General features: G+C 36.2%; 1 protein-coding gene across 1 annotated transcript; it reads right to left on the minus strand.

Annotated features, from left to right (window-relative positions):
* Positions 1–38,210: 38,210 nt before the first annotated feature.
* tent5bb (terminal nucleotidyltransferase 5Bb) lies at positions 38,211–49,644 on the minus strand. The gene is made up of 2 exons (XM_058753714.1): positions 49,282–49,644; positions 38,211–40,254 (listed from the first exon to the last, which is right to left on the minus strand). The coding sequence occupies exons 1-2, from the start codon at positions 49,435–49,437 to the stop codon at positions 39,229–39,231; spliced, it is 1,182 nt and encodes a 393-aa protein (XP_058609697.1). The 5' UTR covers positions 49,438–49,644; the 3' UTR covers positions 38,211–39,228.
* Positions 49,645–72,089: the final 22,445 nt, after the last annotated feature.

The raw sequence follows: 72,089 nt of genomic DNA on the forward strand, positions 1-72,089 counted from the left end.
TATTTTTGTTCTGTTATGAATGCCACTAAATTTAAATGATTTGGAGTGAGGGGAAGTAAGATACATTAGTGTTTATGTTTTTTGTTTTTTTTTCCCCTAACATTCGTTTTATTTAGACCTATTCAGTATTTAAATTGTTTATGAAAGTAATAGTAAAATGTGACTTACTCACGGATGCAACTTATGTTTTGTTTTTTCCCCCTGACTTGGTGCAACTTTGCGGAAAATATGGTCAATTTAATTATATTATGCCGTAGTATTAAAAAGTACTTATACAATGGGGACCATTTGTACCAATAAAACAATCGTATTATGTTCATTCCTCCTACCCACATTAAACTTTAGCCTTAAACACTGTTATAATTATGAGGGGGTCCTTGGAAAAGGGGCTCCTCTGTAAGGGGTCCCTGCCTCCAAAAAGTTTGAAAACCCCTGATCTACACTATGCACATCATAAAACTGTATTTTAGGCAAATATGGGTGTCATCATGTCATAAAATAGTTCGGTAACACTTTAATTTAGGGACCAATTCTTACTATTAACTAGTTGACTTTAGAATACTGATCCTTCGTTAATGAATAACTACACAGGAACAAGTGACTAATGTACTATTAACATTGTAGTAACTACCATTACCTAACACAAAACTCTGGTTATTGATTTAGCAAGTATTAGTGCTCAGTTGAAACTGGTAGTTTACTATTAGCTAATCAATAACTACTATTTTTTTATATATATCCTGGAGAACTACTAAGACCTACTGTATACAGGTTCATAATTAATGTGAATTATGCATAATGAATAATTAATTCTAAAATGAAGATCATGGTAACCCACTAGTAATGACTCAAAAATTATCAAATTCTTCTAAATGAACTACTGATTACTTGGATCAGTATTCTAAAGTGAAAATCATCATAACTTCCTAATATTGACTGACGTCATTGTAAGCTTTTGAGATACATGTAAGGTTTTGCATAGTAATGACTCATGTGTTACAACATCCTTCTGAAGAAACTACTAATTATTTGGATCAGTATTCTAAAGTGAAGATCATGGTAACCCACTAGTAATGATTTAAGTGTTACCAAATCTAGCAAAATGAATTACTAACCAGGACCTTACAAAAACCTCAAAAGTTTACAGTGACTTCAGTAATTACTAGATAATTATCATGTTATTCACTTTAGAATACTTATCCAAAAAATTAGTAATTCCTTTAGAAGGAAGTAGTATCACCTGAATAATTACTATCCAATACTTTACAAAACTCTCAAACGCTTACAATGACAAAAGCTTACTGATCCAAATAATTTCTTCTGAAGAATTTTGTAATACTTGAGTCATTACTAGTGGGTTACCATGACCTTTACTTTAGAATTAATTATACATTATGTATTATTCATATTAATTATGAACCTGTATACAGTAGTTCTTAGTAGCTCTTAGGGAGGTATGAAAAAAATAATAGTTACTGATTAGCTAATAGTGAACTACTACATTTGACTAAGCAATATTACTTACTAATTCATTAATCAGAGTTTCTTGTTAGTTACTAGTAGTTACTAGAGTGCTAATATTGCGTTATTACTAGCATATTGGCTGTTTATTAGTACTTATAAAGCACATATGAATGTCCTATTCTGCATGACCATATTTTAGATCCCTTAATCCATCCCATTCCTAAACGTAATTACTGTATTAACTATTAATAAGCAGCTAATTAGGATTTTATTGAATCAAAAGTCGTAGTTAATAGTTAGTTAAAAGTAGGCGATTTCAGAGAGGCTGGCTAGCTTTGAAAGCATAAGATCCCACCCTCCTGCAAATCACTCTCCAAAGCCACGCCTCCTCCAAATCACATGAACATGCAGAGGCAGAACAGAGGCAAACCAGTGACACGATGAGAGACATTACAGTGCATAATATTACAATAATAATGCCATTTTATTCTTGCTCGGTCTGCAATAGCGCAATGGAACACGCTAATGATGTGTCATATCTGTGCAAACAGGGTGCACAGAATTATTAAAATACATTCGAGGAATATGATTGGATGCAGGGGCGTAGCCATCATTTCAAAAGTGAGGGGGACAGAAATATCAAATGTAACAACTTTCTTTCTTCCTTTCATTCAAATACACTGTTGGACCAATAACCAACAACTATTTTTTCCTCATGACAATTTCATGATTGGTTTATATACTACAAACACTTTTTCCATTTTTATCACAGAATAAGGTAGAAAATATACTTTATAGTTTCTGTACTGTAATACATAATATGTAAATTAGCACTACATCACTCATATACTTTATTTATTTATTAACTGGAGATTTCTTGAAAAAACACACATGAGGCATATTGTTGCAATCGTGTGTTCATTGTCTTCATGTTTCATCAGTCAAACCATTTCTGCACGCCCCCTGCATGTTCTACACCCACGATTAGATGAACATTATACGACTGGATTTGTATTTAGCTTTGGTCACAGTTTAATACAACCCGAATTCCGGAAATGTTGGGACATTTTTTACATTTAAATAAAATGAAAACTAAAAGACTTTCAAATCACATGAGCCAATATTTTATTCACAATAGAACATAGACAACATAACAAATGTTTAAAGGGAGAAATTTTACACTTTTATCTACTAAATTTCAAATGTGATGCCTGCAGGTCTCAAAAAAGTTGGCACGGGGGCAACAAAGGGCGGAAAAAGCAAGAAATTTTGAAAAGATTCAGCTGGGAGAACATCTAGCAACTAATTAAGTTAATTGACATCAGGTCTGTAACATGATTAGCTATAAAAGGGATGTCTTGAGAGGCAGAGTCTCTCAGAAGTAAAGATGGGCAGAGGCTCTCCAATCTGTGAAAGAGTGCGTAGGGCTGTGACGGTCGCCGTGACAACCGCATCACCGTGATGGTCGGCTGTCACCGCGGTTGTCTATTGCCACCAGCGGTAGTGCACGTGATGTCACACACTCTATAACAAGCATAATACAAAGTTTTGTTTACAAGTGTAAAAATAGTAACAGTTGCAGATTGTTTTATTTAGACTATAAATCTATGCTAATTCACAAATTACCTCAAACGCCATGCACGGCATTTCCTTTAGATTGGCAGGTTTGAGCGCAGGAAAATAGGCAGTTTATTCTGGATTCAGCAAATTTATTTCGTGATGAGCGATGGACCTTTTTGGGAAACCAAATACTACATCGCCGATCTGGAATCATTTCCATTAATGTCACCCATTCGCGTTTGTATAAGTGTCTTCAAGTTCACGTGATGGTCTGGTCAGGTTTGTATTGGTGAGGCTTTCTCCAAACTGGTCAAATACGAACGAGACAGCGGTAAATGGAAGATGCTAACAAGAAATGTGGCAACATACGCCGCAATTCCTATTCCACAGAGAGCGCGTGCAGACGAGGAGTTAATGCACCCGCTTGCTTGGAGGCGGAACAGTGAACCGTGTCTAAACCGGACGCTGAGTCGCGGCACAACAGGTTGAGTCTGTCTAAAGGACATTTGAACTTTGTGTCAGTACGTCATAAATAGGACGAGGCAGTTTACTGTGAGGGATTTGTCGTGTCGTATTGCGGCGCATCTAGACAGCATCACTGATTATATGGGTTCTCTCCACGCCGCTCGCGTGAGGTAGACGGTGTATTTAACTTTCTTATTTAAGGCTACTTCACTTAAGAGTGTTCACTGACGGAAGTGCTAAAGTAAACACGCACGTTTGTTAATAGATGATTGAGCCTCATTTATTTATTTTTGCGATTCAGAATTATATATATAAATATACACAACACCGCGCCACCGGCGGTAGTTGGTCCATTACCACCGCGGTGGTAAAAATCTGCCACCGTCACAGCCCTAAGAGTGCGTAAAAAGATTGTGGAATAATTGAAAAACAATGTCAATGTCAAATAGCAAAGGCTTTGCAAATCTCATCATATAGTGCATAACATCATCAAAAGATTCAGAGAAACTGGAGAAATCTCTGTGCGTAAGGAACAAGGCTGAAGACCATTGTTGGATGCTCGTGGTCTTCGGGCCCTCAGACGACACTGCATCACTCATTGGCATGATTCTGTCATTGACATTACTAAATGGGCCCAGGAATACTTCCAGAAACCACTGTCGGTAAACACAATCTGCCGTGCCATCTGCAGATGCCAACTAAAGCTCTATCGTGCAAAAAGGAAGCCATATGTGACCATGGTCCAGAAGCGCTGTCATGTCCTGTGGGCCAAGTCTCATTTAAAATGGACTGTTTCAAAGTGGAAAAGTGTTCTATAGTCAGACGAGTCCAAATCTGACATTCTTGTTGGAAATCACGGACGTCGTGTCCTCCGGGCTAAAGAGGAGGGAGACCTTCCAGCGTGTTATCAGCATTCAGTTCAAAAGCCAGCATCTCTGATGGTATGGGGGTGCATACGTGTATACGGTATGAGCAGCTTGCATGTTTTGGAAGGCACTATGAATGCTGAAAGGTATATAAAGGTTTTTGAGCAACATATGCTCCCCTCCAGACGACGTGTATTTCAGCAAAGCTTTGTGTATTTCAGCAGGACAATGCAAAACTACATACTGCAGCTATTACAACAGCATGGCTTCGTTGTAGAAGAGTCCGGGTGCTGAATTGGTCTGCCTGCAGTCCAGATCTTTCACCTATAGAGAACATTTGGTGCATCATTAAACGAAAAATATGTCAAAGACAACCACAAACTCTTCAGCAGCTGGAAGCCTATATCAGGCAAGAATGGGACCAAATTCCAACACCAAAACTCCAGAAACTCATAACCTCGATGCCCAGACGTCTTCAAACTGTTTTGAAAGGAAGAGGAGATGCTACACCATGGTAAACATGCCCCCGTCCCAACTATTTTGAGACCTGTAGCAGGCATCAAATTTGAAATGAGATAATTTTGTGCATAAAATTGTAAAATTTATCAGTTTAAACATTTGTTATGTTATCTATGTTCTATTGTGAATAAAATATTGGCTCATGTGATTTTAAATTATTTTAGTTTTCATTTTATTCAAATTCGGGTTGTAAATGCATTGTATTTATATTTAATCTATATGGTTATTCAAACAGCGACTAAATTATATACATAAAGCGAGCAAAGAACATTTATATCAGATAACATCTCTGATATAAATCTTTTTTATATCAACCTTTTTTGCCATCCACACCATCACTGACAGTCAGTAAAAAATAAATATGACAACATGACCAGAGCTAAATTTAATGCCACAATCAACACTTTTCATTTCATTTTCACTTTATTCACGACAGCCTTAATAGATTGTTTAATTGTGCAGTTCTTTTTTTTTTTTTTTTTTTTTTTTATTTGGTAACCCCAAGTCTTTTTAACTGCATGAAATGATGAATTGCTTACATCTCCTAGAAATATCCATGCAATGTACAGAGATGTCATACCTTAATGTCTCTCAAAGCCCTTTTATACTTAGGACTGTAAAACAGCGACTGTATTCATAGAAACTCATCTGCACAAACTAAGAAATCATTCATATCCTACCAATGGAAATGTTATAATGGGTAAAACAAAACAGTTTAAAATATGCACTTCATCCAGAGTAAACATAGGAATGAAAATAAACAGCTGTTTGAGTCATTTTTGTGTCCGCCAGGTTGTGATTCATTCTGCAGTGTTTTGATGAGGTGGAACATAGATTAGAGAAGCCCTCATAACACACATATACTGTATGAAGTGAGACAGCAGAACAAAGATCTATTTTCATATAAAAGATCACAGTAATCAGAGCATGGTGCGCAGCCCACATCGAGACTTCACTGCTGGTTTAGTGTTATTCTTTTGGTCAGTTTGAAGGCACACGTCTCTTTTTTCTCTTCCTCTCTTTTACCCTGTTGGCACACAGACGCATCATAAAGTGAAGTTAAATGTTGGTTTTGATCACATCTGTAATGAGAGTGTTCTCAAAGCACACTTTGATATTATGGTGCATGTCTCAAGGTTTAAATGTGGACTCCGGATAGCCGCTGTGTGTCTTTGTGCTCTTCCATATTTGCTTTTATCCAGTACTTTAGCCCAGCACAATATACACTGTTGACATATACATATATATATATATATATATATATATATATATATATATATATATATATATACATATATATATATATATATATATATATATATATATATATATATATATATATATATACGTGTGTGTGTGTATTTGTAATTAAACATTTTTTAATGATGAAGCTGCAATTTACTACATTCAAAATATAATATCGAAAAACAGTTAAACTACAGTTTAACTACAGTTCACTACAGTTAAAATTGTAACCAAGCATGTAAACCTGGTTTTATCCTCCTTACTACAAACTGATTGCTTTGCTAACCCAAGTTTGTGTCTTCTTAATGATGATTCTGGTCTCTGTATAAGCTTAATAAAAAAGAGAATGTTGTTTGCTGGTTTTACGGCTGCGAAGAAGACAATAATACAGAACTGGTTTACACCGCACATGTGTGGGAAAACATATTGGATCCATAGCCTCCTGAAAATAGTGACTTGTGAATGTACAACAGCGCAAATTAATGGGGCCAAGCCTTCTACTATTGATGCTTGGCAGGGCTTTTTCTTTAACATACTCGATTATATGTGACCCTGGACCACAAAACCAGTCTTAAGTCGCTGGGGTAAATTTGTAGCAATAGCCAAAAATACATTGTATGGGTCAAAATGATCAATTTTTCTTTTATGCCAAAAATCATTAGGATATTAAGTAAAGATCATGTTCCATGAAGATATTTTGTAAATGTCTTACCGTAAATGTATGAAAACTTAATTTTCGATTAGTAACTAAGTGCTTTAGTATGTTAGTCAACACATAAGTGTACTTCCTTAAAGCATGATAAATGATTATTAAAACATAATGATTTAAACTGTAAGGCAAGGCAAGTTTATTTATATAGAACATTTTGGTAACACTTTAGAATAGGGAACACTTATTGACTATTAACTACGACTTTTCCCTCAATAAATTCCTAATTTGCTGCTTATTAATAGTTAGTACGGTAGTTGTTACGTTTAGGTATTGGGTAGGATTGGGGATGTAGAATAAGGTCTTGTAGAATAAGGCATCAATATGTGCTTAATTACTACTAATAAATGACTAATATTCTAGTAACATGCATGCTAATAAGCAACTAGTTAAGAGACCCTAAAATAAAGTGTTACCAACATGGCACACACAATGGTAATTCAAAGTGCTTTACATAAAAGGAAGTAAAATAATCATTATAATCACAACAATAAAAACAAGGAATTTAAAATCTTAACACAAAAACAAACATTCTCAAGGTTTGTTCAGACTCTTCCTCACTAAGTGAAAAATCCTTCCAAAACTTTGTACTTTAAATTGAAACTTTTAATTTGTCATTTTTACAAAGTACACTTTTTAAAAGTGTGTTAAGGAACATAATCATGAAACTGTCTTTCTTTTTAAGTACACTTAAGTGGCTTAAGGTTATTTTCTGTTTTATATCCTTTTAAGATTGTAATTACACTAAAAGTACACAGTTGATACAGTTAAGTGAACTTATTTTTCACAAGAGAGTCTGTTACTTGAGAATCCATTGAAAGGTTTCCAAGTTGAAACAATGTCTAAATATTAAAGTGTGAATATAAATGCATTTTGAGTCAGAAACACAAACACAGACTCGAATTCTTGGCCAACACATTCCAGCTTGAAAAATTATATTCAAACCGTTGCTTTGCTATGACAGTTGTTATCCTAAAAGAAAAAAAAAACTGACCATAGAAGAAGACATATTCGGACACATTTTCCATCTTTTTGTTTTGTTAAAATAAATGTATTTTAAGTTGCATTGGATGAACTGTCTACTAATTATTCACTTACAACCTTTTTTGCCATCCACACCATCACTGACAGTCTGCTTGAAACAAAGTGTTTTTCACAAAAGCTTCATCCATTATGTTCTTAACCCCGTTTCATATTTATCTGATCTGCCTGCAGAACCTCACTCTGATGTCAGAATCTCCTGGCTTGTCATCTTCCTTCGTCTGTGGCTTAATCTCTGGAACACAATGTATTTAACCAAATTTACAATGTTCTTGCCAGTAATGACCTGCTGACAACTGTGAATGAGGGATCAAATCAAGTCACTCTACCAAAACAGCTTTTCTTGCCATAACCAAAGCACTCAATTACCCTGAGTGTTTAAACCTCCAGAATTTATCCCATATTACACCACTATTCTGATCTCTACACAGGCATCTATTAGTATCTGACTATACTCTCAGAACAAAATGTTGTACCAGAACAAAAATGGTTCCTTTAGAGGTACAACAGCTTGTCACTGGAGCAGTACCCTCAAAGTGACACCTTTGTACTGCTAGACAGTTCATAGTACCATAAGAGTAGATATTACTATACCTTAAAGATACATATCACTACTTTAAATCATTTATTTAAATTGTTCAATCCATCCAAGACACAAAGTTCAGCCACTTGCTGTGGTTGGGAACGCTTTCACATATACAGTATCTCACAGAAGTGAGTACACCCCTCACATTTTTGTAAATATTTTATTATATCTTTTCATGTGACAACACTGAATAAATGACACTTTGCTACAATGTAAAGTAGTGAGTGTACAGCTTATATAACAGTGTAAATTTGGGGTGGTGGGATCGTATGTAATGGTAAAATGATTATATTTAATTTCGTTTTTTATAAAGTTAATTTAAAAAAAACGTTTGGAGCACTTTTTGTTTGTTAAATGTAAGGTTTTTTTTGTTTAGTTTTTTTTAAGTAACGACCAAGCAGCCAGCGGCAGACAATGAGCTGATCATAGCCTATGTTTGATCGATTTAGCCTTCTCAAATCATCACGACTTGCTGAAAATAAAATCTATAGATATAAACAGTTCAAGCATATCACAATGTTAGTTTAAATGTTTGAACTATATAAATGTGTGCTAGGTGCATGAGTCAAACATATGATAAATGTATCTATAGAAAGATCGGGTTGTAGTCTAACCCGATCTCATGAAAGTGCTTGTAGCACGATTTTCTCTTCCTATTTGACGTAATGTTTATAAGCAGAAATTGACTTTGACATGCAAAAGACTGATACATTCATTATTAATGGCATGGCTGGTTCAGTCGACAGAAATACGGGACACACGGGCCTATAATTTACTGCTGAAATGTTTGCGGATCAAATCTCAGGTCAGTCTAAGCGGTCACGGTACGCACAGTGCGTACAGCCGTACACCTGCAGGCGCCATTGATCGCTCTCACTCTCTCATACTGATCACTAGAAGTTCAACATGGCACCTCATGGCAAAGAACTCTCTGAGGATCTGAAAAAAAGAATTGTTGCTCTACATAAAGATGACGTAGGCTATAAGAAGATTGCCAAGACCCTGAAACTGAGCTGCAGCACGGTGACCAAGACCATACAGGACAGGACAGGTTCCACTCAGGACAGGCCTTGCCATGGTCGACCAAAGAAGTTGAGTGCACGTGCTCAGCGTCATATCCAGAGGTTGTGTTTGGGAAATAGACGTATGAGTGCTGCAAACTTTGCTGCAGAGGTTGAAGGGGTGGGGGGTCAGCCTGTCAGTGCTCAGACCATACGCCGCACACTGCCTCAAATTGGTCTGCATGGCTGTCGTCCCAGAAGGAAGCCTCTTCTAAAGATGATGCACAAGAAAGCCCGCAAACAGTTTGCTGAAGACAAGCAGACTAAGGACATGGATTACTGGAACCATGTCCTGTGGTCTGATGAGACCAAGATCAATTTATTTGGTTCAGATCGTGTCAAGCGTGTGTTGGCGGCAACCAGGGGAGGAGTACAAAGACAAGTGTGTCTTGCCTACAGTCAAGCATTGTGTGGGAGTGTCATGGTCTGGGGCTGCGTGAGTGCTGCCGGCACTGGGGAGCTACAGTTCACTGAGGGACCATGGATGCCAACATGTACTGTGACATACTGAAGCAGAGCATGATCCCCTCCCTTCTATTCCAACATGATAATAACCCCAAACACACCTCCAAGACGACCACTGCCTTGCTAAAGAAGCTGAGGGTAAAGGTGATGGACTGGCCAAGCATGAGCACCTGTGGGGCATCCTCAAACGGAAGGTGGAGGAGCGCAAGGTCTCTAACATCCACCAGCTCCGTGATGTCGTCATGGAGGAGTGGAAGAGGACCCCAGTGGCAACCTGAGAAGCTCTGGTGAACTCCATGCCCAAGAGGGTTAAGACAGAGCTGGAAAATAATGGTGGCCACACAAAATATTGACAGTTTGGGCCCAATTTGGACATTTTCACTTAGGGGTGTTCTCACTTTTGCGGCCAGCGATTTAGACATTAATGGCTGTGTTGAATTATTTTGAGGGGACAGCAAATTTACACTTTTATACAAGCTGTACACTCACTACTTTACATTGTAGCAAAGTGTCATTTCTTCAGTGTTGTCACATGAAAAGATATAATAAAATATTTACAAAAATGTGAGGGGTGTACTCACTTCTGTGAGATACTGTAACCACGAAGGTTTTCCGTATCATGGCCAAGCTCTCCAAAGGTGACCTTTACCCTGGTAAGAAGGTAGAGAAGGTCAGTCATATGGTAGCTGGAGGTCTGCATTTTTACTGCATGTAGAAGTCTTCACATGTGTGATGATTGTTTGGGAAACAGTGTTGGTGTGTGTTGACTTGGGAAAGATCTCTGAAGGTATGATGAAGGACTCCTTTCCTCACCAAAACCTTTAAGGTGTGGTCACATTTACCAGCACTCTGAAATCTAATTCAGGGGACCTGTTACCACAACATAAATAAATGCGATTTGGCAAAAAATTTAAATCTGGATTTTTTTTAGAACATTTGACCAGTTCTCTTTTCTTTTTTTCTTTTTTTTACAATTTTAACTAGTCAACTTAAAAATGTAACTACAACATGATTCAAGTAACTTTTTCTTTATCAACTCTCTAGTTAAAGAAAATTCTATTCCAAGTGCACCACGCCACCACCCATGAAGTGGTCAACATGATGTAAATTTTAAACAAATCACATGTTAAATATCCTTGCAGAAAAGATGCATGAACTACACATTGTACAAACGTGTCTTCAGAAAGTCAAGGTAATTAAAATTCAAAATGACTGAAGGTATAACACAAGTAGAATATTATTAACTATAAATGTTCTGTACAAGCTTTCAGCTTATCGCAATGATGCAAACATGAAATATCAGACATACAGTAGTAGTCACAGGTTTTGAATTCGCTTACGCTGCTTTACAATGAAGGTAAATCAGTAGTAAAACTCGAGAGGTTGCTGATTTAAATGTGAGAACTTGTCATATTAATATTTGTATTTGTAAGTTGAAATTTACACTCACAGCTCTGATCTGAAAAGCTGAATCTTTCGATTTGCACACAGACAATAATCAACACACCCATGTTTTAAAGTCGCAAATTAATAGCTGCAAATTAATATCTACAAATGTGTAAAATGACATTCACATAAATAAAATGACAGATGAAAATTTGTACGAAATATTTACTTTTGTGCTTTACTTTAGTTTCGCTGTACAATGTCAAATTGGCACTTGCAACCTCTCAGATCTGGCGGTACAACTTCAAATCCTAGCGCTTTGACTTGCAAAATGCTACTCATTTTGCCAAGTACTCCAAAGTGCAGCCTGGACAATGGGGCGGGGCAACACGTGTCGCTCCGCCCACCCCCAATTCCATTGGTTTATAACACGGCAAATCGTATTGGTGTAGATTGATTTGGCCATATTACAGAAATATTATGTGCTAACTCTAGAATCATAGGCCTATCTTAATTATTATCTGTTTAGTAACCATGGTCATTTTAGTCAGATGAAGTCGTTTACAAATAAACTCTTGAAGATGGCACCTCCAGGTTCTTCAGGCTGAATAGCGCTTCATTCATATTTCCTTGAGGATCGGCAGGCCGCGGATCAGCACTAAATTGGGATTTTATACGCAAATGACGATAATTTACTGTATTTTAGAAATGGACAAACACTAACATATGCGGCTGATTTTACGTTTTAAAGCACAATCGATTTTTGTTATTGTTTAAAAAGATGAGTCATAGCATACGTTGCTCAATGTGTCACAAACTTGTAGGTTATAAAGTGCTAATAAAATGTTTTCATGGCAAACTCAATCTTTCCTTGTTTATATCTTAATAAAATATTTGAGCCTATATTGATTATCTTACAGTTTTTAAAGGTTCCTATCTTATAGTAAATAAAAAAAACAATTATTTATGTATCCACACCCCCATTGTGTGTGCGTGCACTGTTCTAATCTGTGTACGGGATGAATTTATAGAACACTCGATCATTGTACCCATATAGACCTGCATAACTATCAAATATTAAATCACTCAGAGCTCTAAATTTGTACAATAGGTACGTGAGCACGTTTAATGAGTAGCCTAAAAGAGACCTTCTCTGTGATGTTTTTATTTATTAAAGACTGTTATACTACTAAAAATCTAAAATCAGTATGCCTAATATAGTACAGAGATTCCTGGTTCTTTTTAAAGCATTGAGCCACAAAACCAGTCATTTAATTTGTGCATATAGCCTATATATAAAAGTATAAATTAAAATGTTGCAGAGAAAATATATGAACATTTATTTCTTAAACACGCACTAAAGCACATTAATAATAATATTTGCTGTAGGTCAGATTTAATAATAGATGTTTAAAAGCATTTAAAATAGGCCTATATGCAAAAATATATATTGTTTCAGCAAGGTTTTTATTCCCATTATCCACACATAAAAACCCAGTTCACGCTGATGGGCTATTTGGTATTATTGTCTTATTCACCGCAGTTGTTCTTTAAAAGAAAACCATTTGTGTGCTTGTCCTATGGCTTACTGTACTACAGTGAATTATCATAATATCCTAAGTTTGTGCTTATCCACCGATCCTAACATAAAGAATACAGGCTGCTTATAAATATACATTATACAAAACAGCAAAATCTCAAACAGTGGATCATTTTTTAATCAATATCACCCAGCTAAAACTGCTCAATGTTAAAGTATGTCTGCTTCCTGTACTGTGAAAAGTGCAGTAATATCTGACTTCATTTAACGTGCTATCGCATAGGTAAGACTATATGGCCACGAATTAAGAATTTGCTTCCCAGACTTAAGTTTGATTGGAACTTAGGCCCCGTTTACACTAGTGCGTTTTCGTTTTAAAATGCATAACATTTGCTACGGTTACGCCTATCATTTACACTACTCCAGCGTTTCCACCCTCGAAAACGGAGACTTTTGAAAACGCTGTATACCCCATTTTAGTTTGAAAACTCCGGGGTTGTGTTTCAGTGTAAACGGATCATTCATAAGCTCTGCTGTATTATAAACCAATAGGTGTGAACACACCTAATGAAATTGGGGGTGGGCGGAGCGACACGTGCCGCTATCTGGTAGACAAATAATGCAACATCTTTCGTATGTATATACTACTGCATATTGCAGAATCATATTGCTTTACCAGAGTTGACATAACTCTGTTGGTTTTATTTATTTATTTATTTTTTTAATAATTTAAACTTCTTTATTGAGTTAAATTCTTTATTTTCTTGTCAGTAATAATGCACCTTTTTAAATGCAACATTTAAAAAAAAATCTAGCTTATAAAATCAAGTGTTTGATAATGTCTAAATGTACATTAAAAAGCAAAACCTAAAAAAATAAGCAGTTATGAACAGCAACTGTTTTGAGCAACTAGAGTAGAGCTAAATATGTATTTATTAAACAGCCATAAGAGCATCTAGTGGTTAAACCATGGCATTACATATGATACCTTTCTGGCCACCAAATGCCTCTAATTTGCCTCTTTGCATTGGAATTTAAAAAACATTTTCTCTATCTTAACCCTAAATACTACACTAATTGTAATATAAATAATAAGCATATTAGAAAATGTTATATTTTAATTGGTCATTCATGGATCATAATTATTGCATATATTATTTAGTACCAAACTCTTGTCAAATTAACTAAACAGAACTGAGCTAAAATGTAGTACAGTTATTTTATTGGTTAAAAGTAACACTTAAGGTCACATTTGATTGCCAAGGAGTATAAGAACATAATGTTGTCTCATTCCCCAGTATAAAATGCTATTGTAAAGCATAGTCAGCATAGTTATCAGTGCACAATCAATGCGTGTTAATAATTACTAGAAATCACTGTAAATATAGTGAAACTGCTGCCTGTCCCGATTAATCCCATTTAAACATACTGACAGCGCAGAGTTGTTTGGAACTATTGAGAGCTCCATGAACCACGTGCATGTGGCAGCTCAGCGGCTCTGGTAAAGCGATATTACTCTGCAGTATGCACAGGGCGTAGCCAGAACTTTTTTTCAGGGGTGGCCAGGTAAAACCAAGCGATTTCTTTGAGGTGGCCAAAAAAAAAAAAAAAAGCAGATTATACGATCCAGGGACGGATTATATGACGCAGCGGTGCCCTGGGCACGGATTGGTTTTTCGAAATATTCCCAAACGTGTTAACTATATCCTCCTGAGAACCAGAGAGAGAGAAAAAAAAAAGAAAAAAAAAAAAGCTTTGTGAACTTAGTATTTTTGCATGTCATTACATTGTTTAGAGCAGTGGTTCTCAACTGGTTTGGCCTTGGGACCCACGTTTTCCCATGGTCACCAAGCCGCGACCCACTTACCATCTATATACATATATATATGTGTGTGTGTGTGTGTGTGTGTGTGTGTGTGTTAAAAAACAAAACAAAGCCAATTTATTTCACAAAAATTAAGTTAAGGCTGTTAAGAATATAATTAATACTGAATAAACAGCATATAAGTTAAGGCTATTAAATAGCAGGCCCAAACTAGTTTTTGTTAATACAATTAAGTTGATTTGAGCCACCACAGTCATTTAAACATACACAAAATGACATAAAGTGAAAATAACATTGTATTTTTGGCTTATGGAAACAAAAGTTACCATGGTGAATATACAATACTAACATGAACTGTTAATGAAACGTGGAACATGCTCCTGAATAGAATGAATATCATACCTTCATGCAAATCCTTCTCTAAAATATAAAATATAATGTCCACTATAGAGGCAAAAACTCCACAGCTGAGTCACAGGGGGATATCATGAAATAACTCGATTTTAAAATATAAGTAAGTGCATTTTGGACCTTTATAGATCATGTTAGTTGATCTAACAGGCGATGGGTAAGTAGTTTAATGTTAGTATAGGGCCTCACCTCACAGAGGATCTCACCTGGTCCACCAACACCATGTCACTCTCCAAGTAGGCACAACAGCGCCTACACTTCCTCCGCCGGCTGAAAAGAGCAAGTCTCCCTCCACCCATCCTCACCACTTTCTACAGGGGCACCATTGAGAGTGTGCTGACCAGCTGCATCACTGTCTGGTACGGGAACTGTACTGCAGCAGACCGCAAGACCCTCCAGCGGACAGTGAACACCGCTGCAAGGATCATCGGTGCCCCTCTCCCCTCCATCCTGGATATTTTCCTCACACGATGCTCCAGCAAAGCCAATAGTATCGTGAAGGACTCCACACACCCCTCCCACAGTCTCTTCCAGCTCCTACCATCAGGAAGACGGTACCGGATGATCAGAGCCCGCTCTGCCAGACTGCTCAACAGCTTTTTCCCCCAGGCTGTGAGAGCCCTGAACTCAAATCACCACTCTCTGAACCCCCATACAAACCCCCTACCTCCTGTAACATGTAACGTGCAATTCGAAGTGTGCTACACACAGGTGAGTGGGCCTGTACAAACCACCTGTAGTAGCACACTCTCCTCCTCTATGCGCACTAGTCTCTTTTCACACACACTGCTGTGTGTACACAAATCCCAAATAAAGGTGACAAATCCCACAAAAAGAACTCAGTAATATATGTATGTTTACATGCTCATGCACTACAAATCCTCCTGCACTGTTCCCCAGCCAGCTGCTTGAACTCAATGTTTCTCCTTGCACATGTACAGTATTTATCTGAAGCATTCGTATAGTTTGTATAGTTTGTATTTTTTAGTTTGTATAGGTACTTTTTATAGATAGTATATTTATAGTCAAAATCTATCAGTAGGATAGTTGTGTATAGGTTTATATTGTCTTACTCCATTGTTGTATGCCTGTATTTATGTAGCACCGTGGTCCTGTGAGGCACGACATTTCGTTCCACTGTGTGCCCCGCATGTAGCGGAATGACAATAAAGCTCAACTTGACTTGACTTGACTAATCTATGCATAAAACCTTGTACCAGATTTGAGTGTCATGTCATAAAATATTTGTAGTAAGACTGACTTTGTATTTAATGTGAATTTAATAAAAAAACATTGTAAGTTACTAATTATTACACTTTCATTGTAGGCCTACAGAAAGAGAGCAAAGAATATTTACATTATCAAAGAACATTATCATTGACTTCAGTGTAGCTAGAGTTCAAGCACTCTCAAAAAGTCCCATTAAAATCATTGAAGCTGTTTACACTGTGAAATTAGTATCTTACTTACATTCATACGCACATCTGCACTTTGTTGTTTCAGATGACAGAATTAGCCAGAGAGCAGAATTCAGTCAGCGAGCGCGCACACTCAAGAAAACCGCCATTTCAGCGATGACTCATCTGAACGCCTCTGACTGGTCATTGCATTCATAAACTCAACATAATCTTGTGTGATTGGTTGTAATGCGTAGCACTGTAAAATGATTCTGTCTCTGTTTCAGCGCCAGTCAAAGTGTGAACACAGATTTGACCATGTTGTGATGCCTTGTCCCGGTGTAACGAGACTAAAACAATAAAACCCACTATAAACGAGGCATTTGTTGCATTCAGTGAGGACATAATTACTGATTATAATGACTCGTATGGTCTTTTTATGTGTTGCGCCGCCTAAACATTACCATGTCTGCATTTGTGAGCGTAGAAACGCCAATCAACCACTATACACTGCTCAAAACTCGCGTTTGAATAATCAGTAGCAAATTCTTTAAATATCAAAATGTATTTATAGGCTGTGAGTCAGAAGCACCAGACTGTCCTTGCGACGTTGGAATTGCCTCACTTTATAGTGTTCACATCACAGCCATTCATAGTGTTCACATTGACACACTACTCTCTCCCAGGTTCAGGAAACAGTCCTCCATAAAATGCGCTGCACACACTCGAATATTTGCGTTGTACTGTTCTGGAACAGTGTTGTAAATACAACTTAAATAAATTAGAGATCAACTGCACACTCACTTAAACACAGTGCAGTTGTTCTCTAATTTATTTATATATTTTTCCTTCAACTTGCACCTCATAAGGTGTGCGTTTGCCTCGCTTTGCTTGTAAATACAACTTAACCACTGACTGGCGGCAGCAACAACACTACAGCAAGAATAAAAATTACGGCTTCTTTCACTGCGTATACGTTTGGTCGGTGTTATGCAAATCTTCCCACACCATGACGTAGACATGTGGGGGCGTGTTTAAATGAGCCGTTTTAGGAGGGCGTGGCAGAGTCTTAACTTTTATAAAGAATATCTCTGGGGTGTTTTTGTTTGTTTTTTTTCACGCCAGCCCCACCCCCGGCTCTGCTCTCTCATGTCTACATTTAGAAGTGCACAAGTGAGTTTTGCAACAGGAATACCGCAAAATGAGTAGCAAAAGTCAAAGCGCTTGGATTTGAAGTTGTACCGCCAGATCTGAGAGGTTGTAAGTACCAATTTGACATTGTACAGCAAAACAAAAGTAAAGTACAAAAGCAAATATGGCATACACATTTGCATCTGTCATTTTCTTTATGTGAATGCCATTTTACATATTTGTAACTACTAATCTGCAACTTTGACTTTAAAACACGGGTGTTTTGATCATTGCCCGTGTGTGCAAATCAAAAGATTTAGCTTTTCAGATCAGAGCTGTGAGTGTAAATTTCAGCTTACAAATATAAATATTAATATGACAAGTTTTCACATTCAGATCAACAAGCTCTCAAGTTTTGCTACTAATTTACCTTCATACTTTTCCGTTGTTTTTTCTATGTAAGCATGGACGTGTTTGACTGTTGTGCTTGCGCCTTTTGCAGCATCTCATGCATGAAACGGCAGTCTAAATATGCGGCGCTCAAGTTAAAAGAAGTTCACTCCTATCTTCTTGCATGTTTTTCCTATTCCACTGACCGTGTCGCATCTTTGTCAACACAAAAGCGCATTCTGTGTGAATTTCTCTTTACTGTTATCATTGGCATATTGTCAAAGTGTCATATTCTGACGTTTGGTAATATTTCTATTCAAAATCAAGATTCCTCAATTTCTAAAAAATAAAATTGTGGCAAAGCATTAAATTCGAAATTAATCTTTAAAATCTCCCAGCCCTAGTTGCAAGTGAAAAATTCAAATTTATTGATTTATGTAAACATTTTAAGTTGTATATATTATCTTGTTGAGTTCAGTTCACCTGATAATGTTGATCATTACATTAACTTAATATTGCATGTAATGTGATCTCAAATTTCTGTGTTAATTGAATTTCTTTAAAAATTAAGGTGTAGTAACTTAATGAAATTATTGTATCAACTTGGGTAGTTCTGGTTCCAAGCATGCTTTGAATAGGACTAAAGAGTACATGTTGAAACTAAATGTTATTTTAGTGTTTAGTGTGAAAATTGAGTGTTTAGTCTTGTACATTACTGACACAAGTGATTTGACACAATCTGTATTGTTAAAAGCGCTATATAAATAAAGGTGACTTGACTTGACTTGACTTTTATGTTTTTTTTTGTTTTGTTTTGTTTTTCTTAGTAAAGAAATTTATTCTCTTCATTTGCAGCAGAACTATATGCAGCAGTAATGACAGACCTTTTTAATTTAAAGACAAAGCCACTGTGCCACTTCAGTAAGCCACTGTTTAATAAAAAAAAATATATATGAAAAAGAAAAAGTTTATTTTTCCCCCCGTTATACCTACATTTCTGCAAAAACGTATCTATATGTACAAATTGCTGTAGTTTCCAGTTGAAATGAACACCAGAGGCAATAGCATTTTTATTCTTTTTCAAACAAATTAGGATTTACAGAGCTAGTTTCAATTAAGAAAGCGTAATTTATGTTATGACTTCAATGCGAACGTCAGCTAGTAAGTGTGTCATATTTTGTTTTCCAAAGCCTTTCTGAGAGAGCTTCTTGGCAATATGTAAGGCTAATGTTGCTAAAGCTACCATGGTCTCTGTCTGTCTTCACTGATGCTGCCTTCATGTGCTACCAGAATGATTGTACATAGGGAATGTGGTAGTTAAAAGTTGCTGAAAGCAATGTGAATTCGACTGCTTGGGAGTTTCTGATATTTTCAGTGCGTGAGCTATTGAAGCTCCGCCCTCTTCTGGGGGCCACCTGCTCATTTGCATTTAAAGGGACAAACACTAAAATGGCACGTTTTGGCTCATACCCTAAAAGTGGGGTATTTTGAGCTAAAACTTAACATACACACTATGGGAATATCAGAGACTTCTTTTACATCTTGTAAAAAGGGACATAATAGGTCACTCTCCTGACATTTGAATTCTGAAACACCTCAATACATACCTGAACCAACGCAGAAAGACGTGCCTGTACTAATGTAACAAAAATGGTCACTTATTGAATGCATGTTTTAGCCCCACTTACTGGACATTTCACTTTGAAACGTGAAATGTGCAATAAATAATGTAATATCGGTGTTGCAGAAACATCGATGCAAACACTGAGCCTGGGTTTCCCTAATCAGTTTACATGAGAAAAAAGTGCACATGCGAAGTATTTTCACTACTGAATCCCTTTAGTCATCTTGTTTCTTCAACTAGCATAGCTTGAAACACATATTTCGCTCACAATATCTTCCAGGTAAGGAAAGTAAACACTGGCAAGCGATTCGTTTGGGTTGTGGGAGACTCCGTTGTGGTCCCAGAACTGAAGCTGTTTCAACGGAACATTCCTAGGTGCAGGTTTGTGCCAGGCATGCTGCGTCAGGAGCGGGACATACTGGAGCTCTGTGTGGACCGTTAGCTTAAATTCAGTAGGAAAGAGAAGCTGAGGTACGCTGGAGCACCTACACCTACTGACGCCAATAATCTGTCCCTCACAAGCGAAAGAGGATCTTGGGAGAGAAAGGAATGGGCTGGAGTGGGGATGGGATCAACATTTCTTTTTTCCCAGAGAGGAACCAGCGCTCAGCATTCCTGGCATTGCCACAAGAGCTGGAAAACAATCCCGACTCTATCCTGTGTGTGTATCCAGGCCTGAATGGATGCAGTGTCTGTAGCCCAGCCTATAGTCCGGTGCGCTCCAGGCCGGCTCTCTGCTCCCTCACCACTAACCCAAACACATGGACGTCTCAAGAGCCTGCGTGGTGTCACGGCACAAGCCCACCACCACCAAATATATACTCTGTAAAATAAACAGGAGGCCTTCAGCAGGAAGAGAAAATATTTGATTGAGTTGCGAGCGGAGGAGAAAAAGGTCTCTTTAAAGTCTTAATTGTTTCTCCTAGACAGCAGGAGATTAAAGGGTGAGCAAAAAGAGACTCTTGGGTTAGTTATTTGTGGGTTAGTTTAGCCAGAAAAGAAAATTCTGTCATCATTCCTTTCATCTTAATGTCACTCTACACTTGTATGACTTTTGTTCTTTTGTGGAAAAATGTTTGCGCTTCTGTTTTCATTTACAAAAAGTCCCTTGTGGGAAAAAAATAGAGTACTTTAGAATAATTACTGAAGTGATATACTTTAAAAGAAAAGGTGTGAACTGAATGTAATGTTTCCAGACACTTAATTACATGTTATTTGTAATTAAATTAAAATGTTTTATAGTTTAAAATTAAACTGAATGCAGTTCTGCTACATCTGCTTTAATTGTATAATTTAATGGCATTTCTATAACACATACTGTATGTTATGTGTTTAAACATATTTGTAATTACACATTTGCAATGAAGTTGCAATTTACTGCATTGAAAATATGTGACCCTGGACCACAAAACCAGTCTTAAATTGCTGGGGTATATTTGTAGCAATAGCCAAAAATACATTTGTATGGGTCAAAATTATCCATTTTTATTTTATGCCAAAAATCATTAGGATATTTAGTAAAGATCATGTTCCATGAAGATATTTTGTAAATTTCCTACTATAAATATATCAAAACTTCATTTTTGATTAGTAATATGCGTTACTAAGAACTTCATTTGGACAACTTTAAAGGCAATTTTCTCAATATTTAGATTTTTTTTTTTTTTTTGCACCCTCAGATTCCAGATATTCAAATAGTTGTATTTCGGCCAAATATTGTCCCATAATAAACATACATACATACAAACATACATCAATGGAAAGCTTATTTATGACCCTCATGACTGGTTTTGTAGTCCAGGGTCACATATATTAACCTTGTGTAATTTTAAATGACACTACAGTTAAATAATAATCAAGTGCACATTGCATGCTAGTCAACACAACACAAAAAATAACCAATAAAATATAAATAAAATAATAATGTACTTCTTAAAAGCACATGAAAATTGTGTGTTAAGAAACAGTCGTGAAAGTGTCTCTTTTATTTCATTAATACATTATTATCTGCAAGTACAGTGTACCTTTTAGATTTGAGGTACAGTACAAGTGCACATTCAAAGCTAATGGTTTTCTAACACAATAAATATAAAGCTGCAAATGAAAACTACTGTACTGTAATTATACTTTGGGGTGAACTATTACTTTAAGTCTCAATTATTTTTTTTTATTATTTTTTTTTCTCCTGGAAAAAATAAATAAATAGAAATCTTATCACACATGTCTCCTCTAGAGTTTCAGAAAAGATCTCAACATTGTCTCAAGCTGTGTTTAGATTTGTCAAGATACCAAAGTCTGCAATCAAAAGCCAGTTTGTGTCATTTATCTCAATTTGTATTTCTTCTAAAGAGTTGCAGACCTCTGAGCAATTAAATCTCCTTTTTTTCTTAAAAGAAAGAAGAAACAGGGAAGAAATTGGCTAAGAGCTAAACATGAAATGCCTCTTCTGATATCTATGACAGCAGGGCTTATTAAATTTAAAGCTTTGTAAGTAGTATTACAGTAAATGAAAAAGAGAGTAATTGAACTCTCAGTTTAACATCTCAAAAGCAAGTGAAAACAATAATAGTCAGGGCAATAACTGGGTTATTATTATTTTCTTCATCTACTGAGGCAGCATGGGAAAAATAAAGCTCATGTTACACCAAATCCCCAGACATAACTCAATCTATCGCTCTCCATACCTGAATAATGTATTCAAGATTGTTTTACAAAGCAATTGTAAGTTTATCATTTCCTGTCATGTCAGCACAGGACTGAGGATGATTGAAAACAGCACCGATTACACATCAGTCCCGTGTGAGTTTGTGTATGTGCATGAGTGATATCCCGATTATTACCGTGATAAATGTTCGCAGATGGAAAAGCATGATCACCATCAATCAATGAGTCAGTGTGGTAAACAGTGTGGTTGTGAAGTAAACATATCCAAAGAAGCCATGAAATGGTTGACAAACACAATTTTCTGTCCTGTATGACATATTTGTTGTTTTGGACATCTCTAATTAATTGGCATGCTGGACGCAAGTGAGCAATAGTTTATGCAAATGCAACATGTGAACAGGGTTCCTGTTTACACTGACAACATATTAGCCATTCCCAAAATAATTACAGATTAATGTACTAGTTTACTTTCACATATAATGAGGCAAAACAAGCTGATTAAAGGCACCCATGTCCCACTGAATTTCACAACTACTTGATGTACAAGTAGAACAGGCCATTTGTCTCAGCATTTTAAACTTGTTTTTCTCATATTCATGGTTCTGAAAGCATTTTTCCCAAACCAACTATTCATAGGCATTTCTTCCACAGGTATTTCAAAACATTCTTCAATAAAGAGTTCTTAGCCATCAACCAAACCAACCAGCTGAAATGAATCACAGCTTTATAAACGCAGCTTTATGAAGTCACAAAAAAGGGGAAAACAGGCAACAAACTACAGAAAAAAAGTAACTTTGAACTTTAAAAAAGTACTGTAATTTGTTACCTACAAATTTACATATATGATGTGGTTAATATAAAGCCCATGCTGTACTTAATAAATATGTTTTCTTTAAACATAAGCCAAAATATTACTAATATAGGTCAATATTATAGTCTCTTGCCTTTTTACAATTTAATTTCGCCATAAACACAAGCTAGCTATAATACTGAATATCTTTATATAATCTTCTAATATATTTATAATAGCTTTATATAATAATAAAAGTAGAATGTTCTCTAATGAAATACTAAAAACATTGTTAATCAATGTTTAATTTATTTATTTACATACTAAATAAAGACAAAGTATTTATTGTATTTATAGTATTTATTGTGATGTCTTTCTTTTTTCTTTTCTTTTGGCATCATATTTTATAACCAAAAAAAAAATTAAAATCTGGTGTCAAGCAAAAATTCTCTTTAAACTAATTTTAAACAAAACTGATTATTTTATTTTATTTAATTTCATTTTTTATTTTATTTTATATATTTATTTTTAATGGGGAGTGTTAATTTTTCAAAATTATTTAAAAAGTTACAGACTTACAGATATTGATTATTTTATGAAATTTATGTTACGTTTATTGCAATTTAGATTTAATTATACAGTACAAGTAGTTTTTCTATGTAGAAAATGAATGGGATTTTTACTTCTAGAGTCCTACTATAAAGCTCTTTTGCAATTTCCCAAGTAAATAAACAAATAAATGAATGAATGAATGAATCCACACTAGGTACAGATTCACATCTGTAAGAAAAAAATATGACATGTATGATAAAGCTATATTTTAATTTTTTTTCCAATGAGATACATTACACGTTTGCATGCAGTAGTATTTGCATTGGTTTTGAGAGGAATGAAATGATCACTTTCTCTATGTGTGTAATATGGGTTGGTGGGTGCAGGGCTGGAATCACAGGGCAAATGTTCAGTATCAGCCCATTGCTGATGATTTCCAGAAGAGAGGTGAATGTCACATGACTGAGCTCTTTATACCAGAAAACCACGATTACATAATTCTGTTGCATAAGACTCCGGAATCGAGGGGTTACAGAATGTCTGGGGCTGAAAGCTTGGTCAGAAAGTTGGCCTCTTGTGAGTTTTGTATTCCAGACATCAGTCAATCAATCATATATTCACACCTTAAAGCCGGCTGTCATCAGAATGTCTGCTCCAATAAGGCCTTGTGGGTCTGTGACAATAAAACTGAATGGAATCAGATTTGCTGGTGGTCAGCATGCCAACAAATCTTTCTTTACTGCAATATGTTGTTGTACAGTCACAGGAACCTAAAGCACTAATATATTTGTCCTTCCTTTATGAACTCCAGCATGCAATACAGCAATAATGACCCAAATGTTCAACCATTCTGAAGATTTACGTTCATTTACTGGCATTAAACACAATGTTCAGGTATTGGTTTAGCTGTATTTGACACTATTGAATGAGAACACAAAATAAATCCTTTGTGAAAAAGAAGCACATTTAGAATATTTTTAAAAAGAATACTTATTACGGAAATAATATTTTTGAATGTTTTCGCAGTAATTGCATGTGAATTGCAATTTCAAAAAATTTTAAATTTATATTAAATGCAAAAATTTAAATGAAATTTAAAGAGCTTTTGACCCCCTCATGTAGGACTTCACTATGTGATTTCAGAAATACTTTTATTTTCTTTGAAAGATAAAGTTTCTGCTGAATGTGCTGACAAGCAATTATGCTAAACTACACACACACACATATACTTTAATGTCATTTCTATTAAAATTTAATGTCATGTATTGAATTTTCTTTTCTTTTCTTTTTTTTTTACTGAAGTTGCAATTTAGTAAATATATTATTAAAATATACTAACTTTAAGTACTTTTAACATTGAATAACACACTACAATTAAAATTTTAATCAAATGTTTCACATGCTTTAGTATGTTAGTCATCACATCAAAATAAGTGTACTTCCTTAAAGCACAACAAAAGATTAATAAAACATAAATGTACTTCTAATTTGAAATAATTCAAAAAATACAACTAATTTTAAATTATTACAATACTTATGTGTTAAGAAACAGTCATGAAAATGTATTTGAGTACACATAGGTGGCCTTTTATTTCATTAATATATTGTCTGCAAGTACAGTTTTTTTTCTTTATATATATTTATATTATATTTTAAGATTTGAAGTGCACTACAAGTGCACATTCAACACAATTAATCACACTTCTTTTTCACAAGAGTAAATTATGAAACTATCTCTAGTAAAGCTGCTTTATAGTCTAAATTAAAGTTGTAATTGCAACCAAATGTATTGTTTCCTAATTGAAGAACATTGCAGCATTGACCGATTCTTTTTCCTGTTTGTTACTGTAAAGCTGCTTTGAAACAATCTGTGTTGAATGAAGCACTGTATAAATAAACATGACTTGATTTGGCAATGAATTACTGGAAATTGAGACACTGTAACTTTAAATGAACACCTTTGCACATTCACTGATCTACAGGGTGTGAATGTGAACATCATTACTCAAAATGCCCATTATATAATAAGTTAATGACATAATGGCACATAATTAACTTAAATAATGAGATATTTATTCATTTAATTGTTTTACATTTTTTTTTTTTTGTGGGAGGGACAAAGAAACATCAATGCGAACTTGGCTGAAGATGTTGCCACACACACACACACACACACACACACAACAATAATCTAGATGGAGGAAAGTTAAAAGAAAGGAGCAGAAATGGTTCTTAAGATTGACTGGATAATGTGCGCCACTCCTTCAGTTTCTGCTCAGGGGCCCCTGTAAGATTAGGCCTTATTAATATTCAGAAGGCATTCGCTGCATATGGGGCCCAAGAGAGACACACAGAACAAGCTTTCAGAGAGGCCGTGTTTAGATAGTGACACACAGGATGCTGGGAAGACAGGGGTTCCCCCGTCCTTCAGACGAACACGGTTTCACATATGCTGTGAAGCGCTCAGGAAATTCAAGTGAGACTGAGCAGAGTCATGTATAATGTGCTGTGCTTTTCTGCGTGTCTGGAAGATTTTCTCTATCCGCTTTTTTCTGTTATGCATTTTGTATTTCAAATTGGATTTGAATTGTCTGTTTTTCATTTCATTTTCATTTTTTTGTATCTTGTGCCGCACATTTTATTGGTTGGAATGCACAAAAATGCTCTATTTAATCATATAAAGTGAGTATATGAGTCTGTTTTGATTGTCTGTGTGGTTGTAACTTCATATAAGCATGAAATCAGTTGGACGATCGTCATGCTTCTGAACTGCTCGTATTCAAGAAACAAAATGACAAACATGTGAGTGAATTGTATACATAAATACACATTCACTGAATACTGAAAGGCTCATAATTATGGTCTAAAAGATCAGGCTGTTTTGTTAAGCAGGGAAAGAAGAGAGTTCAGTTTATATCACTTACAGTATATCTCTTATAATGCAATTCACAACCAACATTATGAAGACATATTTTAGTCATGCTAAAAAGTTCAGTAGTCAAAAAATAATATTAATATATCAATATTGTGGCTTTTAAAGCCTGTATTTGAAATTCACAGAAACATCTGTACTCATCTGTGCTCAGGATTGACCGCCTCTTCATTGATAAATAGATGCATTTGTTACTTATTATCTGGCGAGCAGATTTTTCTTTCAGTTATTTATTTTATAACTTTTGGAATAAAAAGGCCATTTTAAAAGGGCATGGTGATTATGCCAGCTTAAAAATCAGTGCTGACCTTTTACTTCAATATGTCATTGCCAGTCTTAAAGGAATATTCACCCAAAAACATTTTACTTATGCTTATGCTGTTTCAGACCTCCTTCTGCAGAACACAAAATAAGATACTTTGAAAAATGTAGGTAAGCAAGCCATTTTAGTTATGTTGCGGTTTAGTACATTTGCAATTTATTTCAACAATCTATTAAACTGAATTTTAATTAAACACTCTATATAATGTATTTTAATAAGTAGTCTAGAATTACATGTATTTTAGCTGAAATTAAATGAAATTCATTTTATTTGACAGATTTTTAATGGGCCTTTAGAATTAATTTTATAATAGTTAATATATGTTAATTTAAATTAGCAGTTTACTTTAAAACCTATATGAACATGCTTTGTTGACCTAATTTAGTACATTTGTTTTTTTAATTATCTGTAAATTAGACTTTACAGATATTAATTCTGAAGTGTACAAAATTGCATAGTAGTAATAAACATGCAATCTAAAACATATTATTAACATAAATCTTCATAAAAAATTTGATAATCTTTAATTCTATTTTATGCATTTTATGTTAAATTGTCATTTAAATACTTCAAAGATGTGTTACATTTCAGACTCTTTTTACTGTCAAGAAAATAATTGTTGAAATGATTCAGTGACTCTACTGTATCTATAAAGATATCAATATCCAATCAATTTGCTTCATAAAATAGAAAGAAAAATAACTGACACCTCATTTAACATTATAATCAGTTATTATGTACAAAATCTTTTTTTTTTTACATGTTCTTTAGTATATTAGTCAAAACATCAACATACTGTAAGCAGTATACTTCTTTAAAGCATGGCAAAAACAATTTAAAATGTATGTGTAAGTAAAACTTAATTACACATTACAAAAAAGTGCAGTTTTCAAAAAGTGTAATACATAAGTTTAATGAAGTGTAATGAAAAAATCTCTCTTTAAGTACACTTAAATGGCCTTTTATTTAATTAATTTATAATTATTATATTATCTGTAAATACACTTTTTTAAAAGTATACTTCATTTTCACAAGGGTTGCTAAAAAAAAGCACAAACTTTCAATCAGATGACAGAAATATAATTTTTCAAGCTTTCATCATGTTGAACATTTAGAGGCCTTATAAATTTGCATATCAAATGATACAGTAGGCTTTATAGGGTTAAGCACTGTAGACTATATGAAGATTTACTAAGATTTACTGCAGTGCTTTACAACTATAGGACAGGAAGAGCTAAATAAACTTATCACTGCATCTAAAACAACAACATGCCTATTAGATCCTGTACTCACTAAATTACTGAAAGAGTTGTTACCTGTAGCAGAAGAACCACTTCTCGATATTATTAACTCATCACTATCTTTAGGTCATGTCCCAAAACCATTCAAGCTGGCGGTTTTTAAGCCTCTTATTAAGAAACCACAACTAGATCCTAGTGAACTGGCAAATTACAGACCCATTTCAAATCTGCCGTTTATGTCTAAAATTTTAGAAAAAGTTGTGCCTGCTCAATTGTGCTCCTTCTTGCCAAAAAATTATCTCTATGAAGTATTTCAGTCAGGTTTCAGGCCCCATCACAGCACAGAAACTGCACTTGTTAAAATTACAAATGACTTGCTTCTTGCGTCAGACCAAGGCTGCATCTCATTGCTATTTTTACTTTATCTTAGTGCTGCGTTCGACACTATAGATCATGACATACTCATAGATCGATTACAAAACTATACGGGTATTCAAGGGCAGGCTTTAAGATGGTTTAGATCCTACCTTTCAGATCACTACCACTTTGTTTATTTAAACGGGGAGTCATCTCAATTATCACCAGTAAAGTATGAAGTACCACAAGGATCTGTCCTAGGTCCTCTGCTATTTTCAATATACATGTTGCTCCTTAGTAATATTATTAGAAAATACGGGATTAGTTTTCATTGTTATGCTGATGATACTCAACTATATATGTGACCCTGGACCACAAAACCAGTCTTAACCAGTGTTCAAAATTCATCTGAAAGCTGAATAAATAAGCATTCCATTGATGTATGGTTTGTTAGGATCGACAATATTTGGCCGAGATACAACTATTTGAAAATCTGGAATCTGAGGGTGCAAAAAAATCTAAATATTGAGAAAATCACCTTTAAAGTTGACCAAATGAATTCTTAGCAACGCATATTACTAATCAAAAACGATGTTTTGATATATTTACAGTAGTAAATTTACAAAATATCTTCATGGAATATGATCTTTACTTAATATCCTAATGATTTTTGGTATAAAAGAAAAATCTATAATTTTGACCCACACAGTGTATTTTTGGCTATTGCTACAAATATACCCCAGCGACTTAAGACTGGTTTTGTGGTCCAGGGTCACATATCTCACCAAGACCAGATGAAACTTCTAAATTATCTAAGCTAACAGAGTGTGTTAAAAATGTAAAAGATTGGATGACCAATAATTTTCTCCTATTAAAATCAGATAAGACAGAGATATTACTTATTGGATCTAAAAACAGTACACAGAATCTTTTTGATTACAATTTGCAACTAGACAGATGTACTGTTAATTCCTCTACAGTCAAAAATCTGGGTGTTATATTAGACAGCAACTTGTCTTTTGAAAATCATATTTCCAATGTTACAAAAACAGCTTCTTCCATCTTAGAAACATTGTCAAGCTACAAAACATGCTACCTGTTTCCGATGCAGAAAAGCTAATTCATGACCTCTAGACTGGACTATTGTAATGTACTGCTAGCTGGTTGTTCTGCATCTTCAATAAACAAGCTACAGATAGTCCAAAATGCAGCAGCTAGAGTCCTTACTAGGTCAAGAAAATATGATCATATATATATATATATATATATGTATATATATATATATATATATATATATATGTATATATATATATATATATATATAAACACACATATATAAATAGGTAGAGCTTTTTCACATTTGGCTCCCAAACTCTGGAATAGCCTTCCTGATAGTGTCCGGGGTTCAGACACACTCTCTCTGTTTAAATCTAGATTAAAGACACATCTCTTTAGCCAAGCATTCACATAACGTATCTCATAACCTTGTACTGCAGTTATTATTATATTATTCTTTAGCTTGGGTTGAACAAATCATTTTTGCTTGGGTGGAACAGCAGCTACACTAATTATGTCTTTATTTGTTTCTGTTTCTGGATTAACATCCCGTGGTAACTACAGCTAGTTAAACTTAATTACAGAAGCTTCAGTCTGGATCCAACCCTTAAATGATCTGAGATGACCAAACACCTGAGAAGAGATGATGCAGACAACTTGATTGAAGACAAACTCATTCTTAAACGGCACATAAAAACAAATCTGTGGAGCGGTGTCTGGTCTCTTTACATTTCGTTCAGACGATCTCTTCCTGTTGAATTTGGTGGTTCTTGGCCAGAAAAAGTTCCAAAGTGAATCAGACTATAAGACGCAAGTCAGAGGTACTGAGGTCAAAAGTTTAAACAGGAGCACTTGGACTTCCTTACCTTTTCCCTCTCGGTTAACGCCAATGAGCTAAACATCAACACACACCTGTGAACTTTGACCTTAAAAACATAAATCATAATGACAGGCATAGTGCTCATCAAAGTATGTTTAAAGAAGGTAAAAAGGTTCTAGCAACACATAGTATTTTTTTTTAAACTTGACTTGAGTTTTGGTGTTGTTAGTCTGTGTTTGTTACTTTGTTTTATTTGTTTTCCTCGGTTTCCCTGGCAACCACTTCAAGTGTTCTAAAGTGGGACGAGGGGTGAGCACTGAAACAGTTTGTCTCTTGTTGCCATGGGAACAAAGATTCCCTCTTCTACACACACACATACACACACACACACACACACACATCTGGGAATTCCTCTGCATGTCATTACAGGTGGCTTCCCTCACAGAATGAGTGAAAAAGTCATTAAACTCCACATTCCCCAGAGAATGAATGTTTTTCACCATTAAACACACACACAGGCATGTGTCAGTGACACTGACTGCAAAAAGTGACAATGCATTAAATAACAGCTGATATGCCGCGGTTGGAGTCGCCCACCCAAGTGGCTGGTTCCTCCTTATTGTACAGGGCTGCTTTTCCCAAAACCTTTTAACGCTACACCGTTCGTAAGTTATACCTTAAGCTGTACCTTAAGGATAATATGTGTTTCCCAAAATGTTCTTAGTTAAGTATACCTTCTGTAGGTCATATTTTCGTAAGGTTGGTCTGGACCACTCTTAGCTATACCTTATCACTGTTAACATACTTTATCACATTTCACAGTTCTTTACATCTCAGTCTATGCACCCAGTGTTCAATTGGGCTAACTGAAGTGTTTTCATGCAAATAATACAATTTTCATTAGACTGATGGTTATTAACTTTTTATTATAATATCCAAAGGTACATCTGTTGGCAAACTATTAGGCAGTAAAGGCTGAGGAGTCTACTTAAAGGGAATGATTGTGGTGGGGAGTTTGGTCAACCTATGGCAGCGATACAATAATTGGTTGGGCTAAATCAAAGATGGTGCCGTCCGCTGAGACATTTAGTGTATGTGTACCACAACTTTAGTCTCCTGGCTACCATGTCAGAAGCTGCCATTCTTTAAAAAAAAAGAAAGAAATTGCCTGCCATGGCAGCAAATTCAGCAGCTTTTAGATCTTATTGGTCCACAAAAACCTAGTGGCTGTTACCCAAAAAACATCAGAGTTTCGCCTCTTGGTCTTCTATACTCTTTGTTTAGAGGAATCCAGCATATGCTGGTTAGGTATGTTTCGAAGCATGGCTGCTGGTTTGATCTGGTTTAAGCTGGTTCTTAGCTGGACATGTGCTGGCCCAAACTGGTCCTAAGCTACTAGCTTCTGCTCAGGACCAGCTTAGGATCAGCACATGACCAGCTTAAACCAGCTCATGACCATCAAAGGACCAGCTCAAACCAGCAGCCATGCTTCAAAACATACCTAACCAGCATATGCTGGATTTTTCAACACGGTATTGACTATGCCCTGCTGCTGTGGGACTTGCGGTGTGGGACTAAAGATCCCAAGCACCGATAGCTGTGGAGCTTAGTCCACCTTACCGGTCATTGCCATCCTGGTCCATGTGCTCCCTAGTCTGGTGGCCAGAGGTCATTCCACTGTCCACAATGTTCCTGGTAATGGCCACTGCTATTGTTTGTGTTTGGGTTGCGCACACTTCTTCAGAGGTGGCGACATCTGCTACAACTCTCCCACATGAGACATCTGCTTGCTCTGTAATGGCCATGGAGGCCACCCATTAACTCCCTGTGCTCCATGTCATTGCCATGGAGGCCATCCTTGAACTCTCTGTGCCTATTAAGTCATGGCCACAGAGGCCATCCAAACCCACACCTGTTAAAGCGGGGCTCACACTACAGGTGTTTTAGGCTGATTTATCCCTGATTTTCCCCTCCCAAGAATCAGAGAAAAAATCTTGTTAAGGACCTCGGTTGGTTCCTATGTTTGGTGCAGATTGTCTGGAAACTGCTTGTGGAAGTTTTGCAATAACATGACTGTCTGTATATTATGTTGAAAATGCACCACAGCCGTAAGGACAAAGAAAAGCAGTGGGTAAATCCCCTAAGTTTTGAATGAGTGCAAAAAGCTGCTAACACGCTGGTTAACATATGACATCCCTTACGAAAATGAACCATGGTTTTATTCTAGTAAAAGTCTAGTAACCATGTTTTTTTCATTCATTACCATTTGTATAACCATAGTTTTATTACAAATACGATGGTGAAACTATGGTTAGTGTAGCAAAACCATGGTTAATTTATGGTTACCATGGTTTAACTAAAGTAACCATGTTTTTTTTTTTTAATTATTTGTATTAAAACCATGGTTAATTTTGATAAGGGATCAAAGTACCATGAGAGCGATTGGAGAGCAGATGACTATTTATGCTTTTGAATTGGTCTCGTGGTACTTGATGTCATACATCGATCGGTCTAAGCAGCACCAATGCATCTTGAACAAGACTATTAGTTGCTGAAACATCAATGACGATCTGCAGCGTGAGATCACATGAGGTGCTCCCTCTGGCACAATAATCTTAATAATATTTTGTCGTGTGTGATGCACCACAAATTTCAAATCCTGTAGTGTGTGCATGTTTAAGATTTGAGGGAAGAATATTCTCCTTATGTGTGGGCTGCAACCAGATTTCAATCGGTTAGGATTTTAAAACTCCTGTAGTGTGAGCCTGGCTTAAGTCGTGGCCATGGAGGCCATCCACATCTGCTCAGTTATGGCCACGGAGGCCGTCCAAGTCTGTTCTGCCATCTCCTGGTCTCTTGTTTCTGCTTTGCCATGGGCTCCTGTTCCACAGGCTCCACCATGGTTGTCTTTTTCTATACTGTGGTGGTCATCTGCTCCACTGGATCTGTCCTGGTGGTCTTCATCATCACTGGCTCCACCATGGCCACATGATCCTCCATTGTCTCATCCACTGACCCAAAGGTCCATGGTCTTGTCTACTGCTCCATGATCCAGGCCCACTTCTGCTCCACAGTCCAGGATTGTCACCATGCTATAAGCCAGGCTCTGTTCTGCTCCATGGTCCCACTCTGCCATCATGCCATGATCCAGGCCCTCTTCCACTTCACAGCACAGCCCTCCATCCCTCTCCCTTGTTCTCCTCCAATCCACCACCCCATGGTCTTGTTCACTGCTCCGTGGTCCAGGCCCTCCACTCCATCAACCCCTAGACTTTATCCTTGTTTTGCTTTGTAGTGTTTTGTTTGGGCTCTTCCCATCTTTAGTTAATGAACGCCTATTTAAAATTTCCACTTTAAAAACTATTATCACTAGCTTTCTGTCATACACAAGTTTACAAGAATCAAATTACGATGTATGATGTTGGCGTAGCAGAAGCTAGGGTGAGAACTGACGCCTCTCTTTGGAATGAGTTGTTTTGGCTATATTGTAGATTTGTTAGTATCCATATTAATAATGCACTTCAGCTTCCACTATGCCTATGTCCTGCATTATATATTGTAATTCGACATATGGCGGTTACTGGAAGCCAGTGATAATAGCTTCAAATGCCTCAATATCTCAAGAAACATTTCTTTTTATTATTATCAATGTTTAAAAAAAAAAAAAAAAACACTTGTGTTGCTTCATATTTCATGGAAACTATGAGAATATATATATTTTTTTTTTGATGAGTAGAAAGGTCAAAGAATCAGAATTTATTTGAATTGTAAGTCTTTGGAAACATTGTAAATGCCTTTACTGTAGCATATATTTTGAAGATTTTTTGTATGAATCAAGATTATATGATATTCTGTGGTTGTATTTTGGACCAGCTCCATCTACAGTATACATTTACATTTACATTTATGCATTTAGCAGACGCTTTTATCCAAAGCGACTTACATTGCATTCAAGTTACAGTTTTTACATTTTATCAGCTCTTGCTTTCCCTGGGAATCGAACCCATGCTCTTAGCGTTGCTAGCGCCATGCTCTACTATTTGAGCTACAGGAAAGCATACCTGTACATGTACACCTGTGCTTTTCTTTGCTGGAGCCAAACCTCAATTAGACTAATCACACTGTTTCATCATCAATTGCACTCTTATAAAGTCTTCATAAAGTGCATTTAATTGGATGAAACTAAAAATCTCCTTAAACACCTCCTTTAGTGTTTCATGGAAGAAAGAAAGTCAAACAACGATGAGGATGAGTCTACTTTTAATTTTTGTGTGTGCTACTCCTTTAATTAAATTCAAACAATGTGATAATTAGGAGAGGTTTCTTTAAACAAAAGTTTAGAGAAAATCATTCAATGGTAATGTGAGGAGAGGGGGAAAAAACTTGGAAAGGAGAAATAAATGGAGACTGAAACACAAAATGGAGCTAATCTTCTGGTCTTCCTTACTGGAGACCAGTTTTGACTACAGTAGTTCTGGTTTATGCTGGTCTGGTTGGTGGAACAGTATAACAATGCCAAAACTTAGCATCCCAAAACACAGCATATGCTGATCTTTTTAACATCACTGTCACTCTGGGAGGGTTTCCCATATTTGCTTGAAACTATGAATCATGTTCTGACCCAATTAGTCTCCAGTTCCAGACAGAGAAAGAGGAAGACGCAAAGAGAAACACACAGATGAACAGAAAAGACGATGGGCTAATTCTGATGGCAAAAGTTGTGCGAGTTTTTTAACCTCAGGCTTAGACATTAACCAGATGCCTCTGTGCAACTCTTACTTTGTCAATTGTCATTTACACCACTTGCAGAAAACAGCAGTGAGCATGTAAACAATATTCTGAACTGCAAAACATATGGTCCTCCATCTCAGCCTGGCTCCCTTGAGGGCCCCTTTTGTTTCCACAAACAGTCAGTTTCATGATTTACATCACGATTCCATTGCTTATGAACAGTTCTGAACAGAAATATTTGGACTGAGTAATCAAAATAAGCTTCAATTCGATCATTGGAGAATCAGTTATCAAGCGTTTGTCACAGCAGGCCATGCTTCATGGTACACATGCACGGCTGTCCGAATCTGACATCAATCTGACAGCAAGCTGTATTCATGCTTCCCATAAGAGTCTTAAATTAATATCACTGGGAACGATCTGTCACACGCGAATGGTCGAGGCGCCCTGCTAGCCATAGTTTTTTCACCAAGTGGTTTTTACTGTTCCTCTATTAATTGCAATTCCATATTCTATAACTCGTGCTGTGCTATTACAGTAAGTCAAGAAGACAAGGCCTTTGCTGCCATTTGAAATCATTAACTTGTTTGAGAAATAAGATATTTTCTGTCTAGTACACTAGTCCATCTTTCCTTTTATTTATTTTTATGTGGCATTCACAACTTCTGTAATGGATGAAACTAGGCCAGAGTTCCCAACTATATTACTGAGGGTGAGATGATTTCAAATATACAACCAATTAGATTGGATTTCCTGAAGCAAACACCAGTGCAAGGCAGCAAAACAATAGTTTTCAATAACATTAGAGTTTGAAAAGTTGTTAACCCTAACTATGCAGCACAGGTGGTTTCTGTGCCCAGTGTGCATCATTTCAGAATTACAGTAATTAAACAGTTGTGCATCTTTCAACTTGTAATTGGAAATTCTGGATTTTATGAAAGCTTTGACTTTTCTCTTTTGTGATGTCATGTAAAAACAGCCAAAATGGCTTCAAAAGTAGTAATCTCTACACACAATTTAATTTGATATGTCATTGTATTTTTGCTAGCATTAATTGCATTTTCTTTCTTTTAAAACGTTTTCGAATGTTAATCTTTAATTGCTAAATTAGTATTTAAGTTTGTAAAGACTAAAAAAACACAGCTAAGTCAATTAATTCAAGAAGTTGAAGAGGAAGAAGCAGTTTGTTAATTCAGTGTTTGCCTTCTCATGTTAAAAAGTATGCACAACTTTTACTTATTACAGAAATAATATACTTTCAAAGAATATACATAAGTGCAAACTTATAGTGATGTTTTCAGACACTGAACTCCATGTTATTTTCAATTAAATTAAATTAAATTAATTTATATTAAATTAGTTGAAATTAAGAGTGCTTTTTTGACCCACTTAAGTATATGTGTCACATGCGTCGTGGTACTCTTGTGAATGCATGTCGAAGACTGACAAAGAAGAGAAAAATGTTGAATGAAGTTATTTTTGTTCTCGTGCCTTCATAAAAAAAATTACGGTTAAACCACTGATGTCACATGGACTATTTTAACGATGTCCTTACTACCTTTCTGGGCCTTGATCGTGGTAGTACCCTTGCAGATTTTACCATACCAGATACGTACCAGATTTTTGATGAAATCTGAGAGCTTTCTGAACCTCCATAGACATATGGAGGTTCAGAAAGCTCTCAGATTTCATCAAAAATATCTTAAATGGATAGTTCACCCAAAACAAATTAAATTCTGTCATTAATTACTCACCCTCATGCCGTTCCAAACCTGTAAGACCTTCGTTCATCCTCAGAACACAAATTAAGATATGTTGGATGAAATCCGAGAGCTTTCTGACCCTGCATGTTTCCAGACTCAGAAACGTAGCAAGAACATCTGTAAAATAGTCCATGTGACATCAGTGGTTTAACCGTCATTTTTTTTTATGAAGGCACGAGAACTAAAACAACAACTTTATTCAACAATTATTTTCCTCCAAATCAGGTCTTCCGCCATTATCAAGAGTACCTCTGCACGTAAACAACGCATGCACGTAATACTGCTGACGTAGAACACGCATGTGCTAAGCCTTGTTTATTTGCAAAAGAACGTACGCGCATGCATTGTGATACTCTCTATAATGGCATCCTAGTGTAACGCGAAGGAGAAGAATTATTGAATAAAGTTTTTTTGATGTGTGCATAAAAATTATTCTCGCTGCTTCGTAAAAATTATGGTTGAACCACTGATGCCACATGGACTATTTTACCGATTTCCTTTCTACGTTTCTGGGTCTGGGAACATTTCAGTTGCATTGCTGTCTATGGAGGGTCAGAAAGCACTCGGATTTCATCAAAAATCTCAATTTGTGTTTTGAAGATGAACAAAGGTCTTACGGGTTTAGAACTACATGAGGGTGAGTAATTAATGACATAATTTTCATTTTTGGGTGAACTATCCCTTTAAGAATCATAAACATGAACTCTCTTTAAGCAAAGCCAAGGGTATTTAATTAATGTTATATTTTCTTATATTTTTTATATTCTTTAAAGATTTGAAGTACACTACAAGTGTACATTCCTTGTACTTCTTTTTCACAAGGGTTAAAAACAGTAAATATCCATTCTGAGCTAAACACATGTGCTGTACACACCTGATATCTCAGTTTAAGAACAGCCCATGGCACAGCTTCCTGTTTGTCACACCGAATGATATTATTAGTCAGTGGTACATTAGGTACCATGACGCCAGTGCTTGAATGATGGCCTGTAGCATATACACAGAGTACAACAACATGTGGAACGTCTTTTTCTAAACTGCATATTCAGCAAGCAGCACATTCACTGCTCTCCTAACAGCTGTTCATCAGCTGTGTCCTCAGCAACAATGAGTGCAACACGGCCAACACAAGCACAAGCACACCATAAAGTTTAGGAACATTCATGTTATGATTATTTTGTGACACTCCATGAATATGATTATTTTCCTATATTCTTTTTATTGTGATATATGTGCACGTGTGCACATGCATTTCTACAAATATAGACAAAAAGACTAGGAGCAATTTTAGCTATATTTCTTTTTTTTTAATGATTTGGAAAGGAAATTACCCTGAAAATAAAAATACTGTACTATACAGTAGCCTGGAGAACAAAACAATAAACATTTTTAATTTACATACATGTCAGTTTGTAGTTGGTTTCAGGCACTTGAAGTCACAGAAGTAACATTCAACTTAAACTGCTAAATCTAAAGTCTTTGGTCCTCAGTTTTTTCAAACAAGGAAAGTAGCAAAACACGGTCAGAACTGAACATAGTCTCCCAGCTTTACTGTTTTCTTGATTTTGTTTCTTTTCTTTTTTTTTCATAACTTCAACAAAAGCTGTTTCATAACTTAAAAATGTTTCACTTATAAAACATGAATGGGTTACACATACATAGAGTAGAGAAGTGCTTTAGACATTTTCCCACATTCCTCCCAATTTTCATTGTTGTCGTTTCATCCGCACTGGACAAAATCTTCAAAAAAGCAATCTGAAATATTTTGAGTCTTCCAGTACAGTAGAGTTCAGTGAAACTGGGGTGGATTGGTGGCATCCACATGAAGCACAATATCTCACATTTGGTCTCTGTCCAATTTTGCACAAAAGAAAAAAATTGTAAAATTGGATAGTGAATCTCATGACACCTTACAAAAAAAAAAAAAACATGTCTGGGTCATATTTCAGCCCAAAATCAAAAGGAAAAAATAAGAAACTATATTATGCATAAAGAAATGTAAGCCTACTTTTAAGACTTTTTTGTCATCGTAATTTAAGAAAAATTAAGTACAATAATTTTCCAAATCCTAAAATGTGTAGTATTTGTTGTAATATCTAGATTTTCACTTTAATTCTCATAAAAAAATATGAAAGTCTAACGAGAATCACAATTGAGAAATGGTAATTTCTTTACGCAAAATATATGTTCTTTTTCTGTGAACTGTGACGTAGACTTGTTTTAAAGAGATTCCCCCTGGAAAGTCTGAGGATTTTAACCAAACATCATATGAAAAAAGCAAATATTCCCCAGCAGTGTTTTCGTCCCTTTATGGCTCAGCTACAAGGCAGCCATGTCTGATAGGAGTTGGTACAGGTGGAAATTGGCGAATGCACATGTGCTACATAGTAGTTGCTGAAGTTGACGTCTCTGACATAGGGCGCCGGTTGGTAGTAACACGTAATGTTAGACAGTGCAGGAATAGCGTTCTGTTCGGCCAGCACACGTAGCGCTAGAGAGGAGATGAGCGCGAGCGTCTGCCTCCGCTCATGGCCCATGAGACACACGGTGCTTTCATCCACCACGCGATGGAGAGTCACAAGGCAATCGTAACGCTTGTGCTCCATGCCGTTAAAGTGGTTCTGCAGGTACGCCTCCAGCTTCCTCTGCTGCTCATTAATGTCGGGGAAGTCGATGAAGAAGCGTGAGCACATGTAGCGCTGGAGCGTCTTCATCTGCGCTTCGGACGCTGGACGGAAACCTCTTACCAGCAGGTGGCAGTACTTCAAGAGCCCGCCGCCACGGATCTCTTCCGGACTGTGCGTAGCGATGATTTTGGCATGTAGGTGTCTCAGCGCTTCTTCAAAGTCTCCGTACATGCTCTCTCCGAGCACAGTGGGATGGAAACTCTCGGACATGGGCGTCTCGGAGCAGCGGTCGAAAAGCAGCAGCGAGTCCAAGCCGATCTGAAAAGAGTCCACGCTGAACTCAAACTGCCGTCGCAGGGAGTCCACAAACTTCAGCTCCACGTTTTTGCCAGTGTTGTTGGAAAGTGAGATGAGGCTCCAGCGGTCCGTGTCGTTGCAAACCTTCACCAGCTTCTGCACGTACACTTCCTTCAGGGTCAGGGCGGTGATGCGGTCGCGGCTCACGCCGGCAGGCAGGAACTCCAGGAGGCTGTCCAGGACCACGTCCTTCACCAGACGGAAGGTCCTGTCATCAGTCAGACTCAGGCCGAAGATCAGGTCCAGGTCTTTGTAGCCCAGGCCAGTGTCCTGATGGAGCACATAACTGGCAGCTGAGCCGTTCAGCTTCACATCGCGCACTGCTACGCCTCGCTCCTCCAGACGAGCACGCACCACCTACAGGTGAAGCAGACACAGAAAGAGACACTATTAAAGGCAGGGTAGGTGATTTTGTTCAAAAACATGTTTTGTTTTGCTGGTTGAAAGTCTCTTCACATCTCGATAGCACTCATTAAGTTAAGTGGTCAAAATGTATTTATATGTATTTACATCATCTGTGGAAGGCATAGGACCCAAAAAATTTCGTCCAATCAAAATGTTCAACCGAACATTATGATAGGCTCTCCTCCCCGCCTGTCAAATATGTATTTGCATACCTCTGTGCACCCTGTTTGCACAGACATGATACAGTACGTCATCAGCGCGTTCCAGCGTGAATGAAAGGCGCTATTATTGTAACATTATGTGATTTGTACAGTAATGTTTTCTCACTGGTGAATGAGATGTGAGGTAATCTGACAGTGTTGCATTCAGTCCTCCACAAACACTGTCTCTCATCGTGTCACAGGTTAGTCTCTGGTCTCCCTGGGCATGTTCGTGTGTTTTGGGGGAGGCACGGCTTTGCAGAGTGATTATGCAGGGAGGGTAGGGATCTTGCTTTCAAAGCTAACTTGCTATCGCTAGCCTTTCCGAAATCGCCTACCCTACCTTTAAACGTGATAACCTTTTTTTTTTTTTTTTTTCACAAATTTGACACAGATTTATATAACTTTATGAAAGGGGAGGGAATGCTTAAGACAGTGTTGTAGTGACCGTTCAGTCAGAAGTCCAAGACCATATTTTTACAAACTCAGGAGCAATTGGACGTCAATATAATGTCAGGTTGACATTGGACATGATGTCGGACAGATGTAGTATTTTGGTTGAGAATGAAAATCGGTTTGACATCAGTATTTGCACCAATTTGATGTTGACTTTGCATTGGTTTTGGTTACACAACCTAAAAACACCTGATATTATCAATATAACTGATCGTTGTGTCATTAGATGCCATTGCATAGAGAATTTGAAATTCAAATCTTTGAAATCGTGTGGAATGTATTTAAAAATTGTAAAATGTGTAAAACAGAGCAAGGTAGTACTATACTCTCACTAACTGGTTACTGAAAAGCAACCAATTCAGTCAAAATAGATAAAAATCAATCATGTAAGGGGTGATTTTGTGAATTCTGAATGATGGGCTTGAGATACTACATAAACTGTGGGGATCAATGCAACCCTGGTCTCACCTCATTTTAAATGTTTTGCCATCAAAACTGGGCATCCACAATGCAAAAGCAAACAGTTTCACCATTGAAGGCACTACAATTCTAGACATTCAAGAAGAAGAGGAATTACATTGGTTTAACAGACCAGCTACAATAGAAGAAAATGGTAACCTTTCTTTCTGAGGTTCATGCAGTGCAGTACTGTAATCTTAGTAAGCTTCTGTTCTCAGAAACAAACACACACCTCTATCAGACTGTACACAGGTGAGAACTGAGATGTAACTCTTAACTAGAGAAAGGATTCTGTTATCCCTGGGAAACTGATTAGCCCTGGGAAATGACAAATCACTGCTGGTCTTGGCAGCTTTCTTGCTTTTCTGTCCTTCTAATCTGTACATCTTTCTCTCAAACACCCACAAAGACAAGAAGGCCTCCAAGAAGACTCCAAAGCCAGTTGACATCAGCTAATGAACAACTTTTAAAACAATTGACATTCTCAGTGATTAGACAGAAATAGCTATAAAATAAATGGAGCGTTATATTAGATTGAGCATGACCCACATATTTAACCAACCCAGTGGTGCATCCAAGAGCACTGAAGAAATGGAGAATCTCCACTCAACTTGACATTTGAAAGTCAAAGATGTGATTTAGTCTGGGTCAAAGACCTAGAAAATTGAGAATCTGTGAAACTCTTTAGTCTAGTTCTCTAATCTATTTCTAGTCTATTGGCCAGCCAGAGCAGAAGAGAAGTAAGTGGATCCAGTGGAGAAAACGTCACCGCCATGATGCTAGGGGTGTTGTGGGTGGTTGTGAGAGCATTGATATGAGGTTTCTAAAGTGATACAAGTGGCTTTCAGAGCATTGCTATACGGTTGCGTTCTGGGTGGTTACCAGAGTATTGTTTTGCAGTGACTAAGGTGTTAATGTACGTTGCTATATATTGTTTGTACCACTTTTTCCTCTCTCTTTGTCTGTTACTGATTTATGAATGTGGGCTTACGCATTGTCTACCCATCACACCACATGATACCGGTTGACCTATTTGTCTGCAGAGTTACATAATCCCAGCAGTGTCTGTACCTTTCAGAAACTAAATGCCAAACTTTTAATTTCATCACCAGATATCTGTCTGAACACTTCTGACAACCAGTCTAAAAATGACCAGGTGAAAAATCTGAGTAAAAAAAGAAACTACAAGACACTGGAAAAGCACTCAAGATGAAAAACGACACAGTGCTCCAGAACAAATGTTGGTTTTCTGGGATATAGCAAAGGTCGGGACATAAAATGAAGCTTTTAGATCTGTTTCCATGATGGAATTATACATTTGAATGACCATGAGAAAGAGCTGCCGGAAAAACTTTTTTTTTTTTTTTTTCTCGCATGGAGAACCAGTTAATTACATTGGGAACCAAACTCTTTCAGACAGATGGCTAACTAAACTAACATAAATCTGAGACTCAAATAGGGACATTTTGTTTTTAAAATTTTATAATTACGATTAATCATTTTTGGTAACATTTTCTGGTAACACTTTAGTTTACAGACAAATTCTCAGTATTAACTATTTGTTTATTAACATGTGTAATACAAGCATATTGGCTGTTTATTAGTACATTAAACACATATTAATGCCTTATTCTGCATGACCATATTTTAGATCCCTTAATCCATCCCATACCTTAACAACTACTATATTAGCTATTAATAAGCAGCAAATTAGGAGTTTATAGAGAAAAAAAGTCATAGTTAATAGTTAGTTAATAGTGAGAACTTGTCCCTGAACTAAAACGCGTTCATACACAGGACATGTTCACTAGCAACACACACACACACAGAGAGAGAGAGAGAGAGAGAGAGAGAGAGAGAGATTCACTCTAAAAAGACAGCCAAATTAATGCAAAATCTTGAGAAGGGCTCTTTAAAAATAACTATTTAAAATACATGGCACAATAAAAGGCAACAGTGATTGCTGAACTCCCATCAAGCCAGTGATGACAAAAATAGTGCACACTTATTGTGATTACAATATCTATATAATATATCTCCACTGAGTTGATCACTGAGTCTTCAGCCAATCATGTTTCAACAAAAAAATAAAAATAAATAAATAAATAAGATGTTCTTTTTTTCAAGAATTGCATTAGGAAGTTCTTGAAATTTTGGAGAAGACACTTTTACAAAGCAAGATTACTGAGACTAATTTCTCCATTTAATGTCATTGTTATTTAGGGGAAATGAGATCTCATTTTTGATCTGTACAATTAAGACCACATTTAAATAAAAACATCTTGCTATGCTGCAAAATCCTTGTTTGACCATTTAAATCAGAGATGCCCAATCCTGTTTCTGGAGGTCTACCTACCTCCAAAGTTCAGCTCCAACCCCAAGCACCTCCAACACCTGAGCCAGCTGATTAGGATCTTTAGCAGTACTGCGTAATTACAGACAGGTGTGTTTGATTAGGGTTGGAACTCAACTCTGCAGGTAGGTACTGTAGATCTCCAGAAGTAGGATTGGGCATCCCTGGTTTAAACCAAAGAAATCTGGTATTCCGTACAAGGTAAAACCACAAGGCTACTTCCTTTGACCCTATGTGAAAGAAGAAAAAAAAGCCACAAACGCACTGTCTGACTGCAGCAGACAACGCCTTGGTGACACGTAAACTCACGTCCTGTTTTGTTTTCCAACCTAGCTAAAAAAGGTCCTCTGTTTTATTTGTGGGATGACTGTAAGGCAAATTTCCACACTGCATTTTACAGGTTCAGGCTGGGGAACAGGCCAGCAGAACAGCATCATTGCCCCCTGGATACCGACAACCACTGTGAGCACAGTGAGCTGCCAAATGTAAAGGGATGAATGAACCACTTACGAGTCTCTGACACTGGCCCAGGCTCAGGACATGAGTCAGTGAATCCACTGTACCAGAATAGACTATGAAGAGTTTTACCCTTTAAATCTTTCCCAAAAATTCACTTAATGGAATCTTTGAAATTCTAGCTATTGGATGGCCATGTGGATAATCCTAGGTGTTATATGAAGCTTGCATAAAGCTTTAAGCACTTACTCATACGTAACTTCCATTACACCAGTCCTGTGCTCCATTAGTAAAGACTTTGTTTAAAGAATCATTCATCAGATTTTCCAAACAACAACCCAAAATGAAAAGTGTGTCATCATTTGCTCACCATTATGCTATTCCATACCAAGACATTTTTATGTGGATGACAAAAGAAAATCCCAGCATGTCTAAAGCGCTTTTTCAAAATGAACACTAGGGATGTTGAGCACCATAAAAGTGGTCCACACGACTCGTGCACTATAGTCTTCTGAAGCCAAATGATCAGTGATGGGGGTAACACATTAAAAGCAACACAAGTTACGTAATGAGATTACGTTTTTCAAGTAACTAGTAAAGTAACGCATTACTTTTAAATTTGCAAAGAAAAGTTTTACCATTTATTGACTGGCAGCTCTCCTGTACTCATGTTGAGAGAAATCAGGAGTAAGTGCAGAGGCGTTGTGTGCGCTGTGTGAACATGTTACTGTAGTTCTAGACTAAATGTGAACATGCATTTACTCATCTCACTTGCACAAAACAGATTCAGTATTCTTCAAAATGAATAAAAACAGTGAACTGCAAACTTAGATTATGACACAAACCTGCAATAATTATTTTATGTATTTGTTCCAATTTTATTAACCAATGTCTTTGCTGCTGACCTTCGATGATCAAATTCAACCGTAATAAGCAAAAATGACATTAGATAAGCATAACATTTGCACCTCATGTTTTTTTTATTACTGAACAGTTTTGAACTTTCTTTTCGTGCATCCTATTCTTCACGCAATCCAGAATGGCAGCAGCTGAAAGGTTTGTTTGAGCTGCGCCCTCTACTGTACAGACATGAATTTATATTTCCTTCAGCCTGAGGCTTATTCATTTCACTTTTGGTGTGAAAGGGCTTTTACATTTGCCGTAAATAGAAAATTTGAGAAAATGCAAAAGTAACATAAACTGCATTCCATAAAAAGTAACTGAATAGCGCAGTTACTTTTTTTAGAGAATAATGCAATATTGTATCAATGCATTACTTTTAAGTCACTTTCCCCAACACTGCAAATAATAGCTTTGTTTGAGGAACAGACTGAAGCTATTTTATAAACCATACACATCAGAGAAACAAGTGCTCAGCCATCTTTGAATTTTGTCTTTGAACTTCCTTTTTTTTTCAGTAGCACTATAGCATCGCTGTTGAAGGATAATTAGCTCTGGAAGTGGATTTACTTATTGTAGAGTTAACGAAAGTTATCGTGTGCATTGTAATGTTCGAAGCGGATGTCATAACAAATGGCAGGAAGATTTTAAAACAAGTGGTTTATTCATAAATTCACAGGACCTTACCTTCACAATGTGGAAACAGAAGACAGATGACAAAGAGTGCATCGCTGAAAAGAGGCTGAGCTACATAAGGTCTACACTTGACAGAGTCTTACAGGTTTGGAACAAAATGAGTAAATGATGACAAAACTTTTAGATTACTGAATTTCTTGAAATAGAATTTCTCTGGAGGTCAATATTACCACTATTTTCCAAAAAAAGAAGCATTTTACACTAATAGAAGGTTTAAAAGGCTGTGTTGATTAGCTCCCCCTGCAGGTATGGGTGTATGGTGTAATCCATTGGTCTCAAACTCAATTCCTGGAGGGCCATAGCTCTGCACAGTTTAGCTCCAACCCTAATCAAACACACCTGATCCAGCTAATCAAGGTCTTCGGGATCACTACAAACTTCCAAGCAGGTGTGATTTGGAGCTGGTTGGAGAAACTGTGCAGAGCTGTGGCCCTCCAGGAATTGAGTTTGAGACCAATGGTGTAATCTATACCTCACACTGATTCCAATCCCTGGTTTTAATCAGGATTATGTTACATGCTGGAGGGATGAATTCCTTTAAGACATCCATTCAAAGCACCTGTTCTAAGACAGGAACAATGGGAATGGCTTAGATGGAGAGTCTGTGTATCTTTTCAGATAGACAAAATGTAATCCTGAGGACTTAGTTTACACTCTGGCCAAACAGAAAGACTTACCAGGCTCCTCTTTACCACACGAATGCCATGTCAGCTCTGGGCCCACAAGTCTACTGTTTCCAACAGGATTAATCCACTATTAACCTTATGTGCCACAAACAAGCCAACTTTGTCTGCTAAACAGGCCAGTGTAAGCCAAGCAACACTGCAGTAATGATACCACTGAGAAAAATTAAATAGTGGTGATTTGTGTCAAGAGAGTTATTTCTACGCTTGGTTATAAGAACGGTAAATGCTTTACAAAAACACCAAATACTGATACCAGGAAACAAACAACCTTCCGGTGGGCTGATGGCCAACAAATTTCAGAGTTTGTTTCCTGGTGGTTGTAGATGTGTTATATAGACAAAATTACTAAAATATGGCAAGCTCCAATCAGATTGCCAGAATGCTACTTAACAGTCAGCACAGGTTTATATCACTCTTTCAGATAACAAAATTATGTTTACACTGTACAAATCAAAAATGATACCATCGTTTAAGTCATGGCAACTTATGTTTTTCTGTTACTCATCAAAAAAAGTTTATTATATTAAGTTTACATTATATGAAATTCAACTCTACTTTTTAAGTCAGTTTAATATAAATTAAGTTGAAATGCCTTGTATATCCAAGTTCATTATACTTAATTTAAGGCAGCAACTGGACTTAAGTTTTTAAGTTGAAATAATAGGTGGAATTTTATTCAGTGTAAAGGATTATGTGTAATATAAAGATATTAGAAATAAGAGTAACAGTAATAATTTAGTTTTTGAGGCAGTAGCAGGCATACTACATATTCATGAGCAGAATTGTATATTGTTTGTCTTCTGTCTGGGAAATAATCTGTGCTTATTACATTTGGATGGACAGTAATTCTGTGGACGTAATTGGATGGAAAGTAATGAAGGTGTTTTTAGAATATTTCAGGGTCTTCAAAAATACTTTCAGATAAACAAAGCTGCGGTTGGTTGCTTTATATGTTAGTCAGACAGTCTCATCCTGTCTAAATAGGCAGTTTTGACCACACTAAACTGCAAAGTGAACCAGATTTTATGCTAAGTCCAAAGTCTGGCTATGCAAGACTACTGCTGGTAGGTTGTAACCATGAGCTGTAGAGTAACTGTATAATGACTGTTAAATTAACTACTGGCTTTATTGAGAGAGTCTTATTTAGAATAAAAGTGGATAGTTTCATAAAGGCAATCAAAAAATTAATTAAAGACGAGATACTGCAAGACCTAAAACCTTCTGGACATTTATGTGGCTCTCAGATACAACCAGATGGTAGAGTATATATATATATATCTTGTTTCACAGTTAACTGTGTGAACTGGCTTCCTTGCAACAGTGAGGTTGCAATTAAAACAAGCTAAATGAAGGGAAATACTCCATTCCTTAAAAAAAAAGAAAAAGAAAAAAAAAGCAGACCCAGAGGCTTTTTTAATTATTCACACAAAATTAGTTACACAAAATGTTGAAGTATACAGAAGTAAAAGTTTGAAACTTATCTCTGCTAATAAAAATGATCTATACTCAAAACTTCATTCTAGTTGTATTTTTTTGACTGTTGAGTGTATATCTGTGTATGGGATAATATCGTAAATAATATGAAGAGTCTCTCTGGATGTTAAATAGATTAAAGCGAGAGAAGTGAAGTGATTGCACAAACACCTGCTGATATCTGCTGGAATTCAGCACGGAAGAAAAGCTGCAACGTAAACCTTTTCCAGTAAGACTGCAAAAGTCATGACTGACTGCAAAAGAATGTATCTATTACAGTATAATAATCATGAAAAATAATCTTCTTGGCAACTCATTGTGAATCTGACAGATTATACTGAAATGTAAAATGAAGATAAGATGCTAAAAAAAATGCTTAAGTAGAGATGCTTAAAAACTTACACTTGAAAAAAAGTTTTTAGAAACACTAACATTTTTATAACAATACCTTAGTGTAACAAACTGTGCATCAATTTGTCAATGCATAAACACTAGTAAATTAATATTACATTAATGCATATTTATTAAAACATGAGCTGGATACTATCATTTCCCTTTGGCTGAATGACAGTGAATTGTTCATGACACAGGAGAAACAGCATGGATTAATAAGTTGTTTCTCATAAACAATGAACCTTATGTAAATATGATTTCATAAATATAATAATTCCTGCTCTACATGGATGAGGTTGAAACATTATAAAATAGCCAATGAACTCGCGAGTTTCTACGTCGCTTGGCAACCATGAACAGCCTACAGTTCCGATAATAAACTATATTACTTAGAATATGTTTTCATTCTGGTGCTGTACAGAAATATCATTAGAATCCTATCTGTTTCGCAACCATAAAAATTTGACTTGGGGAACAGAACTTTTTCAAATCGTATACAGCCCCTGGTTATTATGAATAATAGTCCTAAATTTAAGTATGTAAATACAGTGTATTTGATCATAGTGACTAACACCAATTTACTGTGGCGTAATGAAAAAAAGAAAAGAAGAAAAAAAGACTTTTTCTTTTCTTTTCTTTTTTATAAAGCAAAACGTAAAATGACGTTTTTGTGAGCATTTGTGAAGAAAATAAATTGTAATCGTAACAGTGTTAGCTTATAATGTTTTGTTTTTTGTCAGAGAGAATTCATTAGAATACTTCAGGAATGTTCCAAATTATTGTAACATTTGGAATTGGAGTTCTATCCACATTTCTTACTGCATTCCATTTTTAACATAGAAAACCCATAAAGTAGCGTGTTCAACCGAGGTTTCATAGTGTTTTGTGTAAGTATGAGATCCTGTACCTGTACGATATGCCGTGGCTGAACGGAGAGTGTAGGGAAGTTTCCTCGGCCGTGGATCGGGACACATTCTCCCAGGATGGAGTCCAGACGCTGCACCTGCTCCCACGACAAAACACAGCAGCGCCGGCTCTGCTCCGACACATCCGCGGAGGACATGGCCAAATCCGTCCGGTGAAGACACGCGTCTGTTCGGTGGATGTCAGCTGGATGCCCCGACTATATGACCTCCGGTTATTTCGGTTTAGGAGTAGAACGTCGATTCGGTTTCAAAGCGTGGAGTTTAAAGGATATTTTATCAACGCAACAGAATCCAGATATTTATCGATGCACAAACGAGCTGACGCGTCTCAGTTCCTCACTCCAGTCCAGCGTTCATTCACTGAGTCTGGAATAAGCCTACAAATACATTTAAACCTGACTCATTTACATACGCCGCTCAATTGGTCAGCTTTATGAATAATTAGAACGTCCATAAGAACTGAAGTCCCTGTGCCCGCCCGCCCACCTCGCCTACGTCACATTCCCCGCTGCGCTCATTGGCTGTGGGAGGAGCGTGCGGTTGTGTGGGAGCATGTGTTCTGTTTTTTGTAAACACAAACCAGGATTCTCAAAGCCAGTTAGTTTGTTACATAGCTTGTTCAATAGTACATCTATGATAATGTATTCACATTGTGTTCTCAATGTCAGGAGTCGCACAAACCCTTAAGAGTTTGACTTATATAATTGTGTACAGATTTTGCCTAAGTATATACACTCTCTTGAAAAAAAAAAAAAAGGTTCAAAAGATGTCACTGGGGTGGTACCTTTTCAATGGGTACATATTTCTTACCTTGTTTACCCCTAAAGGATGCATATAAGTACATTAAAGGTACATATTAGCACCCAAAGTGAACACATTAGACCTTAATGGTACATATTTATACTTGACAGCTTTTGTACCTTTTATGTACCTTTGTGTAGGTTGTACAGAAATGTATTTTTATCATTGCTTTTTAAGCTGGTTAAATGCCATTTGTCTCTGGTTACTGTGCCATTGTGACACAATCTATCAGTTGTTATAGTGTTATTACAGCAGCTGTTCTAAAATAGTTATGTGACCTGTTGTCCTTTTTCTTTTGACCAAAATTTAATATACAGTATTTAGTTTTTCATAGCATGAGAACGCAGCTCAAAAGGAAATGAAACTGAAGAAAGACAATATCATTTGTACACATATGCTGGAAATCTGATATCTTTTTATGTGACGCTGGAGCAGTGCTCTGGGTGGTTTCAAGCTATCTAAATATGAAATTCTTCATAATACTTTGTATAATTATTATTACAAGGGAGTAGCATATAGAACAATATTCTATAAACAGGAAAGCAATGTACAGAACAACATATAGACATAAGATGAAAAGAGCAATAAAGTGAAGAATGTGAATGATAAGCAGAAAAAATATGACACCTTGAATGAATTAAACAGGAGATAATGAGACAGTTTTACTGCTGCGGTGAAAACTAATTTTGATCTGTAAAAGTATTTTGTTAGGTAACCAAAACTGTGTTCAATGTGGTGAGATGGTTAAATGGTTTTATACAAATGTATAGATAGAGAGATAGATAGATAGATAGATAGATAGATAGATAGATAGATAGATAGATAGATAGATAGATAGATAGATAGATAGATAGATAGATAGATAGATAGACAGATAGACAGATAGATAGATAGATAGATAGATAGATAGATAGATAGATAGATAGATAGATAGATAGATCTATTATGACTGAATCAACAGTCAAATGAAACACCAATGAAAGTCATTTTAAGGGTCAGATCAGGTAGAACAACTGCAAATCTTTTAACAATATTATGCCTCTTATAAATACAATTTATTGCCTTGTTGATTTGGCTCCTGGAAGTCTTAAACTTTGGGTCTGGTATTATATTTGATAAGTCCCAAAGGAAGTTTAGGCCTTTTATAACCTGATCAAACAGTAAGGCCTTACCTCTGCAAACATCCTTTATTTTCCCAGGTTCCTTATAGCAAACAGAGAATGTCCTAAGCTCAAAACGCTGTTTGTATATGACTTTAATCCTGCTTCTATTCCGTCATAGAAATGTGATCTAAAGCTGCTGGCCATGTAAAAGACGTCATCAAGTCGACTGGCATGTTAAGTGTAAAGTATCATGTGAGGGAGCAGAAACGAAACTCTAGCAGAGAATACAAAAGAGAAGCCTTTTAGAATGCTCTCATTGTGATGATCTCTGTGTGCTCATGAGGAACAGGTTAAGAAACTGAACAGATGTGACACATGCAAATCCATCAGGCTGTCACAACACATTCAGATATATATGATTGATTGCTTCTCTATCATTTGTGGTATTTCCGTGCTGTACTGGATCACACAGTTATTCAACCTCGTATTTTCAGTGCTAAAACTATTGTCTTATAGTTTGTGCTGCTTTAACAGATAATTATCTTAGAAGGTAAAGCAAATCTACAAAGATCCAGTATTGTTTACTAAGATTATTGCTAAGAAATGTGTCTGTGGTTGAGTTTGATGTTTGCTTCATAAATCTATCTGAAAGATGACGCTGGAACACACACTTTTGCCAAGTCATCTTTGTATTTTTTTTTTTTTTTTAATTAAACAAAGCATATGGAAGTTATGTTTAGAGAAGTAAAACATACTTTCCATAACCTTAGCAAATACTGTACAAGGTGAATATTACTGCATTAGATTTTAAAAAAATATAAAAAATCATGCACACTTTTCAAACAACAAGTTTATTAGGCATGAAATTGTAAAACAAAATTAGTATTGTGATGCTTTGTGGATGTTAAACATTACTGGATAATGTCTGTATTTAATGTGATGAACTTTTCTTGCGGTTTGAAGTTAGTTCTGATAACATCTAGCATCAAGATATCATACAATCATTAAAGCTGCAGTCCGTAAGTTTTGCCTCTTTGTCGCCATATCTGTTTGAAAACCTGGAATTGCAGCTCTGTGCGAAATTATCTTCCGTGCGCGGGGTTGTGATCCGGTGCTCCAGCACGGCTCCAGCGCGGATGAATGTAATGTTTTGAGGTGAATGTGTAGCTGTCTGTAACCGCACCGGTGTGGATACTGTACTCAGGAATCACAGATTCTAGCCTACGTCTTGGAATATATGACCCAAATAAGAATTTTCACCATATATTGCCATCTGAACAAGTAAGTAACAAGTCTGCCACGTTTGTTCTGACCAACTGAGGAAAAAAAGAATTACAACAAATCGCGCTACCAATGGTAATTAAATCTAATGATTGGTTATCTCATATCACATCTAACCGTGCAAATTATTATTATTGTTATACTTTATTCTCAAATTATTAATGTTAACAACATCAGCATTGTGTGACAATGAGTATAGTGTGTATCAGCATGTAGATTTCAATTTCTGTACAGTCTAATATCTAATTGTCATACTATTCAAATTTCATGTTAAGAAATTCTTTGAACCCAAAAAGCAAACTATGCTCCCTTCGAACTGGTTTTCTTTAAAATACAAATAAAATAAAATACTTGTGTAATCCCAGGCTATCTGTAATCAGAAGCGCATTTAAAACTGGAATATAATTGAATTTCATTCACATGTGTTTCATAAACACATAATCCTTTCTGGATTACAATCCGCCATCAAAATGATACATTTAATTAATCTAGCTGCTGTGAGAAAAGGCTATAAACGATCCGTCTCCTGCAGGATCCTCACATGCGATAGCCTAGTAGCCAGGATAACTTCTTTATGTTTACAGACGTGACATAATGACACAGTACCATGCTCGAATTTCCAGCGAAATCCTACCCGTGCCACTCAAAATGGAAAACATTATTATGAGCTAACCGTTCATAATCGGGCTAAAGTAAGGTAATAGTTTTGAATACTGGCTGGTTATGTACTTGCTCAAATATTGATTTCGGATCATTTTTAACCCATGAAAGTTATGGACTGCAGCTTTAAATACAGTCATATTTATACATTTGTGTGACTTTAGTGTCCAGATATTTTGGAGGGACTGTATGTTGTCTGTTAAAGGTGCTGTATATACTAAAGCATAAAAATAACATAATAAATTTGCAGGTATTTGGGAAGCATGCTAAGTTTACATACTTGTTTCTCTGAAAAGCAATGCTACAGCAGTTATTCTGCTGTGAAATGTGTGTTCCGTGTCAGAATGTCTGTTTTTGTTTTTGATCTGTGTGACTCCATCCACTGCCAATTTACCCAGTAGTATAGTGTTTCTCATCGGGGACATTCGCAGAGCATCAGGGGAAGCAATATGGTCTGCCACATCCTAACGCCATCTCTAGACTGGATGCATCAAAGCACACTTTCTATATGTATTTATCAACTTGTCTGTAGCACAAGCTTGTGGAGTGTGCCAGTAATAGAACGTGGCATCCGTTTACTGTAGCGTTTGCGCTCAGTTACTGAACAACTGATTATAACGGGATTTGTGTGCTTTGACGCAACGTTGCACCATTTGTGGCCTTTGTAGTAGCGTTACTAATGCTTCTAGACTAGATGGTGTATCATTTCCAGCAACGACTCTTTACTTCAGTGCTCGTTCTGATTTCTGTAGCGCAGCTGCCAAACTTCCTGTGAAAACAACAGCAAGAATTTAGACACGATAAAGCATGAGATATTAAATACATGCTTTAAACTATGTATTGTAGCGTACAATTTACACCACCGTAAAAAAAAAAAAAGGTCAGATTTGTTGAAGGTTTTGAAACAAATCTCTTCTGCTCAGTAAGATTGCATTCATAAAAAATAAAAATAAAATAATAATATGTATCTACAGAAATGTATCTACAATTTGAAAGAACTGCTTTCTATTTGAATATATTTTAAAATGTGTTTTCCTCTCATGATAAAGCTCCACTACTCCAGCTTTCAGTGTCACATGATCCTTCAGAAATCATGCTGATTGTTGCTCAAGTAACATTTCTTATTATTTGAAAGATTTTAAATTTAATTGACTATAACAAAGATATAAAGCACTAAAATAGAAGCTATTTTCAAAATGAGGAGCATATGTTTCCCATCTTTGCAATTCCAGAAAAGTTGGGACATTTTGTGAAATGCCATAAAATCGAGAATATGTTGTTTGTTCATTCTTTGTGACCCTTTTTAATTGCATTTGCATCTGTCGCTGATGAAAGTCTGGATAGTCCCTTTGGTCTTTGGAACTGGGAACTTGACATCCATTTTTCCCAGAAGCAAGATGAAATATGGACTCATCTGAGTACAGCACACATTTTCACTGTCTTTTTGACTCTCTGAGATGAGCTCTGGTCCAGAGAACCCTGTGGCATCACTGCTTAGAAATGATGTATAGCTTTCTCCTTGTATAGATGTATAGTGACAGTGGTTTTCTGAAGTACTCCTGAGCCCATGTGGCTATATTTATCACCGCAGCATGACGGTTTCTAATTCAATGCCATCTGAGGGCTCAAAGGTCATGCACATTCACCTGAGCTTTCCTGCCTTGCCCTACATGTACTGAGATTTATCTGGATTCTCTGAATCTTGTCACAATATTATGTATGGTAGTTGGTGAAAGACCTAAATATTCCATAACCTTTTCACTTTTATTTTGCCTCTGTCACAACTTTTTTGGAGTGTGTTGCAGCAATCAATATCAAAAATACATATAAGTTGGTATTATAACTTTTCTGGAATTGGGGTTATACTTGGTTTTCTTTGAAGTATTTGTAAGCAAACTTTCTCTCAAAATTTATTAAATATTGTAAACGAGTGTTTATATTCTTCCATTTGCATGCGTAAATGTGGTATTTACACACCAAAATTACCATGTCCACTATGTCAGAAAAAAAGGAAATTCAGTATATTTTCAAAAAACAAGGTATTTTCTAAAACTAAAGGATGAATATTATTTTCACTGGAAGCTAATGGAAAACATCCAAAACACATCACAGCAGTAAAAAAGGGTGTTCAAGAGTTCCAGAAAAGGAAGAAAAAACTAAAATCTCTTCTGTGGATTTTTTTTATCTCTTTAAATTTGGGGCAACAGTGTACAGTATATCAGATCTCAATACCACCGAAGCTGTAGAAATGATAGTCACCAACATGCTTAAAAACTCAGTAAATATGTTATTACACTTATTTTCAAATAATTTACTGTATTTTTTTTTTTTTTACTTTTTTGATCAATTCAATGGATCCTTGAATTAAAGCAATTTTTAAATAAAAATCTTAATGACCCCTTACATTTGAATGGTACTGTAAATATAATAACAGTTCTCATTATAAACACAAAATAATAAGTCAAGTCACCATTATTTATATAGCATTTTTACAATGCAAATTGTGTCAAAGCAGCTTTACAGAATTAAACAGGGAAATAGTGTGTCAAAATAGTGGGCCGTTCTGTGTTAGTGTGTTATGTGTAAGCCAGGTTAAAGAGATGGGTCTTTAAACTGACAGAGTATGTTTGCCTCCCGAAATTTGATTATCAAATGTTCAGAGTTTTGAGATTGTAGCAGACGCGAAGGACTATAATGCAACAAGAGCGCGCTTAAATACTGAGGTACCAAACCATTCAGGACTTTATAGGTAATTAGTAAGGTTTTAAAATGCATACAATGTTTAATAGGGAGCCAGTGCAGTGTTGACAGAACTGGGCTAATATGGTCATGTGTCCTGGTTTTAGTAAGCTGCTGCAAATCAGTAATTTCTGATGCTGATTTATACACTGAACAAAATTATAAACGCAACACTTTTGTTTTTGCCCCCATTTTTCATGAGCTGAACTCAAAGATCTAAGACTTTTTCTGTGTACACAAAAGGCCCATTTATCTCAAATATTGTTCACAAATCTGTCTAAATCTGTGTTAGTGAGCACTTCTCCTTTGCCGAGATACTCCATCCACCTCACAGGTGTGGCATATCAAGATGCTGATTAGACAGCATGATTATTGCACAGGTGTGCCTTAAGCTGGCCACAATAAAAGGCCACTCAGTGCAACACATCTCCTTCGAATAGAGTTGATTAGGTTGTTGATTGTGGCCTGTGGAATGTTGGTCCACTTCTCTTCAATGGCTGTGCGAAGTTGCTGGATATTGGCAGGAACTGGAACACGCTGTCGTATACGCCGATCCAGAGCATCCCAAACATGCTCAATGGGTGACATGTCCGGTGAGTATGCTGGCCATGCAAGAACTGGGATGTTTTCAGCTTCCAGAAATTGTGTACAGATCTTTGCAACATGGGGCCGTGTATTATCATGCTGTAACATGAGGTGATGGTCGTGGACAAATGGCACAACAATGGGCCTCAGGATCTCGTCACGGTATCTCTGTGCATTCAAAATGCCATCAATAAAATGCACCTGTGTTTGTTGTCCATAACATACGCCTGCCCATACAATAACCCCACTGCTAGCGATTATCGCTGATTTGATTGCACAGATACTATTTAAACTAAACTGAGCTAGCAATGACATCTCTGAATTCAATAATTGAATGCCTTTAACTGAAAATTGAAAATTGAGTGTTTAATCTTATCATTATACATTACTGACACTCTGTCCTCCAATTTGATACTGTTAAGTGCTTTGACACAATCTGTATTGTAAAAGCGCTATATAAATAAAGGTGACTTGACTTGACTTGACTGCCACCATGGGCCACTCGATCCACAATGTTGACATCAGCAAACCACTCACCCACACGACACCATACATGTTGTCTTCCATCTGCCCTGTACAGTGAAAACCGGGATTCATCCGTGAAGAAAACACCTCTCCAAAGTGCCAGACGCCATCGAATGTGAGCATTTGCCCACTCAAGTCGGTTACGGATGAGGATGACGAGCATGCAGATGAGCTTCCCTGAGACAGTTTCTGACAGTCTGTGCAGAAATTCTTTGGTTATGCAAACCGATTGTTGCAGCAGCTGTCCGGGTGGCTGGTCTCAGACGATCTTGGAGGTGAAGATGCTGGATGTGGATGTCCTGGGCTGGTGTGGTTACACGTGGTCAGCGGTTGTGAGGCCGGTTGGATGTACTGCCAAATTCTCTGAAACGCCTTGGGAGACGGCTTATGGTAGAGAAATGAACATTCAATTCACAGGCAACAGCTCTGGTAGACATTCCTGCAGTCAGCATGCCAATTGCACGCTCCCTCAAAACTTGCGACATCTGTGGCATTGTAAGTCAGTTATATGTATCTTTTGCTGTAGTGTGTCAGTGGAAATATCAGGTTACATTTCCAAACATTCATTATGCCATTAATTGTAATAATTCAGTGAGATTTTTGTCTGAGAACAGCCAGTGCTCCACACAGAGATCTGATCTGATCATCATCCAGTCTGACTGGAATGATGAAGGAACAGAACAAACTGAGACAGACTAAATCCAGAAGAACTGTGGCAACGTCTCTAAGATGCTTCAAGAAACCTACCTGCAAAGCTCCCTGAGAAATTCTGTTCAAGTGCACCGAGGGCAAAAGCTGCTTTAAACGCAAAGGATGGCCACACCAAATGTTGATTTAATTTAGTTAATAGAAGTTAATTGATAAACAAAATCAATTTATGACATTATTTTTACAGCATCCTCATTTTACAACATTTTTACACAATTGCCTAAAACTTTTTACAGTACTGTAGCTTTGCAGGAAGGAGAGTAGACCATATATGGCAGCAATAAAATAAACACATTGTATATACTTATGAATTAAAATAAAATGTTGACAAAGTAATAATTGTCCATCTTAATTTTATATGACGGGGTTGAGTGGAGACTAAATTATTATGGGCGTAGAATGGTTAGTGTGACGGGGTTGAGTTCAGACTGAGAGTATATTTGTTTTTTATCAAATATTTTGCTTTTTTTTTTTTGGAAAAATATTTTTTACAAGAAAGGAACACAAGTAAATGTTTACATTGTTGCCAAAAATCACTATGCACATTTTGTTAATAATTTTCTAAGTACAAACTCAGGGACATTACAAAATGCTTGGTTCAAGATAGATATAAGACATTATTTTATGCTAAAAAATATAAAAATGCAATAATTATTTTTATTAATGGGCATCCCAAAGTTTTGTGAAAAGCTTCTAACAATTCATTTTGGTGAACCACCACTTTAGAAACTCTGGGGGACTGAAATATTAACGAATCCCATGACCCAGAAATGAACCTTCCTATTGATATTTGACTCCTTAATCTCTCCTTAACTAAACAATAAATTAAATTAAAATAATAAGATATAACAATAACAATCAGGAAGAATACGTTTCAAGTCAAATTAAATCAGCATCAACAATTCATCTTTGCATGGCACAGAAGAGCACAAGTGTGGCATTAAGGAATATTTACATAATTTAAGAAATCATTGACAAGACTCAGAGGTGGCATTAATGCATCTCATAATAACAATGTTATGAGATTAATGTTTTAAATATAGAAATGTCAATGATTTAAATTACTCAATTTATACTTTAAAAATTAAACAGAAACTGCCAGTAGGTGGCAGCAAGTCACTCTCTTTGACACTGAATCATTCATTCAATCGATTCGTTCAAACGGCTGATTCATTTAGGAACGAAGCAAGTGACTCTCTTTATGAATGGGTCATTGGGTCATTGAATCATTGACTCATTAGATTTGTTCAAAAGCAAAGATTCATTCACAAACTAAACAGCGCTGCAGAGGCTCAGCTGTGACTTTGTTTTTTAACTATATTTTTTGTTGACGAAATAAAGCAAAATAGACAGTGTTCCTAAAATGTAAGTCACTTAATATTAACTTTTTTTTTTTTTTTTGTTATCAACATTTTTTATTTTTCATACATAACATCCAAAAAAAATAAATAAATAAATAAAAATACAAAATAATAATAAAAACAACAACAGACACATACTCAATATCTAAAAGTCCAGTCAAAGGGAGGAGAGAGGGAAGGACAAGAAAAACATAAAAGTCACTCTTTTATACAGTCACGTATATCAAAGAGAAAGCACTGCCAAGCATCAATGGTAGAAGGCTTGGCCCCATTGATTCTTGCTGTTGTACATTCACAAGTCACTATTTGCAGGAGGCTACGGATCCAATACGTTTTTCCACACATGTGCGGTGTAAACCAGTTTTGTATTATTGTCTTCTTTGCAGCTGTAAAACCAGCAAACAACATTCTCTTTTGCATTGAAGTTATACAGAGGCCAGAATCATCATTAAGAAGACACAAACTTGGATTAACAGACCAATCAATATGCAGTAAGGATGATAAAACCAGGTTTACATGTGTCCATAGACTGATGACGACAGGACATTCCCAAAACATATGCAGAAAAGTACCTGATGATGTAGTATTACATATATGGCAGTTGAGATTCGGTTGTAGTTTCATTTTAAATCTTTTGTAAGGAGTTATGTATGCTCTATGAATGACTTTGAAGTGAATAAGACGATGAGCCAGATTTTTAGATGTTAAACTGAGATTAGACCACACTCTCTCCCAGTCGACAGATAAATTAAGGTCAGATAATTCCCTATTCCAAATAGTTTTAATAGAAAGAGGTTTTGTAATGCAATCAATAATCTTATTATATATTAAAGAAACAGACGGCCGACCAACAGATGGTGCAATCCAATCTTGCATAGGATGAGAGGAGATGGGAGATGCCCAAGGAACTCCATACGCTTTGAGAGCAGAACGTAATTGAAGAAAGACAAAATATGCGGATGCTGGTAGACAAAATTTGGTTCTTAATGTCTGAAATGAACATAGGCCCTGGTTATCATATATATCACCGCATGTGTTTACACCAAAGAGGACCAAGAGGGTTGGACAAATGGACGATTTCCGCATACAAAATTAAAATTGTGCCATAAAGGTGTACTGTTACAAAATTTGAAGGTTCCTCCTATCCGACGTTCCACCGTTTTCCAGATTTTAATAGAGTTGGCCACAACCGGACCAAATTTATAATTATCCCCTTTTTTTCCTGTGCCAGTAAATAACATATCTTGGAGTCTATTTGGTTTAACCTTGTCAGCTTCAATCACTCTCCAAGAAACTGTAGATTGAGGATCAACCCAATTATGAAGAGCCTTAAGCTGGAGCGACCAATAATACAGTTCAAAATTTGGTACAGCCAGTCCTCCTGCGCTATTAGGATGTTGTAATGTGGTAAGTTTAATTCTGGGGCATTTATCATTCCAGATAAATTTAGAAATTATGGAGTTGATCTCCTTAAAGTAACCTGGAGGGGAGAAAGTGGTAGCATAGAGAAAAAAATTAAATCGAGGTAACAAATTCATCTTAACAGTGGAAATTCTTCCTTGAAGAGAGACTTTAAGATTCTTCCATCTTTGAATGTCATTTTGACCTTAACTAAAATATTATTAAAATTGTCTCTGGCAATCTTATGAATGTTTTTATATATGGTAATGCCCAAATAGATGAAAGATTCCTTAATAGGGATAAATGAGGGAATAGAAGAATTAACTTTAACATTGTTAATTGGCATTAAAGCAGATTTGCTCCAATTTATTTTATATCCTGATAAGCTACTAAAATTATCAAATTCCTTAATTATACTAGAGACTGAAACATCAAAGTGGTCTAAATATAGAATAATATCATCAGCGTATAACGAAATACTATGATTATGATCATGAATCTTAATCGATACTTCAGATTTCCTGATGGCTTGTGCTAAGGGTTCAAGAGATAGACAAAACAATAAGGGGGAAAGCGGACATCCCTGCCTCGTTCCTCGCTGCAAAGGGAATGGGGGGGAAATAATATTACCAGTTATGACTGATGCTGCAGGTGAGTGGTATAATGTCTTAATCATAGAAATGAAGTGTTCACGAAACGAAACATTGCAGAACTGCCCACATATAATTCCACTCTAGCCTGTCAAAGGCTTTTTCTGCATCAAGTGAAAAGACCGCACAAGGGGTCGGGTGGGAGTCTGCAAAGTCAAGAATATGAAGGAGTCGACGATATTGTCAGATGCATTGCGCCTTGATGAAACCAGTTTGGTCCTCCTTGATCAAACTATGAATTACCTTCTCCATACGAAAAGCAAAAACTTTAGCATAGATTTTAAGATCACATGGGATAAGCGAAATCGGTCTGTAGCTGGAACAATCTAATGGGTCTTTCCTTTTTAAGAAGTAATGAAATCAGTGATGTTTTTTGATCTCTATGAAATACCCCATGTTCAATTGCAAAATTAAATGAATTAAGCATAAGTGTCCCTACCAAATCCCAAATTTCTAAATATAATTCAGGGGGGAGACCATCTAGACCTGGCGATTTGCCCTTTTGAAGGCTTTTAGAGAGACGAAGCTCCTCCAAACTTAATGGGGCCTCCAAAGATTCTTTATCCATCTGTGAGATCCGAGGCAGTTCCAATTTATCTAAATACTGCTTACAAATTGGTTCATCAAAATCTGTTTCGGCTTTATACAGATTCATGTAAAAACCTTTAAATATGTCATTAATTGCCGCAGGGTTCGTGGTGACCTGATCATCCGATGATTTTATTGCGCTAATATATGCCTTAGACTCGCATTCTTTCAACCTAAGGGCCAATAAATGACTAGGTCTCTCTGATTCAAAATAATATTTTTGCCTAGTCCTATGTAAAATAAATTCCGCCTTTGAGTGTGAAAGTAAATCATATTCTTCTTTTAAAGAGGACAACCGTGTAGCCTGTTGATCAGTAAAATGTTGTTTTTGTAGGTTTTGCAATGATTGGATTTTATTTTCTAATTGTGTAAACTGGTGAGTTTTCGCTTTGGCAAGAGTAGAAGAGAAAGATATACAGAACCCTCGTATGGCACACTTAGTCGATTCCCACATTATTTGAGGATCCACATCAGAGGGCATATTGATTTCAAGAAATTCCTTAATATATTCTTTTAGTGAAGTAATGAAAGTCTGATTACTTAATAATGATATGTTAAAGCGCCAATCTAGGGGACTTGGCTTTAACATCGGAGAGAGGAACACTGCACAACACAGCAGAATGATCAGATAATAAAATTGGTAATATAGAAATGGAGGAATTACGAAATTAAAGATGGGCTGAGAAATATGTAGTCTATCCTAGAGAAAGTCTTATGTCTATTAGAAAAAAGTGAAGTCCTTAGCTTTAGTATTCTGAATTCTCCAAAGATCGATTAAGTTGAGCTCCGTGATGAATTTATTCAGTAATTTAGAAGATGGATTGGCTGTTGTATCAGATTGAGATTTATCTAAAGCAGGATTTATGACAGCATTAAAATCCCCACCCACAACTAATGGGCAGTCAGTCTGCTCAAGTAATGTTTTGGAAATCTGTGTAAGGAACGCACTGTCTGTCTCATTCGGACCGTAAACAGAGACCAATGCTAACCTATTATTATATATTTTGCATCGGATAAAACAAATCTACCCTTCTCATCACTACCAAGGTGTTCAATTGTTAAATTTAACTTTCGATTAACAAGAATAAGCACCCCTTAGTTTTATTTTGAGCGCAGGAAAAAGCCGCTAATTTATAATATTTATTCTGAAAACGTGCCACGTCAGATTGTTTTAAATGAGTCTCTTGAATTAGGGCACAGGAAATAGATTTACGGTGTAAATATTCTAACACACGGGTTCGTTTAACAGCAGAATTTAAACCATTCACATTCAGTGATAAAATATTTAGAGTATGCATTGAATATTCATAATCCCAAAATTGTTATCAATAAATGAAAAAAAACAGAAGCACTTCCATTCTGTAAGTAGCATGTAAACGCTGATGTGCATTTTAGATACCAAACCTCCTAGATGAAAAATCCCTTTAGAAATAAGATAAAATAAATAACAGTATAAATGTCTGTTGTAAAAGTAAAAACAACATAAAAACCTGAACAACCAACAACCATAAACAAGGAACAACTCAGACCGCACATTACCGAGAACATAGGTCTGACTGAGCAACAAAAATAGTGATGGTTCGTGACCGATCCACTCCAACGCAAGACATGTCTCCCGAAAGGCCCACACAGCCAAAAATATTTTTAATTAAACCTACTCTCAATTAGTCCCTCCAAAAAGAGAGAGAGAAAAAAAGGAGTGTCAGTCTTACCAGCAACGAGATCGTTGTACCGGATATATAGGGACAATATCTCGGTAGTAGAGAGGAGAGAAGAAAAAGCAAAAAATAGAGTTAGCAAGCATCCATGTCCATCCTACCACCATCCCCTACTGGGCAGCTAGGACCATGTCCATCCCGCCATCAAGTTCCTTCCGTTGGACCGAGAGACAGCGGCCGCTGTTCCCCGTCGCCGCCCGCAGAGCCGCGCATATGTCTTCTGCTGAGACAGGGAGCTGATAAAATCCTCCACTTTCTGAGGGGAATCGAAGCTTTTCTGTTCCCCTTTGTGCCGTAGTTTAACCACCGCCGGATAGATGAGGAAGGGCTGGAGGCCAAGCGCTGTCATCTTCTTCAAAACCGGACCAAATGCCTTTCTCCTGATCGCTGTAGCTGGACTAAAGTCGGGAAAAAATAGTAGTGTGACATTGTTCTGTGCGCATTTCACCGGATAGGCCTGCCGAGCACCCTTCAGGATATCAGATCTGTCATGCCATCTCAGTACACGGAAGATAAGAGTGCGCGGCCGATCGGAGCGTCTCCCTCCGTCATACACGCGGTGCGCCCGGTCAATCTCAATGTCACGGCCCCTCAAGGAGGGAATCCACTTGGGAAGATGAACTCTGAGGAAACCAGCCGCGTCGGATCCCTCAGCCCGCTCTGGCAGCCCCACCAGTCGTACGTTGTTCCTCCTGCACCTGTCCTCCATATCCGTCATCTTCTCGGTGAGTCGCTCCAGCTGATTTCTTAAGTCCGTGACTGCCCTCCTAGCACAGAATCAACGCGGTCACGTGTCTGCTTCGCCGCGGTAGTTATGGCCTCAAACTCCTCTCTTAGCTCTTTAACAGACTTGTTGGTCGCTTGTATGTTCTCACGCAGTTCGCGCAATGCTGGAATCAGTACAGAGTCCATCGCATCTCTTACTGCCGAATTCACAACCGAATTCAAAGTGCTTTGCTGCTCTTTAAATGCTAGTTCAATACGGCTAGCGATAGCATCGTCGAGGTCTTCTCTGGAGATGGCGGAATCTCTGAATTTTTTCTTCATTGGCGATTGCTCAATCTCTCTTTTCCGATCCCCTTTGTCTGCCTTAGCACTCATGATGGGTCCAATGCAGAGTGGTTCAAATTTTACTGACAGGATCATATAATATGTGGCAAAGTGAGCAGAGCGAAGACTAAGCTTGCATCGCCGTCGAAGGGTCACGTGATCCCCCAATATTAACTTTTGTATAAAATCAAAAATGTATAAACTGTTGTATAAATTCAATTTCACATTTGCAAACTCCCCCCTTGAAATTCACTCCCGGACTCCATCCCCGCGTCCGATATATAATTATATATATTATCCTATATATATATATATATATATATATATATATATATATATATATATATATATATATATATATATATACATATATATATATATATATATATATATATATATATATATATATATTAGTACTGTCAAAGATTAATCGCGATTAATCGCATCCAAAATAAAAGTTTTTGTTTACATAATATATGTGTGTGTACTGTGTATAATTATGTATATATAAAGACACATACAACATATATTTTGAAAATATTTACATGTATTTACGTGTATATATTCATATTCATATGAATTATATCATATATAAATATATTTAATATATAAACGTAACATTTCTTAAATATATACATGCATGTTTGTGTATTTATATATACATAAAAATATACACAGTACACACACATAGCTATAAGTATTTATCTTTATTTAGTTTAGAATTTAGTGTTTGATAACTTTATTCAATTTCTGTATATTTCTGCAGAGGAGCACAGCTAAATATAACATTTATTATAATGGGTTTATGTGAAGAAAGAATTTAAGTTCACTTAAATTAGAAGTTATTTTTAAAGTTTAATAAATGTTCAGATTGATAGCTCTTAATTATAATGTAATGTTTAATGGCTATAGTCAATGGTTAAATATTATAAGTATAAATATATTTTTTTTTTATACGGAAATCAGTATTACTTGGTATCAGTGATACTGGCCTCCAGTCATAAAAAAGATGCCATTAAACAAGTATAAAAAATATGTTGTTTGTACATTAATTTGAAGATTCAATGTGAAATTATTGCAATATAAAAGTATATTTAAAGACTTTAATGTTAGGTGGGATTAATCGCGATTAATTTCAGAAAAAATGCGCAATTATTTTATTTTATTTTTTCAATCGACTGACAGCACTAATATATATGTAAGCAATAAGGTACAAGAGGCCATGCTGTATTCTGAATAAAACACAGCTGCTGACCAATCAGAATGGAGGAATGGAACTAACCGTTTTATATATATATAGAGAGAGAGAGAGAGAGAGAGAGAGAGAGTGCTGGCCAAAATTATTAGACACTAGTATTTTCACCAGCTAAAAAATAAAATTATTTTAAAGTACTAGTTACTTTGAATATATATATAAAGTAACTACTAACTGACATACTTTTTACTCTTACTCAAGTAACTATTAGGAATGTTACTTTTACTCTTACTTGAGAAATAATTGATATAAATACTTGTACTTTTACTTGAGTACAGTTTTTGGCTACTCTACCCACCTCTGGCTGGCCCAAAGAAATGTTGAGAACCACTGCAATAGTATTTCAACCCCCCGGGTCGGCAGTCAGAGATAGCAGATTCCACTCGACCTAAAAAGCCTCGGCATTCATCTAAAAGGCTCTAAGACAAGAGGAATATTAAAACAGAGATAAATCAGTTCATCAGGATACAGTGTAGGGCTTGTTGCTATACATTATCAGTTGCGCTCGTTCCTGTTGCGAGTCTGAGAAGGAGGGAGTCAATAATACACACTGCACCTTTACATGGTTCATTCACCTAAATAAAATAAAAATTGTCATGAATTAGTCACTTGCATATCATTTTAACCCATTAAGACTTTCGTTCATCTTTGAAACACAAATTATTTTTTAATTAAATCTTAGATATTTCTTTCCATCCGTTGAAAGTTGATTCTGCACAAACTTTAAAGCTTTAAAATGTTCATAAAGTAATGTTAAAAGTAATCCATATGAATCAAGCAGTTTAACAATGTACTCTACTAAAAACTTCGGATCTGCAAAGTGACTAAAAACACTATTATTCATCCAAAGTCACTTTGTAAAGAAACACTATGCATCTGTGCACATACCTATAGACCAAATCTATAGACTATATGTATGCGCTTGACGTCACCGTTTTCATAAATTTGCATTTTTGTAGTTTACACGTTGTTGAGTAAATGAACAGCCAAAACACATAAAATATTTTCCATTTTTAGTTGATGAGTCGTGTAAATGCCCCAAGTCTTCTGAAAAGGCGTGTTCACTTGATATGATCAACAGATTTAATTTAGACTTGTATGTAAATGTAAACATTGATCAATGCACATAGAGCACATCACATATGATAAATGAAAGCTCAAACATGCTTGCTTGATGCGCAGAAATCAATGACATTTGTTCTCTCATGTCATGCAAAGTTCGGTTGACTATACGGCATTTGATCATGTAAAGTAACTGTGTCTCTTCAATACACATACTGTAGATTAAACTGCTGGATTCATATGGATTACTTTTACCATGTCTTTATGAACTTTTTGAAGACAAAACCACACAATGCTAGGCCTATTTTAAATCCCACTGTATGTCAGCTATGTAAGACATAAATTGATGGCAGAGCCTATTTTAGATAATACAATGTAAATACAAAGTGTCATACAATAGAAAACTGTCAAGGTACTTTTTTTTTTACAGTTTACTCCAAAACACTGATCATTTCCTCCTCTCCACTTCCTTGTGCTCACATTGTGTGAGTATCACTCTAGTGCATGTGTGATGAGTGTGCACACATTCAACAAGTTCACAATGACAGGCAGTGATGAGACATCAAACAGATGTGTTCACTAAACAAAGAACCTATGTATGTGACCCAGACAGGTTTTTCTAATTTTTAGATAATAATTGGTCAAGACAAGTGTGTCCAATCCTACTCCAGAAGGGACAGTGTCCTGCAGAGTTTAGCTCCAACCCCAGTTAAACACACCTGAACCAGCTAATCAAGGTCTTACCAGGCAAACTAGAAGCTTCCATGCAGGTGATATAGAGCTACAGAAGAAAAAAAAAAAAACCACCCAGACAGTCATCCTCCCAACATCTGAGTTTTTCCGTGCCACATTCACATTTCCTGTTGGAAATAACCCAAATAAAATCCCTTTAATTTCAGTTGTTTCTCCGAAACATCAATGAAATCAAATGCAGTCCCAGATTTGCTAAACATCAAGAGATATCAGTATGAATATTTCTCATCAACTGATCTGAACATTCATATAGCTCTAAACTCATGTCAACAATTGTCTTGTGTGTGTTTTTATTTAAAAAGGATTTTAGCAGTTACATAGCCACCAACAGGAAACCTTCTCAGAACGTTGGCTAACATTCTGGCAAGGTTCACTTATATTCTGTTAAAACATTCTGTTAACTCTTTCCTAGCCAGCAGAAAAAAAGAAAAAGAAAAAAAAAAAAGCATGCAATCTTTTTTTGAGCAAACATTTTGAGCAAAAAGCTGAGAAAATCACATTTCCGCCAAAGACTATGTCGCTTACATATGCAATCGATTGTTTCTGCTTCTTCTTCGCCATGTTTAGATCCAGAGATTCAGTACTCTTTCGGAAGATGTGTAATAGCGCCTCCTACTGTAATTTCCAACTGAAACGAAACATTGCGTAGAGGGCGGGGTTTTATTTTTGAGAATTCTGCGAACTCAGGAGTGTTCCTGTGGCTCAGTGGTAGAGCATTGTGTTAGCAGCACAAAGGGTCGTGGGTTTATACTGATAAAAAAAAAATGTGGTGACACTTTAGAATAGGGAACACTTATTCACTATTAACTACGGCTTTTCCTTCAATAAATTCCTAATTTGCTGCTTATTAATAGTAAGTAAGGTAATTGTTAAGTTTAGGTATTGGGTAGGATTAGGGATGTAGAATAAGGTCATGTAGAATAAGGCATTAATATGTGCATTAATATAGCCTGAATGCACTGTAATAAAAGCGTCTGCTAAATGCATAAATGTAAATGTAAATGAAGCAAATTCTGCCCAAGCTGTCAAACTGACGTCATCAGACAGAGAATGAGTGTCATTCTGGAGCAGAAGCAAATGATCAGATTTTGATTAAAGATTACCAAAACAAACTATTTTTTTCAGAGGATTAACTTGCACAGATTAATTGTTCACTTTAAGACTAACAATGTGCTCTAACAAAATAAATATTGTAAATTTTGATTTCATGCGGACTATAAGATTAATAGAATGTTCGTTCAAAATTGTATGGTCTTTATTTATGTGCTCAAAATATTAGAACAAAAACATTATTTATACATCATATTTGTACAGAGAACATATAAAGTCAATTTTCCATGATGCTTGCAAAATGATCAAATGGAATGTTTTTGCAGATCAATCAATAAAAAAACTGGAACATTTACAATGTTTTTTTGTTTTTTTAATAACTTAAACTAAATGGGAGCTTTAACAAAATTTTAGCAATACATATTTTTTGTTAACTTTTGCATTTTGGCAAATTGGTTGTGTGAATTTGTACAATCTCATTCATAAGTTTTCACATGATTTTAAGAACCACATGGTGGACCTTCATTCTTCCTTTTTTTTTTTTTTTTTTAAACTTGATTTTGTTTTGTCAGATTCAAATCGTTTGTATCTTTACAAAATCTCCACTTTGTAAAATAGTAATGTTTTCCCATGAAATTGGGTTGGAAATGTTGCCTAGAAAAATATAGTTTACAGTAACAGGCAGTGGGTTCTCTTACAGGCAGACTTTGTTAAATCGTTCAGATCAGCCTCAGGAGAGTTACTATACTATTGTTCCTGGAATGAGCTGCTTCCCAGCCCTCAGATCTGCTATTTACATTCACTACAACTCTTACACAAGACCATACACACCTACTCACGTCAACATGACAAATGGACATGCCAGCCAGCCTGTGTGTGTGTGTATGGTATGGAAAAATGTGGTTGTTTATGTCATTACTGTGAAAATGTGGACTGGGATATCAGTAGCGCTGGAAGATTAGCCAGAGGTTTGGGATTCAGTCTCACCAACTGGGAATTGAAATTTGGCTCCATGGGTGAAAACAACTCTCTTAAAAGAATGGAAAGAAATCCAGGAGTGAATGGGAGAAGATAAAGAGCGGTAGCAGAGACACGTGTGACACGTGTGTTTGGGGTTTTGCAAATCACACGTCTTGGAAACAACCCAATCAAACCTCAAACAGTATCTACTCCATGGCACTAGATCAAGTTAGTGAACCTAAAGCCTGGAATACACTACACGACTTTTAAAATCTGAACAGATTTTTAAAACGCCAGGCATCATACACTTACCGACTTTGTAAATAGTGACAAAGGAAAATTGGGCAACATACACTACGCGACTGATGATCATACACTACTAGACTTTAAAGTTGTTCCGATCACAACGAACTCACGCAGAAAGGTGCGCCTTGTTGCTAGGAGACGCATGACAAATGAAAACATGTGTGTTCTAAAATCGGCTGAAAATATCAAACATGTTTGATATCCTCCGACTGGATAGAATCAAAGTCTGAAGCTAAAAAATCGAAGTCTGTGACCATCATACACCACGCGATTTTCTGTGGAATCAGTCAGCTGTAATCTGCAGACTGGCTCCGACTTTCCTCAACTAGTGTCAAAATCGGGGGGAAATCAGGGCAAAAATCGCGTAGTGTATTCCAGGCTTTAGTTGTTTAAAGTGTATCTTTGTTAAAAGTGAACACAAATTCAACAATATATTATGTGTGTGTGTATATATATATATATATATGTATTTTTTTTTTTTTTTTTCATAAATGTATGGTAAAAAATAAAGTAAAAACGGCAGCTGCAGTTATTTGAAATTCACGGTAAAAAGATAATGACAATGTTTTAAATATTACAGGATTGCACATTGGTGCCTGTATTTTTTACAACTTCTAACTGTAAATCTGCTTTGTTTTCTGAAATAAAAATTCACATAAAATAAATAAAAAGACATAGTGTGCCACATTATGAATCAGAGTATCAAAAGTCATTATAAACCAATAATAGATGGTGCACATGGTCATACACAAAATACAAAACACCATTAGGATAAAACACATGACTAAAATATAGCAATAAACATAAACTAAATAACAAAAAAAATGTGACACAAACCCCCTAATGACTAACAAAAATGAGAATAAACTAATTTCACACATGGACTTCTGGGAAAGTCATTTTTACTGTTTTTCACAGTAAATTGTATGGTAATTTATAGCTTTTACTTTCAAGCACCATACATTTGACAGTTAATTTACAGTAGTTTTCCACTTGTGTATGTAAATGTACCTTACAGGTAACCAATTAACGGGTTTTACTGTAACATTTTTAGTCTTTTTTTTCTGAGAAAATTACAATTTACAGTGTCACAGCTGCCAATACATCTGCATTCACTACACACCACACCTTTTTTCTTGATATTGTTATTCACTTTTAGTTATATTTATCCTTACTTACACATTATAAACCAATCATTCTTTTAAACTGGTTCTTTTTAATGAACTATTTGAACCAGTTCACTAAATCAGACTGAACCTTCTGAATCAGTTCGGAGCTCGAGCAGCACAGATCTACATTATTACACAGATATTTGATAGGTTCTCCCTGCGTCTTGTGTTTGTGGCATAGTGTAGACCAGGTTACGTTTCACACATTATGCTCCAGTATAGGGTCAGGGTAAGTTTGAAAGTCAATTTCTGTTTCCATCTAATTTTGCAATGTGGAAGTAAGCATAAGTATTCACATAAGTACATCGTATGTGAATGTGTGAGACTTCATAAGAATAGTATTGCAGTAAGTGCAGTAAAAGTGCAGTCATGTCCCAATATTATTCCACTATATAAGGCAGTGATTCTCAAAACCGGTCCTGTTATATATGCATATAGTATAACATACAGTATAATATTGCATTTATATAAATATTAAGTCACTAAATTACTAAAAATAAATTGCTGTATGTTTATTTAATATGAAAATAAACACAATTTAGTTATATTACGTGTATTTTATCTGCTAATATATTTTCATATATTATCCGGTGCTCAGTAAACACTGGAGCCTGTCAATTGGAACCCAGCTCAGTTCAGTCTCTACTAATGAGATGATGATCTGAATCAGGTGTGTTACAGACAGACATACAAACTGCACCAGGACTCGAATTGAGGACCACTGATATAAAGTTGTCACAATGTTAAACCTGCCATTAAACATTATAAGCATGCAAATGCATGCAGTGACATCTTGGCCCATTGACAAGTTAGCAAACACTTTTTGGTGGTTTCGGTACTAAGAATCTCTTGGTCATGATGGAGGGGAAACAAACATGGTCAACTATGACATAATCATGTGCATTCAAATCTCTCATTGTGATCTGACCACACTTCCAAAGGAGTGTTCTGCTTTTCATAAATATTCACTGAAAGCAAAAAAGCCAAATCTGTAAATGTTCAAGTACTGAAGATTGTGTACGAGGATGTGATACTGTCGAAATGACTTGGAACTGGGTTCCTGT

This window comes from Onychostoma macrolepis, chromosome 19, assembly GCF_012432095.1.
Source record: "Onychostoma macrolepis isolate SWU-2019 chromosome 19, ASM1243209v1, whole genome shotgun sequence".
In the NCBI taxonomy this organism is placed as follows: domain Eukaryota; kingdom Metazoa; phylum Chordata; class Actinopteri; order Cypriniformes; family Cyprinidae; genus Onychostoma; species Onychostoma macrolepis.

Bases quoted from the DNA above. Each gene is read 5' to 3' on its own strand.
- tent5bb (XM_058753714.1), bottom strand. From the start codon at position 49,437: ATGTCCTCCGCGGATGTGTCGGAGCAGAGCCGGCGCTGCTGTGTTTTG. The intron at 40,255-49,281 runs GTACAGGATCTC...CTTCACCTGTAG, and splicing joins AGCCACGGCATATCGTACAG to GTGGTGCGTGCTCGTCTGGA.